Raw genomic sequence first — 60948 nt, 5'->3', positions numbered from 1 at the left:
GTAGGGGGGAGGGAATGAGAGGTATCTGTAATACTATCAACAATAAAAATATTTTTTAAAAAGCATTATGCAAAATGAAAAAAAAAAAAAGGAAAACACGAAGCCTGCGTACGTTTTATTACATTTGTAAGGAATTCTAGAAAAGGCAAAAACTGTATTGCCAGGAGCCGCGTTGTGGCGGAAGGACTCCACTGCACAGTTCTCCCTTTCACTTTCATCCCCAAGTTTAGTTTTTTTATAACAACATAGTTTGGGAAATTGTGCAAGTCCGGCTGTGTCAAGGCTCCTCCTAGTGAAACCGCAGTGTTTCTTCGAAGGCCATTTGGTCCAGCCGCCTGGGGACACTTTCTCTGTCCTGCCCACCACCCTCAATACAGGCCACCGCCCTGTGAACTTCGGACATTTTAGAATCGTTTCAGTTTCCCTTTCTTTTTCGTTTCGATTCTGCCCCCTAAGAAATACGCCCTTTCGATTCTCACTGGACCGTCGGGCTCCGCCCCCAAACAGAGCGTTGGGATCGGCGTCAGCGCTGGGGCGGAGGAGCGGCCGGGGTTCCTCGACGCCGCCCAGCGGTCCGCTCGCCGGCTCCGCTCGCAGATCGCGCTCAGGCTTTGGTGGTTTCCCTCTCTTCTCTTACCGCTCCGCCGGCTGGATTTCCTTCTCCTCCGAAGGTCCGGACAGCGGAGGCGCGGCTGTGGAGCCCGGGAAAGCGGCGATGGAACAGAGGCCACCGAGGAGGTCGCGGGGCGGCGCGCGCCCGGCATCCCTGCCGCCCACCGAGTCCCGGCCGCCCGCAAAGTCCCGGCCGCCCGCAAAGTCCCGGCCGCCCGCGAAGTCCCGGGCCCCGGCGGAGCCGCAGGACTCGCAGCTGTGGCTCTTCCCCGGCGCCCCTGACCTCCGCAGCGCGCTGTCCCGCAGGGCCGAGGCGACGCGCCAGGTGTGCTGCGCGCCGGGGCGCCTGGCGGTGCTGGAGCGCGGCGGGGCCGGCGTGCAGGTGCACCAGCTGCCGGCGGGGAGCGACGGCGCCAAGAAGCCGAGTGAGTGGGGCCGGGCCACGCCAGCCGGCCCTCTGTCTCGGGCAGCGGGTGTGAGGGTGGGCAGCCCGGAGCTCGCGCCGGCACTCAAGCTTTTCGCCGGAGCGGCCCGAGTTGTGGGTGCGCGTTCCTTCTCTAAACGGGGAGGTAAGCTCCCAAGCGGACCCGGCGCCGCAGGGGTCCGCGGTGGCCGCAGGAACGCGCCGGGCCCGGGTTGGTTTTCGGGTTTCGCGCCTGCGGCATCGCTGAGCTCCCCAAGATCCTGCGCCCAATTGGCGGCCAGTTCGCGGGGGTGGGAGCGGCGCGCGGCGCGAGGGCGCACACAGGCAGCATCTCCACTTGAGCCGGTCTGCCTTAATGGTGGTTTCTGTTCAAAGTTTTCCATTTGCCCCTTTAGAACATAGCTGCTCCGGTTTTTTGAGCCTTTGGAGAACGCAGTTGTCTTGTTCTCGACGGCAGTATCTTACCGTGGCAAGCAGTTTAAAGAGTGCTTTTCAGTTGCACATCTCCGAGGGGGTAATCTCCGTAGACATTAGGCCAGGTACTGTGACTCCGATTTTGCAGGTCGGGGAAAGCAAATGGCCACACTCCTACTCTTAAAATTTTTGCTCCTTTGTTGACTGAAGAAAATGGGCTTCTGTTGTTCGTTTTGCTTTTAACTTGAGCGAGGTGGAACATCATTTACATTCCTTTTTGGTGAACTTCCTGTTCTTATATTTGCCGGGCTTTTTAAAAATTGAGCTTTTCTTACTAGTTTGAAAGAGTTGTATGAATGTTAAGAAGAGCCCTTTGTCGGTCATATATGCTGTAACATTTTTCTCCACTTGCATTTAGTTGGTGTTATTTTATAGTCTGCGTCATCATCCTTATAGAAATTTTAAGCTTTCATATTTAAAATTACAATTTTTGATAGGCTTGGCTATTATTTTGATTTAAGAAGTGAAATAAGGGATATAGATTTATTTGTTTGTTTTCCACCCGAAATCCACAATACCGGGTGTTTTTTTTTAATAACCTTTTTTTCCAACTGATTTGAAATGCGGAGTCTCTCAAAATCGTTAGTCTGTTAGGCCATTTCTTCTTTATTACCAGACTGTTGTCACTTGTAATGTAAAGTGATTTGTACTTTGGTATTTTACATGAATAGGTACTATTTTCCCAAATCTGTATCCTGCTTTAATTTTTGTGATAAAACTAAATAAGATAAGAGTAAATGGTAACTAGTGAACAATTTCAAATCTCTTAACTTTTAGAAAGGGAAAAATATGCATTAATACCAATAAAAAATTTTAAGAGCATCTTCTTTTAAAATAGTTCCTCAAACACAATTTTAAGAATATAGGCCTTAGCTTCTCTGTGAAGCAGTCAAGGAGGGTTATTATTGTTAATTGGTTTGGTTTGAAAAGAGTATATCTCAGAATACACAATATATTTGCTTCTACAATGAGTTATGTTATCCAAAAATTATTATATTTTCTTACAGACTTTTTCATTGCTGTCACTTCACACCAAATTTAGCTTCTCTATCGATTTATTAAGCAGGAATCTATTATCAAATTTTAATTCACTGTTTTAAAGGTATATTCAACATAAAACAAAATACGAATCAGTGCTTTCCCAAATTTAAAAAAAAAAATTCATTGTCAAGACAACAGTCATTGCTAATTTGTCATCTTTTTGTACTTGAATTTTCTTTAAAAACTAGTTTATACTAAGTCAAAGGTTGTCTAGTTGAAATTTTTTCCAGGTGTTTTAAGTGTATTGTAATAAAGTCAGCAATAAAAGTGGATAATAATCAGAGTGATCATAGTTCCTGGTTGGATTTGCAGAGTGCATTAAGTTAGGAAAAAAAATGAAGATACATTCCGTGGACCAAGGAGCAGAGCACATGCTGATTCTATCCTCAGATGGAAAACCATTTGAGTACAACTATAGCATAGAACATGAAAGGTAGGGAACTTTTTTTAATTAAAAATTATTTCAATTTTACTTAAAAGGCAATCATAATTTTTATAGCATAATATTACTTTATATGATCCTTGTCCCCTGCTTTATATAGTGGCATTTTAAGTAAACAGTGAATTCTGAACTGACCAGTGAATTCCATGAGTAAATTACAAACCAATTTATGTCAACTAGGGCACTTATCATGTGTTGCTTTGACAGTTAAAGACAATGATGGGTTAGTCTGCCTAGTCCCAAATTGGACTTTCACATTCACTAATTCATAATAATCTTATAAATTAGATTTCTGGAGTAAAATCTAATAAACCTAGAATAAAAGTATTCAATCAAGGAAAAATACTTTATCATGGAATGATTTATGACACTCTCTTAATAGATCATAAGAATTAGAACTTATTTTCATCTTGTATTACTCCTGAATCAAAATTATTTTGTAAGTCTTAGAATCATCTTATTACAATTATATAATGCATATTATTTTCCTTTTACTAGTAAACCACTCGTTAAAACATTTTTGTAATTTCATTTTTATAATTTAGATGTACTGAATGTGAAGCAGTAAATTATAAATTTTTTTCTTAAGCTTCACTACTAATTAAATACAGTTAATAATTCTAACATTGATGTAACTTTCATTAATACAGTGATTGGTATAAAATATATTTTCTTTCATCAGGCTTCAATGCATTTTACAAGAAAAAACTATAATTCAGATCACATGTGGAGATTATCATTCCCTTGCACTCTCAAAAGGTACTTTTTAAAAAATGTTAATTGTTTTTTTAGAGGGAGTATATATGTGTATATATAGAACTAATAGAATGTGTATGCTTTACTTTGTAACAGGACAGAAATATGGTTTTTAATTTGATATGGTTCAGAACACTATTCTTAAAGGAGATATAAAAGGAGAGAATTCTTGGACCTATAAAATCTTCAGATTTCCATAATTACAATTCCTACATTTTATTCTGTCAGAAGACAAAATTAAAACAATTTAGTAATGAGTTTGATGTCCTTTATTCAAGAGGAAAATGATCCATGAATTGGGGAGTAAAGTGCCTCACAGCAATGGAGCCTTCTTCCAATGGATTTTGGGCAAGAGCAAGTTTTATATAGAGCATTAGAAGATCAAACTTGGAAACTGGGTGTGATTGCCTGGGGTTGCAAATCTCACATTATTTAGAAAGATCAAGGAACAGGGAAATAGCCAGGTTGGCTTTATGTTTGGGGATTGGCTGAGTGGATATACTGTGTTTCTGGTCAAGTGGAGCATTTATAGAAACACAAAAATTTGATTGACATGGCATGCCAGGCAGAGGTGGCTCCATCTTGGGCCTAGAGATTTATTTCAACAGCTTCATGTTTTTATTTTTCAAATATGAAACAATGAAAATATTCTGAATAGTCAAAATCATTCTCTCTGGAATCAGGACCATCACGGGCCACCCTTTTCTAGAACTTCCTTCCCTTTTCTTAGTGCTCTTCCAATGCCCATGGTAGGAGCTCAGAATCTTTGGCTCTGCTTCTGTGGCCAATTTGCAGCCCCTGATGTGTTTTAACATTACCTTTTGAATTAGGGATTCTCTCTAAGCTCATTATTTCCTATTTCTTACCAGACACCGAAATGAATTATTTCCTAAAGAAACGTGACCATGGAGAAATAATTAAGATAGGAGAGTGATAGGAATTCAGAATCGAACATTTTTTATTAATGTATAGGATAGACATAAACATAAACTGAATGGAAGCTGGGAATCAAGGGAAGTAAATAATTAAGAATTTGACTTGTCCTGAAGGCCCTATGAAAGTTTGAGGGTATGAACTTGTATTGGAAAAAAAAAGGCCTGATTGTTTTACTTCATCCATTCATGAAGAAACATGTAATTTTTAATATCCATCATGTTGAGGTTATGAAGACAAGCAGACACACTGCACCTTCAAAAACCCCGGGGTCTAGTGGTGTGGGGGGAAAGAGATGTTCAGGATTTATGACCGGTAAATCACAGGTAGGAAAAAGGAAAGTTGAGGAAACAAGAAATGGAATTACATGCTCATCATCATATTCCTGGTGGCGGAAAGGCTCATGATAATTATGTTTGAAGGAAAGTCTTTGCCTCCAGATCTTGCACAGTATATTGCAGGAGTTTTCAGTAAGCGTTAATTCTCTGATATATTTTTTCAGACTCCCATTAGATATTGTCAACTCCATTAGATAGCATCTAATAACTTTTCTTGAAAAATATATTCAATTAATGGAAGAAGATGCTGGTTCTTTAAAGATATTGTGCTGCAATTGCCAATGTATTTTTAAGTTGTTTATTTAAGACTAGAGGCCCGGTGCATGAAATTTGTGCACTTGGGAGGTGTTGGAGGGGGCGGGGTCCCTCAGCCCGCCCTGTGCCCTCTCGCAGTCTGGGAGCCCTCGGGGGATGTCCAACTGACGGTTTAGGCCCGCTTGCCACACACTCTCTGTGGGCCTAAGCCATCAGTCGGACATCCTTAGCACTGCTGCGGAGGCGGGAGAGGCTCCCGCCACCGCCACTGCGCTCGCCAGCTGTGAGCCTGGCTTCTGGCTGAGCGGTGTTCCCCCTATGGGAGCGCACTGACCACCAGGGGGAAGCTTCTGCATTGAGAAGGATCAGGCTGAAACAGGTTCTCCGACATCCCCCGATGGGTCCTGGATTGTGAGAGGGCGCAGGCCAGACCGAGGGACCCCACCAGAGCACGATCGCTGGGACAGAGAGGGATGCGGGAGGTTGGCCAGCCAAGGAGGGGACGCAGGAGGGCTTCAGGGCTTGTCCAACTCGTCTCGCTCAGTCCCGATTGGCCAGACCCCGGCACCAAGCTAACCTACCAGTCAGAGTGTCTGCCTCCTGGTGGTCAGTGCACATCATAGCAAGCGGTTGAGCGGCCTTAGCATATCATTAGCATACTTCGCTTTGATTGGTTGAATGGATGACCGGACACTTAGCATATTAGGCTTTTATTATATAGGATCTTTAGGCACATTAAGGAGGGGGGGGCGCAGAGAGAAAAGAATGGTTTTTATCCAGATGTACAATGTTTTTGTTTTTCATGGACTTATCCTGTGGGTTTTTAAAAATATTTTTTTAACTTAATTATAGTATGTTCAGATAACTTCATTCTACTTGTTTTTGTCTGTTTGGGCTTCTGTAACAAAAATACCACAAATTGGATGGCTTCAACAACAAAAACTTCTCACAGCTCTTGAGGCTGGAAGTCCAGTTCAAGGTGCCAACAGATTTGGTGTCTGGTGAGAAAAGGGTAAGAGAGCTCTCTGGGGCTCTTTTATAAGGGCACTAATCCCATTCCTGAGGGCTCCACCCTCATGATCTCATCTAATTCCAATCGTTTTCCAAAGGCCCCACCCCCTAGTATCATCACATGGAGGATTAGGATTTCAATACATGAATTTGGGGAAGGATACAGTCAGTCCATAACACTACCAACTGTTACTGCTAAAAGGAAGATTCTTCTAGTTTTTCTGATTCAGACATATGGGATCTGAGAAGTCCTGTCAGTTTAAATGTAAGAGACTGTGATAGTATAATATGGATTGCATAGATAATGCTGTAGGGTAATGTTTCCTGCATTTTAAACTCAATAAGACAGCATTTTCTTCGTTTATGTCCAGGTGGTGAGCTTTTTGCCTGGGGACAGAACTTGGATGGCCAACTTGGACTTGGGAGAATACTTGACTCAACCCCCACACCACAGCTTGTGGAGCACCTCTCAGGAATCCCGTTGGCTCAGATTTCTGCAGGAAAAGCCCACAGCATGGCTTTATCCATGTCTGGAAACATTTACTCATGGGGAAGAAATGATTTTGGACAACTAGGCCTGGGCCACACTGACAGTATGGAAACACATTTTGAAATTCATATTATCAGCAGACATATTTGTTAGGTGCATGGTGAAATTAACACAGATCTCCCTTTTAAAAATGGTTCAAGTCCTCAATTTCTTGTCACTGTTCTTCCTGGTTATCTCTTTGTCTTCAGGACAGAATCGGTTTAAAAGTCATGCATAGTGTGGAAGTCCTTGCTATAATTGAGACACATGTCAGGGCCATGTGAAAAAAGGGAAGGAGTATCAGACTGGGGATTGGAACACCTGGATTATGATTCCCACCTCACAGTTAACTAACTGCAGGGCCTTACCCAGTCCCTTAGCCAGCTTTTCTCTAGGCCTTATTTTCACTTCCTTTAAAGTGATGAGCTTGGATGAAATGATCTTCAAACACCATGTGCACTGAAGTGTCTATTAACATAATTATATTATGAAAAAAGGTTACTAAAACTCTATCTTAGGAACTGATCCTAATCATATTCTAAAAACTATTAATTAATCTGTACATACACACATGCGTGTGTGCACTATAAAACACGTACAGTAATTTCCATTATTGAACTACCGCCACAAAGCAGATGGCAGAATTTCTTATTGACCCAAACACCTTGTTAGAGTTCTCAGGTGTAGCAGAATCCATTGATTTATCAGCTCTAGTAATATGCACGTTATCTCCTGAGTTACTGGTCAAACACTGCATTTCTTATTGACGTGGTCCCATGCTAATTCCTCAGGAGAACCCATAAGTCAAAGTCAGAAAAATATTCAAAGGAGGCAAAGAAATAAAGGGCAGTTAAAGTATTTATGCTGAATCTGTAAGTGATTTGACAAGAAAATAATCATGAAAAAAAGGAGAGATAGAATGAGGCAAGGACACTGTAGTAGAGAACTGAAAAGAAAAAAAATAATGTTTATTAAAAAGGTAATTCTCAATGGGAATTGGAAATAACAGATATCCTGCAATTAAAGTTAGGCCAGGTTAAAAAGAGAATAGGCCTGGGAAGTAGCTTGATACTTTCACAGGTGAGTCCTTTTACCATTGCCCCATGCCCACCTTTAAGACTAAATATACCAGCATAGAGCCTTTCTGGTCAGAATGTGTTGGGAGTTGTAGTCTGAGAGGAAGTAGTCCAGGTATTTTACCAGTAGCACAGAACTCTAGTGTGAAATTCAGCATTTCCTTCTGGTCACTTCAGCTATTCTTTCCCTTGTATAGATGAAGATTTTCCTTCCCTTATTGAAGCACTGGACAATCAGAAAGTTGAATTCCTTGCTTGTGGTGGGTCTCACACTGCCCTGCTCACAAAGGTGTGTGTCCTTTGTCTCCTTGACTGTCATTTCGGAAGAACACTTTGCAGTGGGGAAAACAGGAGAATACCTAGGTGTGGGCAGTTAGTATTTCCCAGAGAAGAAAGGTCATCATTTCCCACAAGCAGGATGGCTTCCTGATAATTGTGGGTTTTGCTTTGACTGCTTTTCTTTGATTTGTTTTGTTAATACTCCCTCGATATTTTTCCCATTGACTTTTAGGGAGGGAGGAAGGGAGGGAGGGAGGGGGGAGGGGAGAGGGGGAAGCGGGGGGGGGGGGGGGAGAGAGAGAAACATAGATGTGAGGGAGACATTGATTGGTTGCCTCCCGCACATGCCCCAATCAGGGTGGGGATTGATCCAGGTATATGCCCTTGATCAGGACTCAAACTCAAGACCTTTCAGTGGGCGAGCTGGGACTCTAACCATTTAGCACACTGGCCAGGCCTGACAGTACTTTTTAATTATTCATTGATGGTGCCTTTGCATCAGTGAATACAACTTCTGTGTCGCATTTCTCTGGAATCTGATAAGAAGTTCCCTTTCCTTAGGATGGGCTCCTGTTTACTTTTGGTGCTGGAAAACATGGGCAGCTTGGTCACAATTCAACACAGAATGAGTTAAAACCCCGTTTGGTGACTGAGCTCGTTGGCAAGAGAGTAACCCAGATAGCATGTGGAAGGTAAGTTGTAAAGTGTTAATGGAAGTTGATAAAATCAATACAATAAGTTCAGGTAGGTAGTTAAATTTCCATCGGTTTCATTGATTGAGATAAAAGTATTAACATTTTCAAATGGAGATGTTTAATTTACATTATTAGATAATCATAATTTTTCTTTAGTATACATGTTTGTTTTTAATAAATCTTTATTGTTTAGGTTATTACAGTTGTTCCCCCTTTTTCCCCCATAGCTCCCCTCCACCCGGTTCCCATCCCACCCTCTGCCCTTATCCCCCCCCTCCCCCGCCACTATCCTCATCCATAGGTGTACGATTTTTGTCCAGTCTCTTCCTGCACCCCCCACACCCCTTTCCCCCTGAGAATTGTCAGTTCACTCCCTTTCTATGCTCCTGATTCTATTATATTCACCAGTTTATTCTGTTAATCAGATTTTTTATTCACTTGATTTTTAGATTCACTTGTTCATAGATATGTATTTGTTGTTCATAATTTTTATCTTTACTTTTTTCTTCTTCTTCCCCTTCTTAAAGAATACCTTTCAGCATTTCATATAATACTGGTTTGGCGGTGATGAACTCCTTTAGCTTTTTCTTATCTGTGAAGCTCTTTATCTGACCTTCAATTCTGAATGATAGCTTTGCTGGGTAGAGTAATCTTGGTTGTAGGTTCTTGCTATTCATCACTTTGAATATTTCTTGTCACTCCATCTGACCTGCATAGTTTCTGTTGAGAAATCACCTGACAATCATGTGGGTACTCCCTTGTAGGTAACTAACTGTTTTTCTCTTGCTGCTTTTAATATTCTCTCTTTGTCTTTTGCTCTTGGCATTTTAATTATGATGTGTCTTGGTGTGGTCCTCTTTGGATTCCTTTAGTTTGGGGTTCTGTGCGCTTCCTGGACTTGTAAGTCTATTTCTTTCACCAGGTGGGGGAAGTTTTCGGTCATTATTTCTTCAAATAGGTTTTCAGTATCTTGCTCTCTCTCTTCTTCTGGCACCCCCATAATTCTGATGTTGGTACGCCTGAAGTTGTCCCAGAGGCTTCTTACACTATCTTCATATTTTGGATTCTTTTTTCTTTTTGCTTTTCCGGTTGGGTGTTTTTTGCTTCCTTGTATTTCAAATCTTTGACTTGATTCTTGCGATCCTCTAGTCTGCTGTTGGATCTCTGTATATTATTTTTTATTTCAGTCAGTGTATGCTTAATTTCTAGTTGGTCCTTTTTCATATCCTTGAGGGTCTCACTAAACTTATTGGCCTTTTCTAGAAAATTCTTGAAAAACCTTATAACCGTGGTTTTGAACTCTATATCCAGTTGTTTGCTTTCCTCCATTTCTTTCATTTGCGACCTGTTTCTTTGTCTCTGCATTTTGGCTGCTTCCCTGAGTTGATAGAGTGGCCTTGTGTGGTAGGAGTCCTATAGGGCCCAGTGGCTCAGCCTCCCCAATTACCTGAGGTGGACACTCTTGGTGCACCCCTTTGTGGGCTGTGTGCACAGTCTTGTTGTAGTTAAGCCTTGATTGTTGTTGGTATCACTGGGAGGAATTGACCTTCAGGCCAATTGGCTGTGAGGATCAGCTGTGTCTATGCTGGGAGAACTTCTGTGCTGGAGACACCCTTATGAGACAAGACTTGCAAAAGCCTCTGTGCTCAGCTTGGATGAGGCGGAGTCTCAGTGCAGAGCAGACAGCAATGGCTTCCCATCAGCCCTGCCCTAAGAGGCCCCTGGGTCTCAATGTCCTGAGGTAATCACTGCAAGCACCTCTGAGAGAAAGCTGCCCTCGAGTTTTGCCTGCTGCCAGACAGTCCAGTTTCTCCCTGAATGAGTCTGGGTCCCCAGAGTCTCGCCCGGAACTGGAGTTCAGAGCAGTCGGGAGCTTTTGTCTCCCTCCTGATTGAGAAAGCCCGCCGAGTATTCAGTTGCCAGCCCTCTCCGGGCGCGCGCCTCCGTACCTCTGCCTCCTGCAGGTCCTCTGAGTCTCAATGTGCTTTTCTCTTTCCTTCTAGTTGTAGAATTTCCACTCAGCCAGCCTTCCTGTGATTCTGGATGATGTCCGTTTTGTCTTTTAGTTGTAGTTTTGAAGTGGTTGTGCGCGGCAGCAGTTTAGGTGTTTACCTATGCCGCCATCTTGGTTTCTCCTACATGTTTGTTTTCATTGATTTTTTTAAAATACATTTTTATTGATTTCAGAGAGAAAAGGAAAGGGAGAGAGAGAAACATCAATAATGAGAGAGAATCATTGATTGGCTGCCTCCTTCACGCCCCCTACTGGGCATTGAGCCCGCAACCTGGGCATGTACCCCAGACCAGAATCGAACCTGGGACCCTTCAGTCCATAGGCCAGCGCTCTATCCACTGAGCAAAATCACTAGGACTGATTTTTTTTTTAATGAACAAATACATTCACCTTCTAAAGCCCCTTTAGTGAAATACCTTTGTAACAGTTCAAATGCACTTTGTCTCTACGAAAAATGTAATCATTTATTTGGGAAAAATAGAAACAGACTCATAGATAGAGAACAGACTAATAACTGTCAGAGGGGAGGAGGCTTTCCAGGCTAGGTGAAAAAGGTGAAGGAATTAAGCAAAAAACAAAACCAAAAAACCTCCTAGAGACAGACAACAGTATGGTGATTACCAGAGGGAAAGGGGTTTGGGGGGAGGTTATAGGGGGATAAATGGTGATGGAAGGAGACTTGACTTGGGGTGGCAAACATACAGTACAATATACAATATCAGTACAAAGATATATGGAATTGTACACCTGAAAATGACATAATTTTATTAACCAATGTCACCCCATCAATTCAATAGAAAAAATAGATAAGCAAACATGAATCACAAAAGATTATTCATTGATAACCCCTCAGGGACCATCATACTTATTTACCGTAATTCTTTCAGAGTGATCACAGTCAAGTAGAAGACAAAGTCATTTGTGCTTTGAGTAAAATAGTCTTGAGAAATTTGATTTTCACAGCTTTATTTTTAAACAAAAGTAGAAAAACGTTCTCAAATTCCTTGGTTTACTTAATTATTTTCTTCCTTGAACCTCAATCAATCCACTTCTCATTAATGGGATGTTGAGTCTTGGGGTTAAGAAATATTTTCACCCAGATACTTGTTTTCTTTTCCTCACTAAACACAAGGAAATTCAGACTATACCAAATATTGGGTTCATTTGTTTGTTTACTGAGCCTTTGCTATTAAAAAATCTGGTGTATGTACTTTTAGAAATAGACTCTATAATCTTGGAGTAAAATTACATAAATGAACATTATGAAGGTAGACCAGATTATTGGGGTGGCATAATTCTCTGCATTCACTAATGTCCACTATCACCACGTTGGGTTTTTCGTAACACACATTCCTTAGTGTAGCATGTGTTACAAGAGGAGTCGTCATGTTAGAGATGGCGTAATGCAAACCAGGGCAGTACCCCTATTAACACAGAAGAACTCACTGGAAAGCCTCACAGAACTCACTGAAAGCTATTATACTCATGGTCACATTTATTACAAGAGGAAGACACAAATTATAACCAAAGGACGGGATGCATAGGACAGAGTCTAGGAGGGGTCCAAATGAGGAGCTTCAGGCATCTCTCCCCTGGACAGTGTTACCTCCTCCCTGCGTGATACGTGACCACGTGTAGAGTATTGCCAACCAGGGAAGCTCACCCAGAGTTGTTATTGTGGTTTCATTGCTTAGTCGTGATTGATTGAATCATTGTCTAGGTCTGTGGTTCCCAGCGTGGGGCCCCACAGAGGGGCAATTTGATTTTTAAGGGGGCAATTTGAGAATGAGTTAGTAACAGTGAATTTTTTTCCCATTTCTTATGGTTCTAGGGGCCTCATATATAGTATATAAATATATATTGTGACATATTTATGCATTTCAGTTCTCTGTTATGTGTTTTGAAACTTTATTTGCTATTTTTTCATATCACTTCATGTTATTATTATTTTTTAACAATTTCTTAGTGATTTCTTCCTCAGTACTTAAACTGTCCTTTCGTTCTTTTATTTTTCTCCTTCATGGATGATGCTATGTTCTTTAGAAGCTTGTTTAGACCAAGGTAATGGCCTTTTAGGCTTCCTCTGCATGAATAGGAGTTCACTTTTTGAATAATAAGAATTATTTGTCATGGGGGCGGGGCATCAGGGTTTTAGAGATGCTTTGGTGGGGCATGGCCAAGAAAAGGTTGGGAACCACTGATCTAGGTTGTTGAATTCAAACTTCAGTGTCTCCCTCCCTGTAGGTTTGCCTTACTTGGGGCCAGAGGGGCCCTCCATGAGCCACCTGGGTAAACTATTAAGTCAGGGGCTTGCCATGAATAATAAAGACACACCTATTATTTGGGGAATTTTAAGAATTTAGAAGTTACCTTCCAGGCACTGAGGACAAAGGTCAGACCTCTATTTGAGCAAGGCCAAATTCTATATAGTGGGAGAGACCATTGAACAAAGTTGTAAGAAAATCAGGGTGATAAAGGTCTTTGGGAAATAGAGTGGGAACTCAGAGGATCACCTAATTCCATTTTCTAGCATGGGAGTGGAAGGGCTTAGAGGTGGCTTCCAAGAGGTGGTGACTCTCAAGGCAAGGCTTAAAATGGAGTAGAAGGCAAAGGGAGATGCTTGTTCCTGATGCAGGGAACACCACTTGCCAAGGTACAGCATCATGGCCTTGAGTCATCTCAACCACACATGAATGATTTTGTTTCCAGGTGACTAATTTCATGCATTGGCAGTTGGTTAGCTGGTTTCACTCACTAGTGACCTAATTTTGACAGTTTACTGCATTGCTGTGAACTCTCATTGTGGATAATTGACAACTGACCATATATGTGTTTTTATTTGATAGGCGGCACACACTTGCCTATGTGTCTGATTTGGGGAAGGTCTTTTCTTTTGGTTCTGGGAAAGAAGGACAACTGGGAAACGGTGGAACACATAATCAGCTGATACCACTTCCCATGAAATTGCCATCAAATGAAGAACTCAAATTTGGTAAATTCTGTAGGAGCACAGGATTTGGTGTAAATATTTTTGTTGAGAAACTGTATTGTGGCAAGAAAAGAAATGTATGACTGAAGGGAGTTTCTCTAAACATTGGTTTCATTGTTTACTTACAAACAATTTAAAATATCCAGTCCAATTTATCAAGTCAAGTCTAATTTATCAAGTCAAGTTAATCATTAGTTTTCTCTTACCTCTTCAGATTAAGATAAATGTGGACTTAAAATGATAAACATAAAATAGACTCTGTGGATTCAGAAGCATATGCAGCCTCTGATTCCAGTTTGCAGAGGGCCTATTAATTTCATGGTGTTTTGGTTTTCTTACCTGGTTAAGTAATCATGTAAAACCCTCAGAATGAGAGCAGCTGACATATGCGAGGTAACTGTGCTGAACACTTCGTATGTGTTATCTAATCTATCCTTAAACAGTTCAGGGAGATGGGTACTCTCAGTTGCATTTTACTGGAGGTGCAGAGACAGGGAGTGAAGGGCTAGCCAGGGCTCATGGCCAGAAGTGGTTCGGCTGGATTTGAACTGTGTCCCGTGCAACCTCAGAGCCTGAGCTTTGAAACCCTCTAGTCTAGAAGTACCTCGGAGCACTTCAGTTACTGTGCTGAAAGTTTAGTGGTCACCTAAAGTACTAGAATTCTCTCAATTCTCCTGGGAAAATGGACAGTAGGGTTATTTCCTTAAGTAGTTCATATACTTGATTTCTTCTAACCACTTACATAGAAATACTTATTTACATTCCTCACAGCCAATAGTCATTGGTCAAATCTTGAGTTGTAGAGTATAGTTCTTAGTAATAGGAGCCAAATTACACCAAGGAACAGTTAAGTAATCAAATATTTGACTGTGAAACATACACTGAGTGGCCAGATTATTATGATCTCTGAACGCATAATAATCTGGCCACTCAGTGTGTGTGTGTGTGTGTGTGTGTGTGTTAGAGGCCCGATGCATGAATTCGTGCGTGGGTGGGGTCTGGCCAGCCTGGCCAGGGGGAGGGGACATGAGCAATTGGCTGGACTGCCTGCTGGTCGAACACCTGGTCGAGGGGACAATTTGCATATTAGCCTTTTATTATATACACTGAGGATATACACTGAGTGGCCAGATTATTATGTGTTCAGAGATCACAATAATCTGGCCAGTCATGTGCATTCACATTAATTCTGTACATTAAACTGATGCCACATATCAACCTTGTGAATCACCTGTTTGCCAACTAGACTTTACCCTGAAGTAGATAAATAGTTCTGCTTTATGGGTGGGAAATGTGCTGAGTCTTTGTCTATCAGAAAGCTAAAAGGACTAAGTTTTAAAAGAATCTGAAATTAAAATGAGAGTGCATGTTTGTACCAAATTTTAAACTCTTACTTTCTGTATATCCCTTTCAGAAAGCCATACCTCAGAAAATGAGTTAATAATAATTGCTGGAGGAAATCAAAGCATTTTGCTCTGGATGAAAAAAGAGGTAAAAATAGATCTCTAGATATTCTATAACTTGGTATTTTAAGCAAAACAAACAGTTCCAGAATCCAAGTTTGGTGAATTCCAAAATCATCGGGTGACTAGGCTGACTTTTGGGGATTTGGTGAGACATTGATGCTTTATTGTCTAAACTACATAAATATGTACCCACAAAGATCAGATTTGTCCCTGGTGAATATTGAATCAGAGAGATTTCCTTAGATTCTTCTTATCTTTTGGGAGGCCCCTGCCAATGGCATTTGGTCAGTGTCCTAGAGAGCCAGTGGTTGACTTTCTAATATAGTTCTGCCAGCCAGTACTAAAACAGATTTGAGGTTCATAGGCTTATGATTAAGTCCTTGCTCTACTTCACCAAGGCAAATCAAATTCCTCCCACTTCTACACACAGCCCTTTTAGGATTTTGCCTTCCCCTCAAAGCTGTGTGATGTTGTTCATTTTAATCCAATCACACCTGTGTAAAGTGCTGAGTGTTAGGGCACCCAGAAATTTACTTTGGGTCTAAATTTGTATTGATATTGGCAATCAGGAATTGATTGATTACTTCTTGGTAGAATCTCACTTTATCATTGCCCAGAGCTCTATTATTTGTATTTAAAAATCTGTTTTACCCTCCATCCTTAGCATATGCCTAAAAGTTGGATACCTATTTCTGTTGTGTCTAAATTTCTTTCTTTTTTGTTTGTTTACAGAATTCATACGTTAATCTGAAAAGGAAAATTCCTACATTGAATGAAGGGACTGTGAAGAGATGGATTGCTGATGTGGGGACTAAGCAGTGGCAAAATACAAAAAGGTATATTCCATGTGTCTGACTGTCTGCTTATGCAAGGCTCCAAAGCTATGTCCCCCCATTAGTTCTGCACAGTACAGAAATGTAAGATTTTGGGGTCTACTAAGGGGTCCACTAGCCAGAGATTCCCGGATCTCATGTGTTTTAGAGTGATGATAAGTACAAAATTCATAAGGCAGACCAGCAGGGAGACCCAGGGAAGAGTTGTTATTGCAGCTTGAGTCCCAAGGAAGTCTGGGGGCAGAATTTTCTGTTAAGGCCTTAAATTAACCCTTTTCTCTTAAGGCTTTCAACTGATTAGACAAGCCCTATCCATATTATGGAGAATAATCTGCTTTATTCAAAGTCTGCTGACTTAAATGTAATCTATTCTAATACTTTTATAGCAACATATAGGTTGGTGTTTGACCAAAAATCTGGATACTGTTGCCTAGCCAATTATTATTATTATTATTATTATTATTGTACTATTATTGAAATATACAATAATCATCACAACTAGCATGGAATTTCCATGAAGGCAGCTTTCTTGACTGCAGAACTTCTCTGGGCCTTTGACATGTTTGTGTCTATTTTGATTATCTGAGCAGGAAATACAGTCCACAGATTCCCAACCCTATTTGACCTTAGAACCACTTGTTTGTGGACCTCCTCATCACAGCTGAACAACTTCTACCATATATAAAGATTATACTCATATTTACAGAAAGTCTGTTTAGTGATTTTTTAGGTGTATGGCTTTCTAATTCTAGAAAGTAGTTATTTAAAAAGTTACAAAGGTGGAACTGAGCATACTCCCCTGACCTCAGTTAATTTCTGGTAATTTTTTGGTTTACACTTCAGTGGAACAGAAATAAATAGGGCTGGGAAAAGTTGAGTGGGATCAGAATGTTTAATTTGTCAGAGAAAATACTGACCCTACGTCGAGCCTTTTCCACTTTCCCCGTGGCTTCTCTGAGTACATATCCTTTGATTGCCCATGTTTGCCACTGAAAATTTGAGATTTAGCAAATGGAATAAACTTTTAGATACCCAAGGCAATAGCAAACCCATTGGAGACAGAGGGAGAGGTTTGAAGGGCAATTATGAGATGTTTTATTTATCATGTCTCATGCTATAAGAAGGCGTATTCATGATTTGTTTTAACCACCGTCTTATTCCTGATATAGGGAAATCAGAGAGATATTTTCATCTCCTGCTTGTCTGACTGGAAGTTTTGTAAGGGAAAGGTAATATATATAGTAAATTTATAAAGTTCTGTTAAAAATACCGTGTACAGATGGTGACTATAGTTAATACTGTATTTTATATTTGGAAGTTGCTAAGAGAGATCTTAAAATTATGGAAAAAAGTTATAACTGTGTGATGATTGATGTTAACTAGACTTATTGTGGTGATCATTTTGTAATATATACCTATACTGACTCATTATGTCATACACCTGAAACTAATATAATGTTATATGTTAATTATATCTCAATTTTAAAAATACTTTAAAGATAAAGTACTAGTTTGAGTACTTTAATTAGCTGTGTGTTTATCTCTTTAGAAATTATTTTTTACAAAAACAAATATATGATTGCTATAGAAAATGTCAAAAATACAGATACACAACAAAATGAAAATCATCCATAAGAGTAACAGTTAGTAGCAGTTGTGTATATTTTTTCTATGTAAATATATTCTTTCACCAAAAAATGGGATTATATGTTGCTTTAGTATATGTTACTTTACACTTAATATATTTGTCCGTTTTTCACTTTGTTCAGTTTCCATATTCATATTTTTTATAACCTAATTTTATTTTTTGTTTTTGTTTTTTTAAATATATTTTATTGATTTTTTACAGAGAGGAAGGGAGAGGGATAGAGAGCTAGAAACATAGAGAAACATCGATCAGCTGCCTCCTGCACACTCCCTACTGGGTATGTGCCTGCAACCAAGGTACATGCCCTTGACCAGAATCGAACCCGGGACCCTTGAGTCCACGGGCCAATGCTCTATCCACTGAGCCAAACCAGTTAGGGCTTATAACCTAATTTTAATGGCTGCATGGTATTCCTTGGGAAGGACATACCCTAACTTACTTAAAAACTTTCTTGTAAGATATTAAGATTACTTTAAATTTTTAAATAGTATGAAGGAAAAACTTTATACTTCTTTTTCTAAATATTTGTATAATTTTTATTTGAAAGAATTTATTTTCAGACACTAAATATATGTATTGTTTTACAAAGACTATGTCTAATTTTAAACAGTGACTATATTCAGTTCTATAAATGCAATTCATAGCTTAAATACACATTATTATACTTTATTAGAATACTAACAATTTACTGCTCTGAACCCTCTTTTTTTTTTAAAATATATTTTATTAATATTTTACAGAGAGGAAGGGAGAGGGATAGAGAGCTAGAAACATCGATGAGAGAGAGACATCGATCAGCTGCCTCCTGCACACCTCCCACTGGGGATGTGCCCGCAACCAAGGTACATGCCCTTGACCGGAATCGAACCCGGGACCCTTCAGTCCGCAGGCCGACGCTCTATCCACTGAGCCAAACCAGTTTCGGCTGAACCCTCTTTTTTTTTTGGTCCCCACTTTCACTTCATGTAACTCAGAGAAATTGCCCTGTTTTGGCTATTTTTTTTTTTTATCCTCACCTGAGGATATTTTTCCCATTGATTTCTAGAGAAAGTGGAAGAAAGGGAGGAGGGAGAGAGAGAGAGAAAGAGAAACATCAACATGAGAGAGACTCATCAATTGGTTGCCTTCCACACACACCCCTACCGTGGCTGGGGAACCTACAACCCAGGTACATGCCCTTGACTAGGGCCAACACTCTAACCACTGAGTCAGACTGGCCAGGGCTCTGGCTGTTTTTTTAATGGAAAATAAATATTTATTGATTATCCATTTGAGATAAGACAATATCTGAGTTAAAGTTAGACTGCATATATTGTTAATTCAGCCTTGATATTTTTGACACTTTAGAAATCATATGTTGTCAAATATCTACACTAATAAAAGAAAGATGCAAATTGACCGTACCTTCGTGGCATCCACCAGCCAATCAGGAGTGCGTATGCAAATTAACCCAACAAATATGGCAGGTTAATTTGCATATGCAGGCACCAAGTGGCTGGGGATGGGGCGGGTCGCTTGCTATGACGACAACGCAGGCGTACTGCACCGCCCCAGCTGCTCCCAGCCTCTGAGCAGTGTGGGAAGGCGGAAAGGTGGCTCCGGGCCAGAGCGAAGGCAGAAAGGCGGCTCGGGGCCGGAGCGAAGGCAGTGCCAGCAACCAGGGGAAGGAAGGCCCATTCTTGCATGAATCTTCGTGCATCGGGCCTCTAGTATATATACTATATTTGTTGTTAGTCCTCACCTGAAGATATATTTTCCATTTATTTTTTAGAGAGAGTAGAAGGGAGGGGGAGAGACAGAAAGAGAGAAACATAGATGTGAAAGAGACACATCGATTGGTTGCCTCCTACACGTGCCCCGACTGGGTGGAGAATGAGCCTGCAACCCAGGAATGTGCCTTTGACCAGAATTAAACCTATGACCCTTCTGTCCTCAGCCAACATTCTAACCACTGAGCAAACCAGTTAGGGCATCAACTATGTTTTTAATTGAATTCAGCCAAATTATTATAGTTATTGTAAAGTTGAAGAAAATATAAGATTTTATTGAAAGCAAGCTTTAGAAAAAAGCCTTTCATCTGAATAGATAACCTAATAAAATATTTAATTTTGAATTGAACTTTTTCATTTACTCATCTCTTTTTAAAATTTATCTTTCTTCCACAGAATAGCTGCAGACACCATGTTTACTCATTTGGACTTAACTAAAGCAAGAAACACCTTTAAGGAGTTAACCCAGAAAGACTGGATTGCTAACATGGTGGTATTCTTCAAATTGTTTGGGAAAGGGGAATCACTAAAATGTTTTTTATAAGAACTCAAAATTTCCGAAGAAATATTTTGTTTTAGGAGATTCTCTGAGACCCTGTTGTATATCCAGATTAAACTCAGATAGCATTCAAGGTGTTTGCCCACATAGGACAAATAGTAGTCACACAGGTTAAAAATAGTCTAAATAGTTCATATATATAATAGTAGTCACACAGGTTAAAAATAGTCTAAATAGTTCATATATATATATACACACACACAGACACACACACACACACACACATACATACACACACGGGGCTTTAGGAAGATGATTAAAGGAATTGTTGAGATTGGCACACTAGAATATTTTAAACGTAAGTATAGAAATGAGCATACTTTTCTGACTTGAACATCCCCTTCACCAAGGACTTTCTGGATTCTTCCTCTCTGTTTTGTTCCATTGTACTTCCTTTTCTGTAGGTTCTATAATATTTTTGTTCTTTTTGAGATTGTTGCTTCTTTGTTGTTTCAGCGCTGTCATTACTGTCTTTAGGTTTCCCACTTGCAGATCATGCAAACATACTTGAGTTATTGAATTAGCCTTTATTAATTAATTTCCCTATACTCTTGTATTGGTTGATGTAGGGGTGGTACTTGCTACGTTCTCTCAATGTGTTTCTTTCTGGGTCTCACTCTGGTTCCTCTTTCTTTCTCTCCTTCACTTCTTTTCTTTTTGCCTTCCTCTTCCTCTCCCCCCTTACCTTCTCACTCTACCTCCTCCCTTTCTCTCCCCTCCCCCCTCCACCCTCCCTTTCATCTTTCTTCTGTTTCTATATCTCTCATTCTCTTTCCCTCTGAATCTTCCTCTTATCTCTCTCCCTCCTTCTCAGCTCCCTCACCTGCTCTGTTGCTCTCTGCAACAAACAGCATTCTGTATCTTAGCTGCAAGTTCTCTCTCACACACATTCCTGTATCTCAAGGGAAGGTGAAAGTTCAATTCTGTTAACTTTGACAGAACCATGGCCCAATTAGGGATCTGAGTTAAAATAGACCCCTAATGATGCCCCTTTATCAGGATTCTGCAGGCACTTAATGAAAAGATCACACACACACACACACACACACACACAAAAAAAAAAATAGAAGGCCATTTCTGCATCTGCGAAAGGAAGCTAATTAGATCTTGGTTGTGCCAGAACAGTATCATAAAGTGTAAGTGGCATCTTCCAATATTTCAAATGGGATAATTGGGTCAGAAGACCTGTAATGTTTCTATTTTGAGATTTCTGTGGTAAGGATTCACAGACTTGGCAAGCATTTACCGTATTTAGCAAACATTTGAATATTTGTTTTGTGTAGGGCATTGCAATGAGGATCCTGATAAACAATGGAAGAGCTAAGCTCTGCCCTTAGAAGGTCATGGCTTAGTTTGGCACATAGACACGTTCATGGAGCTATTAATGGGAAGACCGGGTGTGTTTTACATGCCAGTCTCTTCCCTAATGCCTAGCTTAGAACATAGTGGGTATATGATAAATACTTCGAATGACTGAATTGAGTCATTACTAAGGCCGTGGATAGTCATCTCTACTTACAGCACTCAAACAAAACAGGGTGCCCAGGGGAAGTAGGTGCCTACATGGGGAAGGGCATTCCCGGAAGTGAGGGAAGTGTACACTAAGGCTTGGGGTAAGAAGCATGCAACTGGCTTGAGAGTATTGCAATAGTTCCTAGTGGAGATGTGGCTAGCAGAGAGCAAAGAGGTAGGAAGGATGTATGCTGTCGAAACATCATTAAATAGAGTTGTCAGGTATATGTAACTCCAGAGATTGAACCACATGGTAGGAGCCCAGTATGTTTTGATGTAAAAAAGAGAACATTTAAAAAATGTGTACATTTAGAGATACCATTAGCTAGTGTGATAATTTAGTGATTAAGAAAGAACTAGGTCTTCGGAGTCTGAAAGATTTAGGAGAGATTCCCATTTAGCTGTGTGACCTTGAGCAAATTAATTTCTCTGAAGTACAGATTTCTCATCTATACAATGGGGTGAATAATATCTATGTTATAGAAAAACTATAAGGATTAAATGACCTATTTAATATATGCAAATCATATAACACCTGACAAATAGATACTCCATAAATACTAACTTATCTTTTTAGTGGATTTGGAAACAAATTATTTTTATTATCTGAGCACACATGACCAATAAAAATTCAGAATTGCATTTGAATTTTTCCTGAACACTTGCATTCTGGTTGGGGAAACTAAGGAGATTGGAAGGACTAGGAACTAGAGTTTGTGGTGGGGAGAGTTGGTGATGAGGTCCTATAGGAAGATAATAGGAAACAGTTTTTGTTGTGGCACTTGTTACTTTTTTTTTGTTTGGGGTTTTATTTTTGTTTTGCTTTTTTCTAACACATTCTCCTTCTTTTAAAAAAAAAAATGAGGTGTGTTAGTGGAACCAGAGGGTGCAATGTAGCCTTTATTACTGAGAGGCTGCCTGTTAGTTCTGAATCCACTTCCTCCAGTATAACTCATACATGTGATCTCTTTTTTGTCTCCTTTATGCACCCCCAATAATTAAATGGAGACAATACTTGTCACATATCCACACCTCAGGCACCAGGAGCCTCGGTAAGATGGGATATAAGCATAGGTGTTAGAAAAACTAAAGTATTATTCCAATTTCGTGGTGCAATGAAACTTCAGGTTCTACACTTTATTTACAATAAGTTGCACCCAGTTCCTCCTGGGTTTTTGGGGTTTTTTCCTGCTGTGTTTTGAGTGCCTTCTCCCTGTTCATTTTTTTACTGCAGATAACCACATGTCTCAGGGATAATCTGCTCAAAAATATTCCATTTTCTTCTCCCCACCGAGAAGCTTTAGAAGTATTCTTCCTTCTCCCAGAATGTCCCATGATGCATGATTTTAACAACTGGGAGAGCCTGGTGGTTCCGTTTGCAGAGGCTGTTTGTAAGATGAATGATAAATCTTCAGAGGCTCTGGGTAAGATTGATGATTTACATGTGAAAATACTTCACCATTCTCTCAAGGAAAGATGTGCCTTGTAAAGTTCAGCAATGCTTAGGTAAAGAAATGGAAACACATTCGTGTTTTTTATCTCATGTTCTTAGTGTATTCTAAAGACACTATAGTAATTACTCTGGACATCCAAAATAGAGTGTTCCAGTACCTGTTTAGAATTCTTATCATGACCTATGTGTGGTTTGGTCATGAGGTTTTTTGTTCCCAACTTTTCATTATGAAAAATTTCATACACGGAAGTTAAAGGAATAGTACAGTAAGTACCCATATGCCCTCTACCTGAGAGTCAGCAACAATTAACATGTTGTGCTTCCTCTCTCTTTAAGTACAGATTACATTTTATTTTTGCTGAATTATTTGAAAGTAAGTTGGGGATATTATGACACTTCACCTATAATATTTAATCATGTATCACATAACAATATGGAAATCTACATTATGACATCATTATCACCTAATAAAATTAGCCATCCTATATAATAAAACCCTAATATGCAAATCAAGCAAATGTGGAATGACTGGTCGCTATGATGTGCACTGACCACCATGGGGCAGACGCTCAACGCTGGAGCTGCCCCCTGGTGGTCAGTGCGCTCCCACAAGGGGAACGCCGCTCAGCCAGAAAGAAGGCTGGCAAGCACAGGAGCCTCTCCCACCTCTGCTGCAGGTGGAGGGTAAGGAACGAGGGATCCCGGACTGCGAGAAGGCCCAGGCCAGGCTGAGGGTACCCTCCCCGCCAGTGCATGAATCTCGTGTACCAGGTCTCTAGTAATTTCATAATAACTGTCTAATATCCTGGTCACATTCAAATTTTTACAAAAGTTTACTGACTGCTTTTCAAAAAAATCTAGGTCAGTTGTCCTGGAGAATGTCCCAGCTCTAGAGTTGTCTGATTATTTCCTCCTTCCCTGTGTCTCCAGTACACTGGAAGTTAGTTCTAGGGACTTAATCAGATTTAATGGGGTTTCTTTCTTTTTTACATAATCAGCCCAAGAAAGTCCATTCTTTCTTACATTTTATTAAATCTAGGTAACATTGTAAGTGATGAAAAGCTGTTTAAACGTTTTGTTTGTTTTTTATAATGCTGAAAGGTGTTATTTAAGAGTTAAAAACTTGCCCTAGCCAGTTTGGCTCAGTGGATAGAGCGTCGGCCTGTGGACTCAAGGGTCCCGGGTTCGATTCCGGTCAAGGGCATGTACCTTGGTTGTGGGCACATCCCCAGTAGGAAGTGTGCAGGAGGCAGCTGATCGATGTTCCTCTCTCATTGATGTTTCTAACTTTCTATCCCTCTCCCTTCCTCTCTGTAAAAAACCAATAAAATATATTTTTTTAAAAACGCGTGCTGGGAGGCCAAAAAGAAGAGTCGTGCAGTCATGAGTAGTTCTTAATCTAGTTTTCCATACATTATGCTCCTCAATATGGAATAAAATGTAACTAATTTAATGTCTCTTTTTTCACAGGTTAATATCAAGATTGAGGTCCTATTGTTGTCAAGGAATTTTTCTTAGGACGTTAAATTCTGAACTTTTTTTCTTTTTTTTTTTTAAGTTTGAGCATAGACTTTTAAAATATGTATTTTTATTGATTTCAAGGAGGAAGGGAGAGGAAGAGAGAGAGAGAAACATCAGTGATGAGAGAGAATCATTGAGCGGCTGCTTCCTGCACGCCCACTACTGGGGATCGAGCCCACAACCTGGACATGTGCCCACAACCTGGAATCGAACCCAGGACCCTTCAGTCCATAGGCTGACACTCTCCACTGAGCCAAACAAGCTAGGGCAAATTCTGAACTTTTAATTGCAATCATATTTTCTGAAAATTTTATTACAAATGTATTTTTGTAACTATGAAATATAGAAAATATTATATCAGGTTTTTTTAATTCTTTATTGTTTAAAGTATTACATATAGTATTACATATTTCTCCTTTTTCCCTCATTGACCTCTTCCCGGCCACCGCCCCCCTATTCTATCAGTTTGGGAAAATATGGACCACTTTTATACCTTTAAGAACCTAAGAGAAATCACGTTAACATTTATTTACTTTTGTATCTCTCAGAGGAATATTGGGCATCTCTGCACGAATCTGCTTTCATGGAACTGGTCCAGATGTTTAAAAGAGCCATCACTGCTCAACTGCGTTACTGGGCTGAAAATGCTGAGAGTAACTGTCACATTAAAACTCTCCTAGAAATGTTGAAAAAGCTGCACAGGGTAAGGGTTTCTCCTGGCCTGAATCTTAAGCAGACTCTTGAAACATGAAGTTTATATTGCTATTTTTAAAATTTTGTTTTTTGTGAATTAAGCCATGCATATAAAAGGGTATATATAGATCTATGAATAATTTGAAGAAAACTAATAAAACAGACATCAGTGTTAACTACTGCCCATGTTGAAAAAGAAAGTATTTCCTGTACTTTTGAAATGCCTAGGTAGGTAGGTAGGTAGGTAGGTAGGTAGATGGATGGATGATAGATGTTACACTGTTTAATTTTGCTGTTTTTGAAATTTACATGAGTGGAATACATGTGTCTTATACATTTGTTTTACAGATTATTCCAGATTAGTATTCATAGCTGTATTCATTTTCACTTTTACATCATAATCTATTCTGTGAATGTACCATGATTATCCATTCCAGTACTGATGGATATATGTGCTGTTTGCAGTTCTTTTTGAGGGGGAGGGGTTCTCTATGAGAAAACATGCTGCTATAAACATTCCTGTGCATATGTCTTGGTGTTCATGTAATAAAGGGTTGTTTTTCAGCCCTAACCAGTTTGGCTCAGTGGATAGAGCATCGGCCTGTGGACTGAGGGGTCCCAGGTTCGATTCCAGTCAAGGGCATGTACCTTGGTTGCGGGCACATCCCCAGTAGGGGTGTGTGCAGGAGGCGGCTGATCAGTGTTTCTCTCTCATTGATGTTTCTAACTCTCTCTCCCTCTCCCTTCCTCTCCATAAAAAATCAGTGAAATATATTTTTAAAAAAAGAGTTGTTTTTTTAGTTTCCATACCTGATTCTGGAAGTGATATGTTGTAGGATATGTGTGTTCTTCTTTACACAGCCAAAGACCTCCTCAGCATTCGTCATTGAATCCAGGACTATGCCCATCCAGGTCAAATACTGATGGTCAGTCATGTCCAAAGCATCTAATGTTGTTATCAGTGTCTTCACTGAATGATGTTAGCACTGAGCCACCGTGTTCATAGGTACTTCATAATATCCCCTGGTCACGTCGGGATAGAAAACTGAAAATTCTCCCACGAATTGGGAGGAAATGTTCTATATATGCCTTGCCAGAGGGAACATCTATAAATGGTATATTGTTAATCTCTGAAGAACATGACATGCAATATTGGGCCCCAGAGTACTTTGGATTCATATTACACTGTATTTTTCTTTGGACTTAAAGTTCCTTAAAACTTTTTTTTCTATGAATTAAAAATAGCTAGAAGTTTCCAGGCTGGCATGGCTCAGTTGAGCATCGACTAGGAGGTCACAGTTGATTCAAGTCAGGGCACATGCCGGAGTTGCAAGCTCAGTCCCCAGTGGGGGGCATGCAGGAGGCAGCCTATCAGTGATTCTCTCACACTGTTGATGTTTCTATCTCTCCCTCTCCTTTCCTCTCTGAAATCAAGAAAAATATATTTTAAAAATAAATAAAAGTAACTAGAACTTTATCATCTTAATTATCAATTTCTACTATTAAATGTTAGACATTCTTTTTTTAAATCTTTATTGTTCAGATTATTACAGATGTCCCTCTTTCCCCCTCCACCCAGTTCCCACCCCACCCCAGGCCCTCGCCACCCCACTATCTGTGTCTATAGGTACTGCATACATGCATATAAGATTTTTATCCAATCTCTTCCTACACCCCACATTCCCCCTTCCCCCTGAGAATTGTCAGTCCACTTCATTTCCATGCCCCTGATTCTATTACATTCACCAGTTTATTCTGTTCATCAGATTTTTTATTCATTTGATATTTATATTTACTTGTTGATAGATACGTATTTGTTGTCACTTTGTTGTTCATAATTTTTTATCTTTACCTTTTTCTTCTTCCTCCTCTTAAAGAATACCTTTCAGCATTTCATATAATACTGGTTTGGTTGTGATGAACTCCTTTAGCTTTTTCTTGTCTATGAAGCTCTTTATCTGACCTTCAATTCTAAATGATAGTTTTGCTGGGTAGAGTAATCTTGGTTGTAGGTTCTTGCTATTCATCACTTTGAATATTTCTTGCCACTCCCGTCTGGCCTGCATAGTTTCTGTTGAGAAATCAGCTGATAGTCATATGGGTGCTCCCTTGTAGGTAACTAACTGTTTTTCTCTTGCTGCTTTTAAGATTCTCTCTTTGTCTTTTGCTCTTGGCATTTTAATTATGATGTGTCTTGGTGTGGTCCTCTTTGGATTCCTTTTGTTTGGGGTTCTGTGCGCTTCCTGGACTTGTAAGTCTATTTCTTTCACCAGGTGGGGGAAGTTTTCGGTCATTATTTCTTCAAATAGGTTTTCAGTATCTTGCTCTCTCTCTTCTTCTGGCACCCCTATAATTCTGATGTTGGTACACTTGAAGTTGTCCCAGAGGCTTCTTACACTACCTTCATATTTTTGGATTTTTTTTTCTTTTTGCCCTTCCGGTTGGGAGTTTTTTGCTTCCTCATATTTCAAATCTTTGATTTGATTCTTGGGATCTTCTAGTCTATTGTTGAATCTCTATATATTGTTCTTTTTTTAAAATATATTTTATTGATTTTTTACAGAGAGGAAAGGAGAGGGAGAGAGAGTTAGAAACATTGATGAGAGAGAAACATCAATCAGCTGCCTCCTGCCCACACACCCCCACCCTCCCACAGCCCCCCATGCAACCAAGGTACATGCCCTTGACCGGAATCGAACATGGGACCCTTGAGTCCATAGGCCAACACTCTATCCACTGAGCCAAACCAGTTAGGGCTCTGTATATTATTCTTTATTTCAGTCAGTGTATGATTAATTTCTGACTGGTCCTTTTCCACTTTTTTGGCATTGTCACTAAGATCCTTGAAGGTCTCACTAAGTTCCTCAGAGGTTTCTAGAAGATTCTTGAGTAACCTTATAACCGTGGTTTTGAACTCTATCCAGTAGTTTGCTTTCTTCCATTTCTTTCATTTGTGACATGTTTCTTTGTCTCCGCATTTTGGCTGCTTCCCTGTGTTTGTTTCTATGTATCGGGTAGCTGCTAAATCTCCTTGAGTTTCATAGAGTGGCCTTGTGTAGTAGGTGTCCTATAGGGCCCAATGGCTCAGCCTCCCCAATCACCTGAGGTGGACACCCTTGGTGCACCCCTTTGTGGGCTGTGTGCACAGTCTTATTGTAGTTGAGCTTTGATTGCTGTTGGTATCACTGGGAGGAATTGACCTCCAGGCCAATTGGCTGTGAGGACCAGCTGTGTCTAGAATGGAAGAGCTGCTGTGCAGGAGATACTCTTATGGGGCAGGACTTGCTTCAGTGGGGCTTTGGTGCTCACTGAGTCTGCCCCTTGAGTGTGTCACTTACAGATGTGTAGGGTTGTAATCTGGTATAGTCTCACACTGACCACTGGGCACACTAGTTCTTGGTTCTCCAAGGAGGTGTAAAGTCAGCCACTGCCTAAGGCCACCCAGCAGGAGCTACAGAGAGATCTGCAGATTCTTCCTCTTGGCATCGGGTTTGGAAGTGCCCAGATGAGGCCCAGCTGTGAAGCAAGGCAGGCTGGTGCTGGTGCAGCCTTGGGCCTTCTTTGGATAGCTTTGGGGCTCCCTGACCCAGCTGCAGCTTTTTTGACAGGTTTCAGGCTGAGAAAGGACAGACCATTCATATGCAAAAGCCACTGTGCACAGCTTGGGTGGGGTTATAAATTAGGTAGGGCAGGGTCTCAGGGAATCTCCAGGGTGGAGCAAACAGCAATGGCTGCCAGTCAGCCCTGCACCGGGGAGGTCCCAGCGCAGAAACAGTGACCACTGTGAGCACCTCCATCTGGAAGAAAGCCATCCCCATGTTCCTGCCCTGATGCCAGTTTCTCCCCGACAGTCAAGTTTCTCCCCGATGTGTCTACCCCCCCCCCCCCCCCCGCCCAAGTCTTGCCCGGCACTGGAGCTCAGAGCAAGGGGGAGCTTATATCTCCCTCCCGATTAAAAGAGCAGCACACCCGGATGCCAGCCTGTTCCGTGCCTCCGCACCTCCTACCAGTCTCAGTACACTTTCTCCTTTACCTCTCTAGTTGTAGAACTTCCACTCAGCAGCTTTCCCGTGGTTCTGGATGATAGTGGTTCTGTATTTTAGTTGTAATTTTGATGTGGTTGTGGGAGGCAGCAAGTACAGGTGTTTACCTATGCCGCCATCTTGGTTCTCCCTCTAGACATTCTTTATGTTCCTGGAAATGTGGGGCTTGGGCAGTGGAGGAATTAGGTAGAACTTTATTTTGGTCATGAAGAGTGTTTAATTTGCATTTATTCTGAGAATCGAATAGCCATTAAGTAAAATTATCTTTATATAGAAAACTTTCTCATAGGTTATATTTTATTTAAGGTAAACCAGACTAAATTTCAACTGCCTGAAAATATTTTCCAAGTAAATGAACTCACGCACTGCCTTGATTTTGATGAAGATGCACGTAAAAGGAACGCTTGGAAAATGAACTTAGTAAGTATGGCATGTATAAAGAGGAAATTTGATCATCAAGGAGTTAATGTAGGCATTTGTGCTGTAACTTTCTACATGAGTTTCCAAAATCCTTGCACTCTGCAAAATTGCCCAATAGAAGTAGCAGGGCTTATTGGGAAAAGCAAAACAGACCCCTCAAAACCTGTGCAGTTGTGGAGCCAGAGCACTAACAGAAGAGTGGTGCTACCTGGGCAGTTAGCTTGGACCTACCAGACAAGCTTCTTGTGGAGAGTAGTGACATGCAAATATGAAAAAGGCACAAAAAAAGAAAGGGTGGGCCTCTACCTACACCCTAATTAGAGGACTGGTGGACTATTTACTACATACATCTGAATTCTTTTACATGTCAGAAGTGTGGTGGCAGTAGAACAGACTCTGGGAAAGTGCCCAGAATTTACAACTAATTGGTAAATTAAATGAGCACTGAAAATACCAGGTCTATATACCAATGTAAAACATTTTCTTAGAATTTTATGTATCTAAGTACTACTGCCTAGCGGTTTGAATTGCCTTGGCCGTAAGTACTGAGACCTTCACCCATCAGGGTTTAAGGCTACGAGGTAAGATGTAAGATAGCTCTGTCCTTTCACTTATCAGAATTGTTCTCATTTTCATTTTTAGGACACTTCAGTAGACATGCAGCATCCTGTCATATTCAGTCATTTTCCATTTGTCTTTAATATTCTGTCAAAAATTAAACTACTACGTGCAGACTCGCGTTTAAAAATAAAGGTATGCATGCCGATTTCTTTGTCTTTATTAACAAATCAAATGATAAGTGCCTTCGTAAGTGTACAGTGTTTTTGGGGGTGGAACTAATGGCTGTAGCATTCAAGTTACTTATGCTCTAATGAAGAAGGCAAACAGGAGTGTCATAATTTGGGTTGGCTTGGCCTTGAGGCCTATTAGGGCCTTAGTAGCAAAGGATCGAGCTTGGGCCGCTGGCCTAGTTGTAGAGCTTTGACCTTGAGGTTGGTGCCTGTAGTTTTCTGATTGCCATTCAAAGAGGTGTAGCAAACTTGGACTTGATTGAAATTAGCACTATATTTTAAGGAGGTCCAACCGAGTGAGGAAAACATAACAATGGGAATAGAGGTGACAGAGGATTCTTGAAATTTGGACCCAAATAAATGCCTGAGATAGTGCCATAACAAAGGTTTGTAAAATGTATCCTTTTTCCAATGAACTAATATCAGCTAAATTGGTTCTGTTTGTGAACATATCCAGCAATGTGCTTTTGAAGTTAAAATTGGACAATTTAAAATGCCTTGGAAAATGTACTTCATTACTTTTTTTTAAGGATTAAATTTGTTAATATAGGTATAGCTTTTAGAACAGTGCCTCACACCAAGTAAATGCCCAAAAGTGTTAGGTCTTATTATCACTCTTGCTCTCATGTATGCATCTGTACGTGTATGAGTAATATTCAAATATGTGTCATAAAAGTAAATACTTTCACAAATGCAGTTACCATAATAAAATAGGAAATTGATTTATAAGTTCTGGTATAACCATTAATGGAACACTTAACAAAGGAAAATAAAAATATACAAGAATTTTCTTTTGTTTCATCTCTTAACTATTTTCTCCTGACTTTAAACAAGTTTCCAGTAATAATTTTATAGACCTGATTTCTCTCTGTTTTGCTAAGAGCCACAGACTTTCTGGTTTCAGGTGGACAATCTCAATATCAATCTATCTCCCCCTCCTCTCCCCTCCCCCTCCTCCTCCCCTTCCTCCTCCCCCTCCTCCTCCTCCTCCCCCTCCTCCTCCCCCTTCTCCTCCCCTTCCTCCTTCCCCTCTTCCTTCCCCTCCTCTTCCTCCTTCTTCTCCTCCCCCTTCTCCTCCTCCCCCTCCTCCTCCCCTCCTCCTCCTCTCTTCACCTAAAATCTCTTGTATGGATTCTCTTCCTACAATAGGATATCTTTAGCGAGGTCTCTCACACCTGAACTTTTCCTGCAGACTGCTTCTTTTCTAAACTTCTGAACTTTTTCAAATGAGAATGTGTTTCAGTGTACTGCTTCAGTGTTTACTAATCAGTCTCTTAGTCTGTTGATTATAATGAGCTTTATAACTGAAGTATTAATAATTGTATTTATAGGAAGGGTAAAGTAGTCCAATGGAGCCTGCTGTTGGTCACTTGCCTGCTCACCCAGGATGGCTTCCATTTCTTAGGTTCCATGTTTCTTCGGCTCACTGAGGGTGAATACTGAATGTATAGCTTATCTCCAGTGGTGCATATAAGGCTCTTTCCATAAATGCTTGTGACATGCATTTATAACAAACTAAACCAGTTTATCCCACTTTATAAATTTCTACTCAGAGCAAATGGTAAAATGATGTGAGACATTTCTCTTTTCCTAGGAGAGAAGAATTAGAGCTGTTTTGCAGTTGGCTGGAATTTTGGAAGATGGAGGGTCCAGTTTAGGGTTGCTGCCCACCTTTAATCTTATAGTCAGAAGGAGTCACTTGATTGAGGACGTTTTGAGCCAGTTAAGTCAATTTGAGAATGAAGACCTGAGGATGGAATTAATGGTAAAGTATAACTCTCAATAATTTGGTGCCGAGATAAGGAAAATATAAAATAATGTAACAACTAGCCTTTACAGAAGGGAAATTATCTCCCTTTGCCGTTGAGGTGGTCTGTCTCAGAGTTCCCCTAACTCCCCAGAGACCTGTGAGTTTCTGGTGATAGGTGTAGGCACTTCATCAGTACACACATGTTAAGGGGCAGTAGGGAAATGGTTGTCTTCCCCAAACCTAGCCAGGTAGCAAGTCCAGTTCTAACCCTCAGAGGTCTAGTCCCTCCTGAGGACTGACCTTGCCGGGCTAGTCACCACTTTTTAAGGGTTTCTGTGAGATGGTGTAATACAGAGGAGAATTGAGGGTTTGTTTCTGCTCTCATGCAGGACCCAAAGTCCTCTGTGAAAGAGGGAACTTTCTGTTTATTGACTGTATCATTTTTGAGGGTATAATTGTAGATATTACCATGTTCTGAACATCTATAAATGATCTTTGGTTTAGTAACTATATAACTTGTCTTACTAGTGTGTGTATGTATATATATGTATATATATATATTAGAGGCCCGGTGCATGAATTCGTGCATGGGTGGGGTCCAGCCAGCCTGGCCAGGGGGAGTATTTTATAACCTTGGGAAAGTTATTTAAATTCTTGAAGCCTCATAGAATTAATAGGATATTAAATATGATAATATGAGTATGATGCTTACCACAGTGGCTGCTAAATACTTGGGCCTACAATAATGCTAGCTCTCACTACTAAATTTAATACATAGCAATACACAGCCTAGAAGTGATGCATTATTTGCTCTGCTTCCTCAGGTTTCATTTAGTGAAGAAATTGGATATGAACCTGGAGGCGTCAGGACAGAGTTTTTCCACTGTCTGTTTGAAGAGATGACTCGGCCAGAATATGGGATGTTCATGTATCCTAAAGAGGCTACCTACATGTGGTTTCCTGTTAAAGTAAGTCCCCTTTTCTTTCTTATGGTATTTCCTGACAGACAAGGAATGTCACATACCATAAAAAATTAGATTGCTTAATTTGTTTTTATACTAGGAGAAGAATTAATGATATAATTGTAGAGATAAATTTTAATTTGAAAAAGGTGATTATTGCCCTGGCCAAGTGGCTGAGTTGATTAGAGCATCATCTTGTACACCAAAAGGTGGCAGGTGACAATCCCCGTTCAGGGCACATACCTAGGTTGCAAGTTCAATCCCTGTTTGGGCACATATGGGAGGCAACCAATTGATGTTTCTCTCATGCACTAGCTCTCTCTCTCCCCCTCCATTTCTCTCTCCCTAAAGTCAATAAAAACATATCCTCCGGTGAGGATAAAAATAAGTAAGTACATACATACATACATACATACATACATAGATGATTATTTTCTCTAAAACAGGGTTTACTTTCCCTGGATTCTCATGTCCACACAGGAGAAATTAAGCAATATGTGTTTTTGACCATTTATGGAATGTATGGATAAAATCAAATGCTTCTTTCTTAGGCACTCAGTCTGTCACAGTTCTATTTTTCCTGATGAACTTGAAGACAAAGGCTATGAAAGTAAATTGTGAAAACTTTAGTTTATAAGGATTACTGAGCCTAATGTGCTGCTATGCTTGTTCATGCGTTCATTTATTTATTTTTTATGGAAATAAGTGGTATATAACATTGTGTAAATTAAACATTGTACACATGTTGATTTGATATTTATATGCTATAATGTGATTGCCACTGAGGCAATAATTAGCACCTCTGTCACGTCACATAATTACTGTTTCTTTTCAGTGGTTGGAATAATTAAGATCTAGTCTCATAGCACATTTGATTATTATAATCCAACATTGTTATCTATATTTACTATTGTGCGTTAGATCTCTAGGACTTATTTACTACTTGGTGCAGTCTTTTCCCCCCTAAACAACATCTCTCCTGTCCCCTCAACCCCCATTCTGTTAATGCTTTTAGTGACCAAAACTGTGACAGGGATTTAAATTAACTTAATGATTGAATATAAATCCTGAATATTCTTATCTCAAGATTTTGGTTTTAATTTGTGATTTTATTTTGTGAAACTGGAGAGGGGGCAGGAGGGCATGTTTATTTATCTATCTATCTCCATATATATTTATATAAAAAGAGATAATATGCAAATTAGCCAGGACGCCGTAACCGTCACAACCAGTCATGAGGAGGGTGCGCACACAGGTGAGGCCCAGAGTGGAGACAGAGACAGAGACAGAGGCCTGCCTGAGCTGCCATGCCATGCTGGCTCGGCCAGCCCTGGAGCAGACACAGGCACGGGGGCCTGGAGTCACTCCAGCTGCGGCGCACCAGCAGTCCCACCTCTGCACATGAACTGCAGAGGAAACACTTTTTCTGACCTCTCATTGGCTAAGCTCCCAGTATGCCACTTGCAGTGTTCTTGGTAACTTGGATAATAAGAATCCAAGAAGGTGATCTAGGGTTTTTCCACCTCACTCCTGGAGGAAAAAACAAAGGTCCACTGCTAGAGGGCTAAGAAATGTCATATCCTGCCCTAGCTGGTTTGGCTCAATGGATAATGCCTCGGCCTGTGGACCGCAGGGTACAGGTTCGATTCTGATCAAGAGCATGTACCTAGGTTGCAGGCTTCTCCCTGGCTGGGGCCCAGGTCAGGGCTCATGCAGGAGGCAACCTATTGAAGTGTCTCTCTCACATTGATGTTTCTCTCTGTCTTTCCCTCTCTCTTCCACGCTCTCAAAAAATCAATGGAAAAATATCCTCAGGTGAGGATTAAAAAAAAAGAAAGAAATGGCATATCCTATGAAAGAGACATCTTGAAAATGCCTAAAGAAAGTTGTCATTTTTCTGTGGTGAGGGGACTGGAATCCGTGTTGATGAAAACACCTTGGCGGCTGTGGTGGCCGGCAGTGGCAGCAGCAGCGGGGTGATGGGGGTGGCGCCTTCCCCTGATCAGCCAGTTGCCTCCCGCAGAGGGAGGCCAGACTGTGGCTTAGGCAGGGAGCAGGCCTAAGCTGTCAGTAGGACATCCCCTGAGGGCTCCCATACTGTGAGAGGGGGCAGGCTGGGCTGAGGGACCCCCCTCCAGTGCAGAAATTTCGTGCACCAGGCCTCTAGTCTAATATAAAGATACCATTGTACTGGCAAAAATTCATAATATGTTAAGATGTTTTTTTCTCTTTTCAGCCTAAATTTGAGGAAAAGAGATATTTCTTCTTTGGGATTCTGTGTGGACTTACTCTGTTTAACTGCAATGTTGCAAACATCCCTTTCCCACTGGCTCTGTTTAAGAAACTTTTGGACCAAACACCATCATTGGAAGACTTGAAAGAGCTTAGCCCTGTCTTGGGAAGGTAAGTAAACATGATGCTTCTTCAGAGTCCTACCTAACATACATTTAGACAAATATTTAAACACACCCTCTCAGTAATATTTTCATGTCCAATAGTAGCATTCTAAGTACTTGAAACCAATTTTAACGTTGGTAAGAATTGTTGCATTAATAATTTAACTTTCTAAAATTAAGAAAAGTTTATTTTTTTATATTAGTCCTCAGTGTTTGCATTAATCTTTGTACTTTATTTGCATAGAAACAGTCATAGACAGAGCACAGGTTATAGTGATGTTTATTTTAAATATTGTTTCCGTATTGTCACCTTTAAAATGAAAACTTATATTTATAAGTTAAAAGACAACCCACCACCTTGCAAAAAGTATTGGTAACATATAATAGGAAGGATGACTATCCCTACCATATAAAGTGCTCTTACACATTCATAAGAAAAATTGATAAAGTGTACAAGAAGGCAACTCACAAAAGAAGGAATAGAAATAGTACATAAATAAAAACATGATCAATTTCCCTAATGATCATGGAATGCAGATTAAAATGAGAGACTATTGTGTGCTTCAAAATGACAGTGGATGGAAATACTGATGCTGTATGGTGTTAGCAAGGGTTTGGTAAAAGATTCACTCCAATCTCAGGTATTGTTAGTGGATGTGCAGATTGGTAACTCCTTTTTCAGAGAGCAATGTGGCATTGCTTATCTGAATTGAAAATGCGTTTGACGTCTTGACCCAGCAGTTCTGCCTCTAGACATTTTACCCAGAAATACATAACCATGCAAGGATTTCTGTATACCAGTGTACACTGTATTATATAGTTCATAATACATGGACTACCTACCTGTTCTTCAAGAAGGGAATTGTATATTTTTGGTATATTTATGCAATGGACTGTGGAGATTTTTTTTTTAATTAGAACAGTAGTATGATCCTATTATTATCAGGATCCATTTTACAGATAAGGAAACTAAAACACACCCAGGTCCCAAAGTTACATAACCATGGCTCCAGAGTCCAACTGTTAATCATCCTAATAAGAGGAGGAGAAAAATATTGAAAACAGAAGATTTGGAAAGGAGGAGAGAGAAATTTTTTTTGGAACATTACCTAATTAATGCTTATGCCTAAGAAGACTTAATAAGCTTAGTAACAGTACACATAAACTTAGTAAATCTAAAAAAGATTAAATCTGTATCAGTGTTTCTCAAACTTTTAGGTCTTAAGAAGTTCAAAAAGTATTGAGGACTCAACGAGATTTTATTTATGTTCATTACTTTTGCCAGTGTTTGCAATATTAGAAATTAAAAGTGATAAATGTTTTAAATTCAAGAATACACAAATAATGGGCATCATAGAGCCTCTGGGAAACTGTTCTATACTCATGACAGAATGTGAAAGAGAAAAGTTATATCTTAGTATTATTATGAAAACTAGAGGCTTGGTGCATGAAATTTGTGCACGGGGTGGCGGGGGGGGAATCCCTCCGCCAAGCCTGCACCCTCTCCAATCCAGAACCCCTTGGGGGATGTTGGACTGCTGGTTTAGAACCGACAGTCAGACATCCCTCTCACAATCCGGGACTGCTGGCTCCCAACTGCTCACCTGCCTGCCTGCCTGATCACCTCTAACTGACCCCTTGCTGGCCTGGTCGCCCCAACTCCCCCTGCCCTGCCAGCCTGGTTGCCCCGAACTGCCCTCCCTGCCAACCTGGTTGCTCCCAACTCCCCCCCACCCCCCTCCAGCCTGGTTGCCTCCAACTGCCCCCTCACCAGCCTGGTTGCCCCTCACTGCGCCCTCTGACAGCCTGGTCGCCCCAAACTGCCCCTCCCCACTGGCCTGGTCGTCCCTCAGTTGCCCCCCTCTGCTGGCCTGGTCGCCCCTCACTGCCCCCCCTGCTGGCCTGGTTGCCGCCAACTGCCCCCCCCTCCAGCCTGGTTGCCCTTCACTTCCCCCCTCTGCTGGCCTGGTCGCCTCTCACTGCCCCCTCTGCCGGCCTGGTCGCCCCACGCAGCCTGCTGTTCAGTCGTTTGGTCGCCCCTCACTAACCCCCTGCTGGCCTGGTCGCCCCACACAGCCTGCTGTTCAGTTGTTTAGTCGCCCCTCACTACCCCCCTGCTGGCCTGGTTGTCCCACGCAGCCTGCTGTTCAGTTGTTTAGTCACCCCTCACTAATCCCCCTGCCGGCCTGGTCGCCCCACGCAGCCTGCTGTTCAGTCGTTTGGTCGCCCCTCACTAACCCCCTGCTGGCCTGGTCGCCCCACACAGCCTGCTGTTCAGTTGTTTAGTCGCCCCTCACTACCCCCCTGCTGGCCTGGTTGTCCCACGCAGCCTGCTGTTCAGTTGTTTAGTCACCCCTCACTAATCCCCCTGCTGGCCTGGTCGCCCCACGCAGCCTGCTGTTCAGTTGTTTAGTCGCCCCTCACCACCCCCCTGCTGGCCTGGTTGTCCCACGCAGCCTGCTGTTCAGTTGTTTAGTCGCCCCTCACCACCCCCCTGCTGGCCTGGTTGTCCCACGCAGCCTGCTGTTCAGTTGTTTAGTCGTCCCTCACTAACCCCCCTGCCAGCCTGGTCACCCCACACAGCCTGCTGTTCAGTCGTTTGGTCGCCCCTCACCACCCCCCTGCTGGCCTGGTCGCCCCACACAGCCTGCTGTTCGGTTGTTTAGTCGCCCCTCACTACCCCCCTGCTGGCCTGGTTGTCCCACGCAGCCTGCTGTTCAGTTTTTAGTCGCCCCTCACTAATCCCCCTGCTGGCCTGGTTGTCCCACGCAGCCTGCTGTTCAGTTGTTTGGTCGTCCCTCACTAACCCCCCTGCCAGCCTGGTCACCCCACGCAGCCTGCTGTTTGGTCGTTACTGTGAGGGCTTCCTGACCAATTTGCATATTACCCTTTTATTCGTATAGATAGTTTAGAGCCCAGGGACCCCTGTAAAGTCCTCAAGGATTCCCAGAAGTTGTGGGTCTGGGCAGTGCTTTGCGAAGCACCCATCTCTACATTCAGTAAAACTCCCAATTTCAATCCCAGCAGGCTTACTATAAAACTTTACAAGTTGATTCTAAAATTTAGATGGATGAACAAAGGGCCAAGAATAGCCAGGAATAACTCATAAGGTAAAGAAGGGTGGGGAACTTGGTCTCTCAGATATCAAGAATAACTTGAAAGCCGCATTAATTAGGACAGTATGTTATTGTGCAGGTTTTCCAGTGGAACAGAAGAGAGCGCTCAGAAACTGACCATGCATACATGGAACTTTAACAAACTAGCACAGTGGTTGGCAAACCGCGGCTCGCGAGCCACATACGGCTCTTTGGCCCCTTGAGTGTGGCTCTTCCACAAAATACCACGGCCTGGGCGAGTCTGTTTTGAAGAAGTGGTGTTAGAAGAAGTTTAAGTTTAAAAAATTGGGCTCTCAAAAGAAATTTCAATCGTTGTACTGTTGATATTTGTCTCTGTTGACTAATGAGTTTGCCGACCACTGAACTAGCATATTAGGTCAATGGGAATAGGAGTACCATTCAGTTAATGCATCTGGGGAAAAATTAAAATAGATACCTTATGTCATATACAAAAATCAACTCCACATGGATGCAGGACTTAAATAGTAAATGTTAAAATGATGGAAATATGGATAAATACCTTTCCCCTTGGGATTTTTTAAGTAAGACATAAGAAGTACCAACAGTGAAGGAAAGATTGGTAAGTTTAACTGCAACAAGATTAAAGAAGTTCTTTGTTCATCAAGAGATATCTTAATGAAAGACAAAAGACACTCTTCAAACTGGTAGATATTTGTAACTCATTTTGGGGGTGGTAGAAAATGGGATAAGGAAGGTACCTCTTATAGGTAGGTATAAGATACTAGAGACCCGGTGCACAGATTCGTGCACTGGTGGGGTCCCTCAGTCTGGCCTGCAGGGATCAGGCCGAAACCAGCTCTCTTGACATCCCCCAAGGGGTCCTGGATTGCAAGAGGGTGTAAGCCAGCCCGAGGGACCTCACTGGTGCACAATCGGGGCCAGGGAGGTACCGCAGGTGGGTTCCAGGGCGTGTCCAACCCATCTCACCCAGTCCTGATCGGCAGGACCCCAGCAGCAAGCTAACCTACCAGTCAGAGCGTTTACTCCCTGGTGGTCAGTGCACATCATAGTGACTGGTCAAACGGTCAAACAAACGGTTGGACACTTAGTATATTAGGCTTTTATTATATAGGATTAGCAATGTTTAGTTCTTGTTTTGGGAGCCAGGTTTACAGGTGTTATTCATAAACATACTCATAAATAAGCCATATATGGACATACAATGAGAAGATAGTCAACCAAATATTTTTTTAAATATATTTTATTGATTTTTTACAGAGAGGAAGGGAGAGGGATAGAGAGTTAGAAACATTGATGAGAGAGAAACATCAGCTGCCTTCGGCACACTTCCTACTGGGGATGTGCCCGCAACCAAGGTACATGCCCTTGACCGGAATCAAACCTGGGACCCTTCAGTCCGCAGGCTGATGCTCTGTCCACTGAGCCAAACAGGTTAGGGCTAGTCAACCAAATTTTGCGATGAATCCAGTTTTGTTAGCTGAGTTCCCTGACCTCACAAAAATACATGAATAAAAGATGGTCTGTTTTATATCATAACTAGAGACCCAGTGCACGAAATTCGTGCATGGGGTGGGGGGAGTCCCTCAGCCCAGCCTGCACCCTCTCCAATCTGGAACCCCTCGAGGGATGTCCAACTGCCCATTTAGGCCCGATCCCACTGGGCAGTCAGACATCCCTCTCACAATCCAGGACTGCTGGCTCCCAACAGCTCGCCTGCCTGCCTGCCTGATTGCCCCTAACCGCTTCTGCCTGCCAGCCTGATCACCCCCTAACCACTCCCCTGCCAGCCTGATTGATACCTAACTGCTCCCTTGCTGGCCCGATTGCCCCTAAGTGCCCTCCCCTGCAGGCCTGGTCACCCCTCACTGCCCTCCCCTGCCAGCCTGGTCCCCCCCAACTGCCCTCCCCTTGCAGTCCTTGTCCCTCCCAACTGCCTTCCCCTGCAGGCCTGGTCACCCACAACTGTCCTCCCTTGCAGGCCTGGTCCCTCCCCTGCCAGCCATCTTGTGTGTTGGAGTGACGGTCAATTTGCATATTAGGCATTTATTATTATAGGGTACCATAATAAAAAATCCAGTAGGGAAAAGAATCAGCTTTGTTTCCACCATCTCCCAGAGGGAGACCTTCCCCAGTGACATGTTTCCCTTCAGAAAGAGTTAACCAAGCTCTTCCAAGTTATACCTATTTACATAGTTCCCGGCTGCACAGATCTCACAGTACTGTAGGTAAGGCTGTCATCAGCATCATTCCTACTGGTCTCAGTGTTTATTGGCAGGAAAGGAATTGGTCTCAACTTTACATCCCCTTTGCCTACCATATTAAGTACTCAGTAAATGTTTGTTGAATGAATAGAGAGGTAAAGGAGTAAATAATACGTAATATGAGACATATTACATTAAATGTATTTATAAAGTATAGAGGATGGAAATATGAAATGACTGGCTGCTCCCATTCTGATAATACCCTCTGTTCTCGCGAATGCCTGGAAAGAATTAAGGTAGTCAAATGTCAGGTCTGTCTGGAGCTTGATGATCCTGGGACAGCAGATACAGAGAAGGTCCTTTGACCTATCTGTCCACTCCACAGATTTCCTGAGCGATGCCTGATATTTAAAAGGAGATCTATTATTTGCTCTGTAAGTAAAGTCCCAAAGCTTAAATAAAGGTAACATCAATTTGACTGAGTTTCAGTGTCAGTAAATACATTACCAGTCCTTTTCTAAATAGAAATCTATGATGATGAGGTAAAGGAAGTTAGGGGGTGGTAGAAGGAGAGTAGGAATCAGGTGGGGAGCCTGCGGAATTGTAGATAAACTTCTGACCTCACATTTTATGATAGCTGAGGTCTCAAGTCACGGAGGAGTGGTATGGGAACTGTACCTGACTTCCCTCCTTCGGAATAGTCATGCACTCTATGTTTATTTACAAGATGTATCTAGTGATCATTATTTTTTTTAATGAAATTATTTGTTCTTTAGGAGTTTGCAAACACTTCTGGATGATGAAAGTGCTGACTTTGAAGAAGTATTTTATATCTATTTTAATGTGAGTAACAAGGAAAACCGGATTTCAGATCAGATTTAATCTGATTAACCCTTTACATACTTGCCTAAACATGCACCCTTGAATGAAAAAACAAACTTCTGAATTAAGTTAATGTAAAAGGTTATTCTCTCCATTTTTTTATGAGCTGGATGTGTCAGTTGGATTTTACTGTGTAACAGACAACACCTAAACTTAGTGACAGAAAACAACAAATAATTCTGTGGTTTCTGGGCTGGGCCAGCATGGCTGAGCTGGATGGCCTGCTATGGCCTCGCACCACACCTGGTCCTTGGCAGGTGTCAGCTGGCACGCACAGCTTGTCTCTGTTCTGTCTGCTCTCATCCAGGAGGCCAGCTGAGGCTTCTTCACTGGATGGGCTCAGGCTCCAAAGAGATGGCAAGCCCTAACACACAAGCTTCTTTTCATGCTTTTGCTTCTGTCGGATCCCATTGGCCAGACTATTCCACAAGCTTACCTCCAGATTCAAGGGCTAAAGAAAGAGACTCCCTGTCTTTTTTTTAATTGTTATTATTGGTGGGTTTTTTTAAAATGTATTTTTATTGATTTCAGAGAGGGAGGTTAGGGAGGGAGAGAAATATCAATGATGAGAGAGAATCATTGATTGGCTGCCTCCTGCACACCCCACTCTGGCGATCAAGCCCGCAATCTGGGCATGTGCCCTGACTGGGAATTGAACCATAACTTCCTGGTTCATAGGTCAGCGCTCAACCACTGAGCCATGCCAGTTGGGCCAGACTCCCCCCTCTTGATGGGAGGTACTGTGGAGTCATATTGCAAAGGGGCAGGAATACCAGGGTAGGAGGAATTTATGGCTAATTTTCCAAATCCACCACACTAGGTCTGTCCTTGAGAAGTGAGTACTGAAATATGGCAGTTTCCCTATTTATTTTTTCAGTATGATCAGTTAAAATAGATAATTCGAGTTTTTTACATTTATTTTTCATTCTGCATGAAAAGCTGTTAATTTTTATTTGTACATTCCTTGCTTGTTTTGTGACAGAAATGTACAATTCCACCTATTCTTGAGGAAAAAAGATATGCTTTAAAGTGTATTTGTTGATGATAGACTGTTCACAATTATTTTGGAGATGCTATCTGAGTTTATTTGTGGTTACAGGTGAATTGGGACAAAACTGATGTAGACTTAATTCCTAATGGAAGTTCCATAATTGTCAACCAGACTAACAAGTAGGTACAAAAAAGTGAAATGTTTGTTTTGTTTATACACTGTTTATTTCACTGGGCTCTAAAAACTTATTGTAGCTATATAACTTTTAATTCCCAATTAATTTTTAATAAGGTAGAGAGTTGCTGTGTTTTATGTGTCTGTATGGAGTGCATATTCTGGTAGGGAAGAAAATGGCTTTCTCATCGAGGCCTTCCCTTATCCTCCTATCTAGAACCATACCACCAACCTCTCTATCCCCTTACCCTGCTTTACCTTTTCTTTTCATGTCACACTTTATCTACCTTTAGACTTTATTTGCTTATTTCCTTACCAATGTTTCCCCCACTGTGATGAGCTGCATGATGGCAAGGACTCAGTCTTCCTTGCTCACCACTATACATCCAGTACCTCGACTAGTCTACACTAGTTCCTGGTCCATAGCAGGCACAGAGTATTTGTTAATATTATTAGACTAGTGGCCCAGTGCACGAATTCGTGCACCTTAAAAGGAACTGTGGGCCGCAAGGCTACGGTGGGCACAGGGGCGGGTCTTGGCCCATCCTCCGTGCCCCTGCCCAGCCCCTCCTACTGCAGCCACCGGTCCCCCGTCTGCCAGCAGCTCTGCTCTCACTGCCACTGCTCCCACGCGCTGACAGTACAGAGCGATTGGGGCCAGTGCCAGCAGCAGGTGCAAGCGGCGGCGGCTGTCCTGATCACCCCTCAGGAGCAGGGGGAGGTGGAGAAGCCCTGAGGGGCAATCGGGGCCGGTAGCCGCCGCTCACACCCGTTGACATCTCCTGGTGGTCAGTGCACATCATAGCAACTGGTTGTTCGGTTGTTCCACCGTTCAGTCTATTTGCATATTAGGGTTTTATGTATACAGATAGATAGATGCCACTGTGGTATCTTCACTTCCCAACACTTTATGGGATTTAAAGGAATACAGTGTGGGATTATAGAATATTCCCTTGATAGTTGGTCCTAGTGAGCATTCTGCCCTAAGGCAAATATTTTTCTTTAATTTTTAATCTTTGTTTAAAAAATCTTCGTATTGAAGTATAACATACAGAAAATTGCACACACTATCAGAGCACAGATCAAGAAATAGAACATATCTAGCTCTATAGTATATTTTATGAATATATCCCCATTTACCCATAGGGTTGTTGATAGATATAATAAGGTTTTCTGCCTCTTAACAACTACTTTTTGCTCAGCCCTTTAGCCCGACCGAATTAGCAAATGTGCCAGAAGAAGGGAAAGACTCCAAGTAAAATGCTGGGCTCTCCTCAGTGAGCTTCCCTTCTCTCTTAGTCCAGAGGTCTCTCCAGTCTTGTCTCTGATTTGGAAGCCTAGAGCTACATGTGTTTTTTTTATATTGCTTGCCTTTTTGTAGTTCTTATTGCAAGCATTTGCTACAAGCTATTCCGTTATAGCTAGAAGTATAAATCCCTTACTGGTGTTAAGCTCAAATAATTACTCCTATGACAAATTCAGATAATACAGAAAAGTATAAAATAAAATAGGAAATTTCCCTCATTTCCCAAGCCCATTTCCCAGACATGACTAATTAATTCTTCCAAACTCATTCTATTCTAATCTATGTCAATTCTCTTCACTGTGTGACCCTGAAAAATCACATGACTTCACTGTATCTCAGTTTCCTCTTCACTAAAATGTTATTAAAATGTGTCTCAGAATTTTGTGATTAAATTAGATAATATACAAAAATTGCCTATAACACTCCACCCACTCAGTTGCTAAGTGGTCTAGCTCTTATCTTTAGCCACCTCCTTCCCGCCCCTCCTCCCATTTTTTTCAGAGTATTGCAGTAAGCTGAAATCATTTTTGTTTCATTAAAGGACAGACTATGTTTCTAAGTATGTCGATTACATCTTCAACATCTCTGTAAAGGCAGTTTATGAAGAGTTTCAAAGAGGATTTTACAAAGTGTGTGACAAGGAGATTATTGAATTTTTCCATCCTGAAGAACTAAAGGATATGATTATTGGAAATACAGATTACGACTGGGAAACATTTGAAAAGGTATATCATAAAGGCCAAGTGGCTTGAATTTAAATTTCTTTCCTATTCCTGAATACTTTTTTTCTTTGCATTTTTCTCCAGAATGCACGTTATGAACAAGGATATGACGATTCACATCCCACCATAGTGATGTTTTGGAAGGCTTTACACAAATTGACTTTGGAGGAAAAGAAGAAGTTCCTTGGTAAGTGTTGGATCAGGAATATATTTATAATCCTACGTTCTTTTTTTATGGAATAAGAACATTTTGCTTGTCTTAGGCATCATTTGCAAGTAGGAGTGGAAGAGCCACTCCTAGTCCAGTTGAATGTCCTCTATGTCACGTCGTCACAACATCAAAAAATAAATATTAATAGAGATCTTTTTCCTGTGTTTTCAACCCTATCTGTTGCTTTACATTTTTTTTCTTCAACCTAAATAGTGACCCTCTTTCTGTAGTGTCATCATTCACTTACTCAGGCCCTGCAGTTCCTTGCACCCTCTCACTTCCAGGCTTTCTCTGAAACTCCTTGCCCTGCCTTGAACCGTCACCCATCTCCTTTGCCTCTCTAAACCTTTCCCTCCTTAAAGGTCCAGCGTAATTCCAAACATTCAGAAGTCTTCCCTAGTCACCCCAGTCTGGTTCTCTCTTCCTGCTCTGAACCCCATAGCATTTACACTGAGCAGCCCTTATTTCTATGACACCCTGTTTGGCTGTCTTACACCCTTTTATTTCTTGTTTTTCTCTTTTTTTGCACAAGAATCTAATATTCCTACCAGTCACTGAAGGTAGTGTCTGTGTGTCAGACTTAGATCTAATATGATCCCTAGTGCTGTCTAATGTAGGACTTTGCACATGGGCCCTCAATAAATCTACCAAATAAAGGATAATATGCAAATTAGTCGAGACACCATCATGTAATGACCAAACAGCAGGGACCCGAGGCTGCATGGCGCCTGGCCTGGGCAAGGGACCTCAGGCTGCGCCCCTCACCCGGCAGGGCTTGACGGGGGACCTCAGGCTGTGCCCCCCCCCCGCCCTGGCGCTGGGCCAGGGGACCTCAGACTGCACCCCCTGCCTTGGTGCCAGGCTGGAGGACCTGAGGCTACATTCCCCACCTGGCGGGGCTTGACAGGGGACCTGAGCCTGCACCTTCCCGCCTGACAGGGCTTGATGGGGGACCTGAGGCTGCGCACCCCCCCACCCCTCGCCCAGCGCCTGGCTGGGGGACCTGAGGCTGTGCCTCCCACCCGGAGTGGCTTGGCGGGGGTGGGGCTGGCCATGTCTGGGTCTCCTGCTATCCCAAGGCATGTGCGGGTGGGCGGGGACTTGACTCTGGGTCCCGTGGCATGCCCCAGACTCTTGACAGGAGGGAGATTTTCATACACATTTTGCTAATTTTCTTTCATCTCTGACACTTCTATTATAGAGAAAGGGCAAATAGTAATATTAAAATTTTTTTCTAATTCCATTTTAATGTGCATGAATTTTGTGCACCGGGCCACTAGTGTTTAAAATAAAAGTATTTTCTCTTGATAAATGTTGATTTGTAAAGCAGATCACTCAATTTCATTCCGCATTTTAGTGTTTCTTACAGGAACTGACAGAATGCAAGTAAAAGGTTTAAAGAGCATGAAAATAACATTTTGCTGTCCTGAAAATGTGGATGAAAAAGATCCCATAAGAGCCCTTACGTGTTTTAGTCTCCTCTACCTCCCTAAGTATTCTACAATGGAAAGAATGGAAGAAGCGCTTCAAGTAGCCATCAACAGCAACAGAGGATTTGGCTGACCCTACCTCATACTATTTACTCCTTTTTGGAAACATTTTCAAAAATAAAATGAACTAAAAAATTTACTAACATAAAAGCCTTGCTGATTATTCAATATGTTTATTTATTTTATAATCTATTTTTGCATGTAAGATCTGTTAGTTACTAGAGGCCTGGTGCACGAAAATTCATGACTCGGGTCCCTCAGCCTAGCCTGCACCCTCTTGCAGTCCGGGAGCCCTCAGGGGATGTCCAATTGACCGGCGAGTGGCCAGCCCCACCCCACATCTCCCCGTCGCCGCAGCCAGTGGCCTCCATCTGCAGGAGGTAACTGGCAGGCCAATTGGGAGATAGCACCAGCTGGCAAATGGTTGGCCCCGCCCCCTGGTTGCCCCTCCGCCACTGCCCCCTGGTCTCTGTCCCCTTCCTCTCCCACTGGCACCCACCTTGGCTGGCCTGGCACCACCTGCTCACCATCCCCACCCCTGCCCCCCGCCAACCGGTAGTTCCACCGTTAGATTTGCATATTAGGTTTTTATTATATAGGACAGTGGTCAGAAAACAGCGGCTCGTGAGCCGCGGTTTGCCGCTCCGTTGACTAATGAGTTTGCTGACCACTGACCTAGACTCTCGATTCCAATAATTACAGGCTTTTGTTGTTTCTTGTGATTAAGCCCCTATCCCAGTGGTTGGCAAACTCATTAGTCAACAGAGCAGCAAACCGTGGCTCGTGAGCCGCATGTGGCTCACAAGCCGCAGTTTGCCGACCACTGATACAGGATGATATCGATTAGGCTATTAAACAAGGCAACCCCAAAACAATGCATTAAAAAAGGCAGAAGTTTATTTTTCTCTCATAAACATCTGGGTACTTTGTCCAGGGCTGAAGTTGTGCTTCTCCCACTCGATCTGCTGTAAAAAATCACAGATGATTTCCCTGTTGCAAATTTTGGTGGAAACTTGCCCATTTCCATCTTGTATCTATTGCATTTGAAACTGTTGTCTACTTTCTCCTCAAAACTGTCATGAACTGCTAGACTGTGGCTTTCTTTTTCTTGGCTTCTTTCCCATCTCCTTTACCTCTTTCTCTTACACTCCCCTGACCTAAAATGATAGTGCAGTCCTGTTTTCTCATTTGCCACATACTGCTTATCCTCTTCATGGCTTCCGTTATTACTTCCACGCTGATGCTACTCATCTGTCTCTCTGACCTACAGGAACTGATGATCTATTCCAGGACCACAGCCATTTTTCTATGTAGTCTGTGTCTCTACCTGCATGCCCCTTGGCTCCTTCATCTCAACATCTTCAAGGAGGAAATTACCATTTTTCCTGTATTCCAGTTGGTGGTAACACCAATATCTCCAGGTAGAAGCCTGCAGTCATCTCCCCTCCCCCGTTTTTCATCCCCCACATTCAATAATCGGTCTTGTCCTGGCAAGTCTTGTTCTAAATCTCTCTAACCCCACTGTCAGTGCTGTAGTTCAGGCTTGCATCGTCTCCTGTCTCATCACTGCAACAGTTGCCTCCCAATTGGTCTTGTATCTAGACCAGCACTCTACAATAGAACATTCTGTGAGGCTAGAGATCTCCCATATATGCACTGTGCAGTAAGATAGACCCTTGCTGTAGATAAGGTTGGTTGGTGGCAGTGGGAAAAACAGTTTAGAGCTATTCTCTTCAGTATGTGGTTATTTAACTAAAATTAAAATTTTAAATTCAGTTCCTCAGTCACACGAGCCATGTGAGTGCCTAACAACTACCTATGACTGGTAGCTACTGTACTGGGAAGCACATGTGAACACCTGCTACCACAAGGAGTCCATAACATGCAAACCCTCTGTCATTTTGAATGTGTTTTTTTGTTGTTTTTCTTCCTGGAAAGGAGCCATAATTAATGTTTATCAACTGCACAAATTAAAAAGTTAGTCAATAAAGCCCAGCTCCCAGATCCTTCCTGTAAGCTCCAGCCCTGCCTCCCACCATAGCCTTGTATACATAGCCTACTCCATTCTAGTTATTTGTAACTCATTTGCCTGAATGGGCCAAGCTCCTGTGTTTTCACACACGCTTTTTCTGGCTGGGACTCTGTTCTCATCCCACCTCTATCAACTGCTGTCTTCAATTCCATCTCCACCTCTGACTGAGTTATCCACTTGTTCCTTGGGATTCACTTCAGCTATCATTGCTATCTAGTAGACGCCATAAAAATGACTGAAGGATTGATGGTGGAATATGGCCACTTGGCATTTCCCAGGTGCTTAGTTGTCAGTGGTCCCATCAGTTAGCCAAAAGTGCCACCTAGTGGCATATGCGGGAAATAGCAATTCCAATATCATCTCACTAAAAGGGTCAATACTTGTAGAGGACAGGCCTTTCTCCCCACAACTACTAGTATACATAATAGTGAGAAACTACTGTTTCTTGGCTAAGTAATTTCATATTCTCTACCTCACTTAAAACTGCTACCAGGTCTGGAAGTGGATATCATCCTTTTCATCTTACAGATGCAGAGTCTGAAGTTCAGAGAGACTTCCTTAAAAGCCCATTTTGCAAGATTGGAAGAAAATGAAGAAGGAGAGTAGGTCATGACAAGTCTTTTTTTGCGCCCTCAGAGTGGGAATTTGTCACCTAGAAAGCTGATAGGGCCCTAGCTGGTTTGACTAAGTGGATAGAGTATCAGCCTGCAGACAGAAGGGTCCTGGGTTTGATACTAGTCAAGGGCACATGCCCGGGTTGTGGGCTTGATCCATGGTAGGGGGCGTGCAGGAGGCAGCAGGTCAATGATTCTCATCAGTGATGTTTCTGTCTCTCCCTTCCTCTCTGAAATCAATTAAAATTTTTAAAAGCAAATATTTTTTAAAAAGCTGATAGGATCTTATTTTTGAGGTGATTAAAGATGATCCCTGTCAATTATGGCAAATAGGAACAGTAAGGAAAATAATCTTGATAAAAGACTCCAAGGAATCAGGTCTATCATTTTGAAGCCAGTTAATTATTGGGGACGAGTCACAATCAATGAAAGACAGTATTTCTCATAGTGGGTTTACAGTGCGATAAGTGGAGGTGATGAGGTTAATGTGTGTGTGGCATGAGCTATGTAATGGGAAGCTAGTGAAGAACTCCCATTAATGGTTGGAAGCCAGGATGATTTGCTAGTGAGGAACTTGGGAGATCCCTGAAAAACATGGAGGATTTTCAACAATGGGTGTTGTATCTGAGAGGGTCAGAAGTCGCACATGATCATGGTGAACAAAATTTAGAAGCCTTAAAACCTTCATCCCACTTTTGGCCATGCCTCTAATCAGCATTTGACCTCCAACAAGTAACTTGGAAACGCTGTGCTGTGCCTTATACTGGACATTTACTACGGTAGTAGATAGTGCTTTTTTGGCAGGGGGGGAAGGATAACAGCTTTATTGGTATGTAATTCACATCACATGTAATTCAGCTAAATGAAGTTTACAACTCAGTGTATTTAGTATATTCACAGAATTATGCCACAATTTTAGAACATTTCATCTCCCCAGAGACCCTATACTCTTCGCCCTGAGCCCTATGCAACCACTAATCTACTTTGTTTCTGTAGATTTACCTATGATGTACATTTCATGTAAATGAAGTTAATGTGACTTTTCTATAACTGACTTAGCATGTTTTTAAGGTTCATCCATGTTGTAGCGTGCATCAATACATCATTCCTAGTTTTTGCCAAATATTTGTATTCATGCACCATTTTATCCATTCATCACATGGACATTTTGCTTGTTTTGGGCTTTTATGAATAATGCTGCTGTGAACATTTGTGCACAAGTTTTCGTGTAGACACATTTTCAATTTACCTTGAATATATATATACCTAGGAGAGGAATTAGCTAGGCCATATCGTAGCTGTTTAACTTTTTGAGGTATTATCAATTGTTTTCCAAAGAAGCTGTAGCACTTTATATTCTCACCAGCAGTGTATGAACCTGAGAAATTTTTAAAACTTCAGATCTATTAAGTGCCAGTGAAATAAGAAACATTGTAGTTCTTCCCCCCTTTTGTGCTATCATGCATAGTTCATCTATATGTTACAGCCCAACAATACTTTATGACTTTCATTAATGTCTCAAACTGAGAAAAGATTAAGTACATATTGGCATCATTTTTTTATCAATCCTCTTATGTACCTTTCCTGGTTCTCCATTTGTTCCTGTGAATTCAAATTAACCATCTGATGTCATTTCCTTACTCCAGTACAGCTTTGCTCCCATCCATTTCCTTTGTGCTGTTAATGGCAATAGAATACAGACCCCAATTGTATACATACTGTTTTATATAGTTGCTCTGCAGATCAGTTCAGAAAAGAGGAAATATGCATTTATACTTTTATAATCACATATTTCCTTTACTCTGCTGGTGACCTGCTCCTCCTGAGAAAATACATAACCCTCAACAAGGAGATGGAAGAAGGAGCCCTGGGTCCTTGGCTGCACCCTCCTGGAGTGTCCATCACTCCAAGCTGAGAGGAGGCGGAAGACGTGAGTGGTGGTTCCAATGCCACAAACGCTGCTGTAGAGTTTTAGGTTTTCTTGGTTCTCATTTGGCTGTGTGCCCGTAGAACAATTTCCAGAGACTTTACATGGTTGTTTTAAATTTTACCAGGTAGGTTGTTTCACTGGGGAATTGGTTTGCAGAGTTCCTTGTGCTGCCATTCCAGTAGTCAGTATTGCTTGGCTCTTTACAAAGTACTTTCACAGGTAGTTTAATTTGTTCCTCACAAATGTTTAAAAGAAGCAGAAGGACTTCTAGTCCTAAAAATGAAGTTCAGAGAAGTAATTTGCCTAAAATTATAAGGCTTCTCAGAGCCATGTATTCACTCTTTCAGGCTTACTGTCTAGACAGGAGACAGAAAATGGCAATTACAGTACAAGAGGTAAAATAGAAGCTGCTTTAGGAAAATATAAAGGGCATCATCTTTGAGTAAGAATTTGAATCCAAGAATTTAGATTCCTGTTTTTCTTACAAATAGGAAGGACGAGTTTGCACAAAATAAACACTGTAGAGTGATTAACAAGCTAAAGCCACATTGCCAGATGGTTTCAATTTCAGCCCAATTATTGCTGTTACCCTAAGCCAGTGGTCGGCAAACTCATTAGTCAACAGAGCCAAATATCAACAGTACAATTGAAATTTCTTTTGAGAGCCAAATTTTTTAAACTTAAACTTCTTCTAAAGCCACTTCTTCAAAACAGACTCGCCCAGGCCATGGTATTTTGTGAAAGAGCCACACTCAAGGGGCCAAAGAGCCGCATGTGGCTCGCCAACCACATGCGGCTCTTTGGCCCCTTGAGTATGGCTCTTCCACAAAGTACCACGTGCAGGCACCCACGTACAGTGCGATTGAAGGAGTACCCTAATTAAGTTAATAACCTACCTATATAGTTTAAGTTTAAAAAATTTGGCTCTCAAAAGAAATTTCAATCGTTGTACTGTTGATATTTGGCTCTGTTGACTAATGAGTTTGCGGACCACTGTCCTAGGTAAATCACTTAATCTTTGTGCTTCAGTTCCCTCATTTGTAAAATGGTGCTAATATTACCTACCCTATCCCTTAGGTTATAAGATTAAGGATTATATGTAATTTGCTTAAAACTATCTAATGTACAGCTTATTCCTAAAGAATTCTGTTAGTGAGAAGATGGCATTAATACTGAACTTCCCCAGGGGTATATTTGTCAATTTCCTCTTAAAATGATAAAATGCTGAACTTGTAAAAGCTGAAACAGACTGCAGGACATAGTGCTTATTTTATCAACAAAACTGTTTCATTTACACTGACCACAGGGAGATTTAGCGTAAATTAAAAAGTAACTTCAGGAAATGATGGGAACCTCTGTAGTTTTCTAGGTTATTTGTAGATTGCCGTAAATTTTTAAAATGTGATTTGTTCTCAAGTATATACATTGAATGAATGTAATATAAAATACATATAACCTCATTTTAACTTTCTTTCCATAAAAAAGAATGTCTAAAGCTTCTGTTAAAGTACTTTTAAGATTCTAGTAAAAATAAAGATTAGTATAATTCTTAGGTTTCTTTATGGAAACTAGTAAAATATTAACCTCAGTCAGTCTTGTTGAAAGTTCTGGAAAATCAGGAACTATTATGTCAAATGTTCATGCCCTTACTCATGCTAAATTTGTCTCCTAAGGCAGGAAAATAAACTGAAATGTGGCTCAAAACATAGTTCTCAGCTCAATAGGACACCATCAGCTATTTGCAAGGCTTCTAAAACCCCATGTCTGCCCCTAAAAGTAAATACTTTCCTGGGAAACTATTCTATTTGGGTATTAACTGCTCCTCTAAAAATAGCCTACACTTTAAAATGTAGATTTTTAGATGTTCCCTCCCTTAGAACCACACTCTTATGACCAAAAACAAAACCGTGTGTTTTATGGAAAAGTGTCATTTTATTATTTACTATTAGTATTTGATGCCAAAGAAATGAAAGTAATTTTACTAACTCAAAATTTTTGCAAGTACACGAAGTTTCAATTTTATTATAGTTTTATATCACACTAGTTCAAACGCATTTCTCTATAACACTCCAACATAGCTCCTTTGGAATTATTTCAGTTATCTGTAGAACGTGTGACTTTATCAAAGACTTTGAATCTCAAACAAAAATAAAATTTCAAATTATTAATTTTTAGATGAAAGGGATAAGAAATAAGTCATTAGGTGATGGTTGGGATTGTTAATTTCCAATAAGACACTGTGTCGAAATGTTTCTTCTGACACAGCAGTTATAAATTAGAACCTTCAAAAAACAAGGGCAGAACCAAAGTATAAGAAAAGAAGCTTCTGCAGTGTAAGCCTCCCGTAGTCCTCAGCCTCTGACAGAAGCAAGGTAAAGCATCTTTCCTGAAAATTAAGTGTTTCCAGTATTTTCATGCAGTTGAGCTAGACACTCAAGACTTATCATTAACATATATACCATCTTGGCTCTGGGTGCATTAATTATGCCTGAAGAGCTTAATACCCATCCAAGTCCACAGGTGGAAGAACACATACACCGGTATGGTAACCGGCAAGAGCAGGCTGTAAAAGCACAGGCTGGCTGTGCTAGTGCAGCCCTGTGGGAAATTTTCTTCCACGGAGGCCGAGTAGAACAGTCCTGCTAAAGAGATCAATGGAATGAGGACGGTCAACGTAGGAAGAGACAGAAACATTCTCCTCTGCCACTTATTACCTGCCACCCTGACTTTTTAAAAGGTAGATGGTATTTTAAAAAATCTGGTTGTATGTGTTGTTTGTAATTATGATCTAGTGCTGCTCCACATCTTCTTGCTTCTTATTTTGATGTGTCATCATCCTAGCTGCCTGTGGTATCATATTAGGGATCCCATCAATAATTGGATAGGCTATTCCCAATTCTTCATTAATCAATTCATTTGTCGATGCTTCATATCTGAGGGGGGAAAAGGAAAAATGAATTGTGAAAAACAAAATACTGGGAAGAGCTTGAAGTTCAATAACACCATTTATCCAATTCTTGACACAGAGCTAATCCCGGAAAAGCAGAATTAAATTTTTTAATTCTAAAGGCAGTAATAGCCAACAGAATCATTTCCTTTAGAAAATTAATCTCTAATTGTTCCTACTTTAGTCAGTTTCTCGAATATTTACTTTTTCACTTTATTTTCAATGTATGCATAAAAAAAAAAAAAATACCAGTCAGAAAAGCTCTACCCTTTCCATTCAACTATTCCTTCATCACTCTGGTCACCCCCAAAACCATCCCAATTCCTTTACTACTGGAAGGACACTAGAGGAAAATTCAACTTCCTCATTTTAGAATACGTGAGAGCAAACTAACTGGTCCATTAAAAGGAAACCACTGGAAAATCAAACACACAAAATAAAAGTTTGAGAAAGATAAAAGGGCAGAAATGAGAAAACTGGAAAACAGCCCATCTGTAGTGAGCTGGTCCCACAATTAGCAAGAAGGTAGATCAATTTCAATGTTTAAGAAAATTTAATATGTTCATTATGGGGGAAAAAAATCTAGAAAGGAAAATGTAAGAAGAAGAAAATTAAAATTATCCATCTACCACCCAAACGTGGTACCACTCATAACATTGTGGTGGTTAGTAGATTCAATCTGCAATACTCGTGTGGTCAATATTTCGTTCTAGTAGCCTGGCACTGGAGAGCTGTTTATCCCGAGGGCTCTGAAGTTAAAGGTTAAGGAGGCCTTTACAAACGCCAGGTAATCCCGAACTGAAAGCCAAAGGACAGCACACGAAGCCGTGCTGCTTAAGGTCGTCAGGCATCCTTTGGACCTGGAGGCCACTACAGTAGTCTGCATCATCTTGGCTTAGAAACCGCAGTGCCTTTGTTACAGAAACCCGAAGAACAACAAAGCAAAACTTAGAGAGATGGGAGTTACTTTTATTACGCGCGGGTCCAGAGGAAAATGTCTCTCAAATTCTGGGCCCCAATATGCAGGAATTTTCCCTATTTATATGTTTTTACCTTATTTGTCTCCCAAATATGGGGTGTTTCCAGCCCCTTTTGCAAGTTCTTAAAGAGCCCGTATGTGCTGGGGCCTTGAGACCTCAACCAGAGGCCTGGCGCCAGCGCTGATAACCTTGTCTGGGGAAGGTTTAATGGCCTCTCTGAAGTGGGAGTAGTCTTAGCAAGCAAGAACTTACAGAAGCCAAATAGCAGGGCTAAAATTTCAAACAGCAGTATTTCTATAAGATGGATGCTTCACCTTGGCCTCATCCTGAACCCCATAACTTCATACACCTGGCTGGGCATTAGAATCACTCAGGGTCCCGGCCCAGACCTTCCGATTCCCGATATGCGGTGGAGCCCGGGAGCCGGCATTTTTAAAAAGGTCCTCGGGTGGTTCTAATGCACAGCCCAAGGCGAACCTATAAACGCTGCGATGCGGGTGGCGGTGAGATTTGGGAGGCCTGGGGCTCGGACTCCCCTACGGCCTCCTCCCGCCCTTTCCGCCGCAGGGGGAAGAGCGTGGGAGCTGCCGGGCCCCCAACATGGCAGCGGTGAATACCCGGACTGACCTCAAGGCTCCCCAGGGGCTGTAAGCGGCCGCGCGGTCCACCTGCCCTCTCCCCGCCACGGGAGGCCGCGAGAGGAACCGCGCCGCGGGCGAATCTCACCTGAGCGGCTTCTTGGAGAGCGGGCACACCAGGAACTCCAGAAGCGCCGGGTCGAAGGCGTGGGACGGCTCTCCGGGCCTCTCGCTCTCGTCGGCCGCCGGCCGCGACCCCGACGCGCGCAGGCACCTACGGGCGACCGTGGACGACGACGGCGGCGGCGGCGGCGCGCGTGTCCTCCGCAGCACTGAGCCGAGCCTGCCTGCGCTCAGCATGGTCCGGCAGCCCGCGACTGCCCCTCGCCGCCCTCCGCCAGGCCCCGCCGCTCACGCTGACCCCGCGCGTCCGGCCGGCCGGCCAGGCCCCGCCCCTGGGTGCGCTGGAAACGCAGCCCGACAGGCGGGGCGAGCGCTTTGGTTCCGAGCGCGTTCCTGACCCGGCTGCTATTCCCGGGGCACCGCTCCGTGACTGAGGCGCGGGCTGCAGCCGTCCTCTGGTGGCTGTTCTGTGGCGTTTGCAAAGGACAGACAGAAACGGAGCTTAAATCGCAGGGCGCCAGGAGGCCGGTGGCCGGACCTCAGAGTCACACAGTGTTAGGCTGGGACCTACGTGGTTACCTGCAAAATGACGGTTCAAACCCTCCTATCGCGTTGGGTATGTTAAAAGCATTCATTTGTTTTATGTGAATCTTTACCACAGTTCTTGTAACCTGGTTTGGCGTTTTTCTTTTTCTTCTCTCACTTAAAAAAAAAATTAAGAACCTGAAAAGAATGGCTTAGCCCTCTTTACAGTCCAAGACGTCCATATACTCTTACCCTGTGGGATTCATTTTGAATTCAGCTGCGTGATAAGGCACAATTAATTTACCTCTCTGAATGAGCTTTGAGACAGCAAGAGCCTAATACCTGTGTAATCAGCCAGGTGTTCATTAAAGGGGTGATCTTTTGTGGGTTTCTTTCGCCCCAGGTTTGTCTCTGACTCTGCAAGGAGGTGATGCAGGTTTCATCTCTTGTCCTGTAGGAGGTGAGAGAATTCGGGCTCTGGGGCCTGACAGCTTGGCTCTAGGTCCAGAGTTTACTAGCTGTTTGACTCCAGCAAATGACTTAACTATTCCATTTTCTTATTTGTGTAATAAGATTAATAATTGTTCCTTCCCCGAGAAATTTCCTTGTGGGGATTACTAAATGACAGTGCATTCAAAGAGCATTTAGAAAAGAGCCTGGGACAAATTAATGCGCAATTAACGTTAGCATTATTTTTATTTTCCATATTCTTCTGTATACTAGGAGTTTCTTTGTTAGTCACCAGTTTTTCCCCTTTGTCTTGCTGACTATTGATTTGAACCTTTTCTGCATCAGTGGGCTCCTGGATGGGAGTGAGGGATATACAGATACAAATATAAGATTATATTTTCAAACTTGTCTTCCACTCAGCAATGTAAAAATAAATTGAGAAATTTGTGTATTGTTTACTCTATTTTTTAAAATCCACTACGTTACTTGGTGCTCTTTGCTTACTAATGCTGAAAAGATTTCAGCATAGAGCAGTTGTCAGGGATGTAGGATGTAGGACTATTATAAAGTTCCTATGTTACCTTCACATTATTTCCTATTAGGGCACGAATTAATTTTTTAGTTTGTGGTTAGTTGATACTTTGTGCCCTCGGGAGGGAGTGGACTATAGGGAAGATGTTTCAGCGAGGGCTGGGGAAGCAAAGCTTGGCTTCTACCACAACTTAGTGGGCTCAGACCAGGCTGGACAGGCCAAGGGTCTTGGCCCCTGTGGCATAGGGGTAGGCACCCATGTAAGGCCAACTTCATTAGCCTCACCTGCCTGGCCTGGTGGACAGATCCCGATCAACTGGGTTTTCTAACTAGTTATAAATAAATTAGTTTCAGTTTGCCTCCACATAGAAGGTTGGAAGCAGATCAGTTTAATTTGTGTTAGTATTGGGGGGAAATGAAGAGTAAGAGCAAATTATTGAAAAACAAATTTATAGCACCAAAAACCTATGACCAATATTTTAGGCACATCTCAGTGTCTGATGTATTAATCCAAACACTGTAAATGTTAAGTTGTGAAATGTTCCTAAACAGCCCCCAGTAATTAAGGAATATAGCTCATTTCTGCATGTAGTATACTAAGCTGAACGTAGATGACAGTATAGAACTGTAAAATCATTAGACCCTTTTTACTGTTGGGGTGACTATTATCTCTCCCATCTCAGAACCCTGTGTATACATGTAATAACATGATGGGCTCCAGGCTAAGGTACCTAATTAGCTGTGTGACCTTGGGGAAGCTACTGAACTTCTCTGCCTCAATGTTATCCTTTGTAAAATACAGGCATCCCTCTTTTACTGTGTTTCACTTCACTGGAATTCACAGGTGTCGTGTGTTTTACAAACTGAAGGCAAGACTCTCCACCAGCAAAAATATTAGGACTCACTTTATTATGATATTTATTTTATTACGGTGGTCTGGAACTGAACCTGAAATAGCTCCCAGGTATGCCTCTGGTATAATAATAGTACCTACCTTATTAGAGTTGCTGAGAGGCTCAAATCAAATAATACAAGTAAAGCAGATAGCACAGGGCTAGCACAGTTAAAAAGTATGTTATCAGCAGCAAAATCACTTTTTTGTGGTAAAGTTGGTGAAAATTCTAATTAAGAAATGTTGACCAGCCCGGCTGGTGTGATTCAGTGGCTGAGCATCCACCCAGGAACCAAGAGGTCGCCAGTCAAGGCACATGCCCGGGTTGCCAGCTCAATCCCCTGTAGGGATGCATGCAGGAGGCAGCTGATCGATGATGTTTCTCTCTCATCAGTGTTTCTATCTCTCTATCCCTCTCCCTTCCTCTCTCTCTAAAAATCAATAAAAACATATTTAAAAAAAAAGAATAGATTTATCTTTTTAAAAAATGTTGACGAACGAAGTCCAGCCTAAGAAAAAGTCTTAGGAGAGTTTATTTGAGCCAAATTGACAACAATTGCTGGGAACCAAAATCTCAACTGGTTGGGGAAATACTCTGGAGAATGGCTGTTTTATAGCTTATTTTATACATTAGAATCAAAGGAGGAGACATAATTACATGAAATTCACTGGTGGTAGATTAGAGAGGTGGGAGAAAGCATAGCAGGGAAATCTCTGAGATTGTATTAAAGGTAAAATGGAGAGACGCATACTTCTTTTACATTGGTGGGTACAGGGTAGTTAATAATTAACATTTACAGCACATAGAGATGGAATGTGGGCAATAGCGCAATGAGGGGTTCTGTGCTATGGTGAAAACTTGAAGCCTGAGGGGTCAAAAAAAGGGGATTATTCTGACATTCCAAAGCGATGGTATCTTAGATGCAAAAATACAGGCTTACTTAAGGTAAAGACTGACCTTTGTGAAGGAAGCTACAGGCCTAGGATGTGACTGCCCACCATACCCACTTATAGTTAGGAACTGTTATGTTCAGCTCATCCTGTGTGGTTGCTTTCAGTCTCTGAGTTTGCAAGGCTCTTCCTACTGGCCTTCCATGAACTTGTCAGGTTTAGTAGGTAGCCTCTTCTTCATCCACAAAATGGAAAGCACGATGTACCACTGGGCACCTTAATATCAATTTTTTATAGTTTCTAATGTAGATAATATTGAAATACGCTCTTGGGCTATCACATACATTAGGTGAGTTCCAAATCTCCAGGCAGAGGAGAGACTAGAATATAAATTTTAAAAAGTCCCATAAATACCAAATTTGGGAAGCTCTGTTCCAGAAAGAGAAGTTAAAACCAATTTTCCACTAGATGGCATCCTTCAATATTTGAACTAATATTATTTCTGCTTATACTTTTCTTTCTGTGATTACAAAGATTTGCTTTTATTTTGCCAGTGCTTCCCTTAATTTTGTGAAATCTATTTTAGGGGGAAAAATCACAAAAAAATCAATTTTATTGATATGTTGCAATTATAATGAGTTCATTAAAATCAAGGGTCCAATAGATAAATGGACAAAAAGTATGAGAAAAATTATGAAAGAGAAAATGCAGTTGCTTAATAAACACATAAAATATTCATCCTCACTAGTAAGTAATGCAAATTTTAAACATTAAATAAGTTTCCATTTCCCAATTTGAGGAATTGGGTCACATGATTATGGAGGCTGAGAAGTCCCATGATACACTGTCTGAAAGTGGGAGGACCAGTGGAGCAGATGGTGTAAATCCCAGTCCAACGGCAGAAGAATACACATGCCCCTGCTCAGTCAGCCAGGTAAGAAGCAAAAGGTTTGAATTCCTTCTACCTCTGTCTTTGTGTTCTATTCAGGCTATCAGTGAATTGGATTATGCCTGTCCACACTGGAGAGAGCAATCTGCTTTACTGAATCCACTGATTCAAAGGCCAATCTCATCTGGAAACATGCTCACTAGCATACCCAGAAATAACGTTTAAAATGGGCACCCCTTGGCCCAGTCAAATTGACACAAAAAATTACCCATCACACTGTCTTAGAGGCTAGAGCTCCTCTGTACCATTATACAGCATTAAAAATAAAAAGTCACCATAACAACACAGAAAATGATTATCTATATATATAAAACCCTAATATGCAAATAGACCTAATGGTGGAACAACCGGTCGCTATGACGTGCACTGACCACCAGGAGGTGCGCACAGAACATGGCAGGCGTTGGCAGCAGGCAGCAAAGCGTGGAACATGGCAGGTGTCGGCCATGGCGGGATGGTGGAGCAGGTGAGTGGGGGCGCCAGACCAAGGTGGGACGCCAGTGGCTGTCATCGGGGTGAGCCTCTGATGGTTACTGAAAATTCTATGCTCCCACGCACCACAGTCCCACCGGGTGCTTGCACCTGCTACTGGCGCCTGGCGCCGGTCCTGATCGCTCGGTGCTTTCAGCAGGTGTGAGAGGCGGCTGCCGGCCCCAAACACCCCTGAGGGCTTCTCCACCTTCCCCTGCTCCTGAGGGGCAATCGGGGCAGCAGCCACTGCTCGCACCCACTTACAGTGCCAGCCCC

The 60948-nt window shown here is 41.8% G+C and overlaps 3 protein-coding genes across 3 annotated transcripts; 1 reads left to right on the top strand and 2 right to left on the bottom strand.

Moving 5' to 3' along the window:
• Positions 1-703: 703 nt before the first annotated feature.
• On the top strand, positions 704-46905 carry HERC5 (HECT and RLD domain containing E3 ubiquitin protein ligase 5). The gene is made up of 23 exons (XM_080661063.1): positions 704-1037; positions 2864-2984; positions 3676-3752; positions 6658-6879; positions 8089-8180; positions 8732-8862; positions 13726-13871; positions 15283-15359; positions 16067-16170; positions 17337-17396; positions 19981-20074; positions 22890-23079; positions 25178-25332; positions 29672-29785; positions 30428-30538; positions 32171-32341; positions 33151-33294; positions 35525-35691; positions 41760-41826; positions 42965-43035; positions 44878-45061; positions 45143-45245; positions 46627-46905. The coding sequence occupies exons 1-23, from the start codon at positions 716-718 to the stop codon at positions 46830-46832; spliced, it is 3129 nt and encodes a 1042-aa protein (XP_080517189.1). The 5' UTR covers positions 704-715; the 3' UTR covers positions 46833-46905.
• A 6422-nt stretch (positions 46906-53327) lies between these two features.
• PYURF (PIGY upstream open reading frame) lies at positions 53328-56301 on the bottom strand. The gene is made up of 2 exons (XM_080642643.1): positions 55989-56301; positions 53328-54268 (listed from the first exon to the last, which is right to left on the bottom strand). Exons 1-2 carry the CDS (start codon positions 56198-56200, stop codon positions 54124-54126), a joined length of 357 nt encoding a protein of 118 aa, XP_080498769.1. The 5' UTR covers positions 56201-56301; the 3' UTR covers positions 53328-54123.
• Positions 53814-54029, bottom strand: PIGY (phosphatidylinositol glycan anchor biosynthesis class Y; the record flags this gene model as incomplete). The annotated part of the gene is made up of 1 exon (XM_080642658.1): positions 53814-54029. One exon carries the CDS (start codon positions 54027-54029, stop codon positions 53814-53816), a length of 216 nt encoding a protein of 71 aa, XP_080498784.1.
• Positions 56302-60948: the final 4647 nt, after the last annotated feature.

The sequence above is a fragment of the Plecotus auritus genome, assembly GCF_963455305.1.
Source record: "Plecotus auritus genome assembly, chromosome: 1".
Classification (NCBI taxonomy): Eukaryota; Metazoa; Chordata; class Mammalia; order Chiroptera; family Vespertilionidae; genus Plecotus; species Plecotus auritus.
The sequence above is the reverse complement of the archived record's forward strand: the minus strand, read 5'-3'. Positions and strand labels throughout refer to the sequence as shown.

Bases quoted from the DNA above. Each gene is read 5' to 3' on its own strand.
- HERC5 (XM_080661063.1), top strand. From the start codon at position 716: ATGGAACAGAGGCCACCGAGGAGGTCGCGGGGCGGCGCGCGCCCGGCA. The intron at 30,539-32,170 runs GTATGCATGCCG...CTCTTTTCCTAG, and splicing joins ACTCGCGTTTAAAAATAAAG to GAGAGAAGAATTAGAGCTGT. The intron at 41,827-42,964 runs GTGAGTAACAAG...TTGTGGTTACAG, and splicing joins TATTTTATATCTATTTTAAT to GTGAATTGGGACAAAACTGA.
- PYURF (XM_080642643.1), bottom strand. From the start codon at position 56,200: ATGCTGAGCGCAGGCAGGCTCGGCTCAGTGCTGCGGAGGACACGCGCG. The intron at 54,269-55,988 runs GTGAGATTCGCC...TTCCCCCCTCAG, and splicing joins CTCTCCAAGAAGCCGCTCAG to ATATGAAGCATCGACAAATG.